This window comes from Felis catus, chromosome A1 (assembly GCF_018350175.1).
Source record: "Felis catus isolate Fca126 chromosome A1, F.catus_Fca126_mat1.0, whole genome shotgun sequence".
Taxonomy (NCBI): domain Eukaryota; kingdom Metazoa; phylum Chordata; class Mammalia; order Carnivora; family Felidae; genus Felis; species Felis catus.
This window is the reverse complement of record NC_058368.1, coordinates 187,947,009-188,019,097: the sequence shown is the minus strand read 5'-3', so window position 1 is coordinate 188,019,097 and position 72,089 is coordinate 187,947,009. Positions and strand designations below refer to the sequence as shown.

Genomic DNA, 72,089 nt, shown 5'->3' with positions numbered 1-72,089 from the left:
ATTTGTTATCTCTTTTGAAATCATCTAAACATTTGTATATTATAAAAGCAGACTTTAACTATTCGTATAGCTTGGCATCTTGTTTTTTTTCACTTTCAATGTTTTTGGAAAGATTGTAATTTTTTAATGCTTATTTGTTTTATTTCAGAGAGAGAGAGAGAGCACAACACAGGTCGGGGATGAGCAAAGAGAAGGAAGGAGAAACGCAGGACTCAATCTCACAAATTAACCAAGAGGTCATGACCTGAGCCAAGATCAAGGGTCAGTTGCAGGGCGCCTGGGTGTCTGTCAGTTAACTGTCAGACTCTAGATTACGGCTCAGGTCATGACCTCCTGGTTTGTGAGTTCAAACCCTGTACCTGGCCCCATGCTGGCAGTGTGGAGTCAGCTTGGGATTTTCTCTCTCCTCTCTATCCCCCTGCTCACTCTCTCTCAAAACAAATAAATAAATTTTAGGGGCACCTGGGTGGCTCAGTGGGTTAAGCGTCCGACTTTGGCTCAGGTCGTGATTTTGCAGTCCATGGGTTTGAGCCCCAAGTCGGACTCTGTGCTGACAACTCGGATCCTGGAGCCCACTTCGGATTCTGTATCTCCCTCTCTCTCTTCCCTTCCCTCACTAGCTCACTCTCTCTTACTCTCTCTCTCTCTCAAAAATAAATAAATATTAAAAATAATAATAATAATAAACTTTAAAAAAAAGAATCAGTCCCTTAACTGCCAGAGCCACCCAGGTGGTACCCCTGGAAAGTCTACCATTAAATATATACTATATCATGATTTTACATCATTGTCCTTTCAGTGGTTGCATGGCTGTAACCATGTAGATGTACTCTAATGCTTTATTCAATTCCCAGTTAGCAGGCATTTAGAATGCTTCTAAGTAGGTATGAGCATGTGTATATATGTGAATTTGTGTTTATATCAAAACTGTGATCGACAGATCTTTGTGAATTTGCTTATTTTCTTTTTTTTAATTTTTTTTAATGTTTATTTTTCAGAGAGAGAGAGAGAGAGAGAGAGAGAGAGAGAGCAAGAGCTGGGGAGGAGCAGAGAGAGAGAGACACACACAGAATTAGAAGCAGGCTCCAGGCTCTGAGCTGTCAGCATGACTCGGGGCTCGAACTCACGAATTTCAAGGTCATGACCTGAGCCAAAGTTGGACGCTTAATCAACTGAGCCACCCACATGCCCCTTGTTTGTTTATTTTCTTAAGGTAGATTCCAAGAAGTGGAATTGCTATGTTAAAGAATACACATTTTCAAGTGTTTTGACATCTATTGTCAAACACCCTTTAGAAATGTGCCAATTTACATGCCTACCAACACTGTATGAGATGATCGATTTTCCCTCCCCCTTTTCAGAATTTTCATACTTACCTTTATTCCTAGCTGCCCAATAGGTAAAAACTAGATATTGTTGTTATGTAATTTATACTTATTACAACACAGATTTGTGTATGATCATTGATTATCCCTATATTTTACTTAAGATTTATCCATTCGTGTTCCTTTCACATTTTTATTTGGATGTTATTCATCTTTTCTTGATTGATCTATAAAGATTTTTTGAATATGTAGAATATTCATTATCTATTATTCATATAAGTTGAAAATGTTTTTAATATATCCTTTGTGTTTTAACTTGATAATGTAGGAAGATTTGTTGTAAGTTCCACATCTTTATTTCTATTTGTACTCATTTCTTTTACGATTTTTGATGTTGATTGTTAAAAATAATTTCCCTAACCCTAAAGAGCTAAAAATATGCACTTATACTTTCTTCTAATATTTTTTTGATTTTTTTAATGTTTATTTATTTTTGAGAGAGAGAGACAGAAAACGAGTAGGAGAGGAGCAGAGAGAGAGGGAGACACAGAATCCAAAGCAGGCTCCAGGTTCTGAGCTGTCAGCACAGAGCCCGATGTGGGGCTTGAACTCACAAACCACAAGATCATGACCTGAGCAGAAGTGGGACGCCCAACCGACTGAGCCACCCAGGCCCCCCTCTTCTAATATTTTTATGATTTAGATATTTACACTTAAATCTCTAATTATCTGGAGTGTATATTTTATGGGAGGTAGAAGTAAGGTTCCGACTTTATTTTTTTTCCAAATATCCAAAATCGACACTTGTGAAAAATGGAAATGTCACTTTTACTACATATTCATTCTTATGCAGAGTTGGATTTGGTTTTAGATGATCCGTTTTAGTCCGATGATCTGCCAGTCTAACCCTCTGCCAGTCACATTGTCAAGCACTTTAATCTGGTAGGGAAATTCCCTCCACATAACCTCTTTTTCCCAATTTTCTTGGCTATTCTTAAGCATTTACTCTTCCAAAAGCACTTTGGAATAATTTGTTAAATTCCCTCCAAATCTCATTGATATCTTTTTTATGTAATTGCCTTAAATTAATAGATTTAACCGTGGGACATTGACATCATTACAATACTTCCAGAAGCATAATACAGCTTTCCATTTATTCAAGTCTCCTTCCACGCTGCTCACGGAATTTTTGCCATTTTCTCCATAGAGGTCCTATACATTTCTTGTTAAAGTTATTCCTGGGTATTACATATTCAGTTGCTATTGTGAGTGAAATCTCTTTTCTATTATATTTTATAGCATGTTCATGCTGGCAGAGATCAAGTCATTGATATGTGTGTATAATATATATATATGTGTATTTATATATTTATGTATTTATGCTATTGGATCTGTCTGGTGAAGCAGGAGCCAAAGAAGTGATGAACCTTTACCATTAATAGCCCCCAAGAAAGACAGAGGGAAAGATGTCCTAACTTCTGTCTCTCTCCCTGAAGCCATGCCCCCCACTGACCAAACCCAGCTGGAAGCCAGATGACAAGGGAGCCTGGGAACTGCAGCCTGGAAGATGGGATGTCAGCCCCCTGCCATATGAAACAGCACAGGGGAAGTCATGGAAGCATCTGGGACAGACCAGAGCTAGGTACCTTCTTAGGACTACTGAATCTAAAAATCACATCTGCTCTCAGATAATGATTGTTTCACTCCACCATGATGGAAGCAAGAATGTGCATTGGTTGGAGAACGATATTGAAAGAGGAGGAAAAGATAGTTTTAATTGAATTATTGAAACAAGCTTATCGCCTGCCAAGGTTACCACTCTGAAGTACAAAACCTACATTTGGACGTACTGGCATGATTTTTAACTAGGTACATGAATGTAGGAATATTTACTATGTAAAATACATGTGTTATTCCAACAGGCTCCCAAGGAGTGGAGATCAAAGATGATTCACTCTACAATAACCCAGTGAAATCTTATTCTTCTCCCTTGTGCCTTAGAGCTGCGTGCTCACCTTTGTCAGAGGGAAAAGTGAGATGTCTCAGCATCCCCCCTTCCTCCAGCACCAGCCAAGTAGGCCAAATAGAGTCCCAATAGGAACAATACTTTAAAAATAAATAAAGGCTTGCTAAATACCAGCATGAACTAATGAGCCTGCTGTAAAATGTCATTTCAGCTCTGTAACATTCAACTGTCTTAAAATCATCCAGATGTTACCTTGAAAAAAAAAATTCCAAAACCTTTCTAGAAGCTTCTTGGGGGATTTCATGTTTTTCTCAGCTTTCCTTAGCACCTAGTAGATGCTAAAAGATTGAAGTGAAGTTGAACCTACTTAAATACAAATGGTTGGCATGCTAACTCTTGAGACCCCTCCCCCACACACACACTTTAACATCCTATCCTGGTGACAGCTCCCTGGTCCAGAGTTTATTCTCCTTGCTTGGCCAATAGCACCGTTGATGGCAGAGTCTGTACTTTCTCCATGTTTGCATCCCCCACACGATCTAACATAGCCTGGCACCAAGCTCAACCAACGTTCATGAAATAAATAAAGAGCAGGTAGAATAGGGCCTCGGTGTCCCCGTCTATAAAATGGGAGCCTTGAACATCTGCCTTCTCAACAGTCTGCATGATGGAGCAATTCCTCTCAGTCTCTCTGGCTGTGGGAGGTGAGCAGTGGGGGTTTTCCCTCCTTCCGTGCCACCCACATGTATCTGTTCCCCTCCCGATGACTCATCAAGGAGCCAGACACCATCGCTTTCGGACAGAACATGTCAGGTACTTGCTTAGGAACTGCAGGCCATAAATCTGTGCTGCGTCCCCTGTGGTTACCTAGGGAACACTGGGGCACAGCCAGGAAGGGGGATGCTACAGACAGAGAGGGCTCTGGCCAGTGTCCCAGCCCTCTCGGCGACAGCCCAGCGGCCACTTCCCAGTCTCCAGTCTGGAATCAGTGTCCTGTCCCCTGCAGAGGGCAGAGGTGGCCCCCAGCCAAGAGGCCCAGAAAAGCACCAAGATCCCCCTACCAAACATTTGAAGAAGCAGAAGGGATCAGTTAGCAAAATGACTGTGACAGCAGTTAGGACAGCTGGAATCTGGTCTCGCATCTCAGTCCTTCACCATACACAATCATGGCACATCCCTCTTCCTCTCCCTGTGTGTGTGAAGATTAAATGAAACAATATATTAAACTGTTTGGCATAAGTACCGACCACAGCAAACAGTTAATAGAGGCAGCTCTAAGTTTAATCATTATTATTGGTATCAGTTGTACTAGTGGTGGTATATTATCCTCACTGTGGTCTCCCAAGTATTATCCCATTTTACAGATGTGGAACCTGGGTTCAGAGAGATCAAGCAACTTGTTCAAAAGTCCCAGTAAGAATTGGATCCACCGGTGACAGACAGCTAGCTACTCTAATGTACGGGAATTATTCTGGTGACTCCTGTGGGAATGTGTGAGGACAGATGACATCACTCAGTCCCATTCCTCTCCACACCCAGACAGGTGCCCTCCCTGTGGTCACAGGAAGTCTGGACCACCTCCACACCCTGCACCAAACCTCAATCCTCTCATCTTCAAATCCTGTGCCAAGAGGGTCCTCGAGCTCTCATTCACTCTGACAGGGTCAGGGTCTCCACCTCTAGAGCCGTAGGGGAGTGTAAGTCTGGGTCTGGGAGGTGGGGAGCTCAGGACAGCTCTGGGTACAGGGCAGAAGTTGAACAGAGGCTAGGGGCCCACACAAGATGCACTCAGTTGTGCATGCATGCATGGATGTGTGGGGCGGGGGGTATGTGTGTGCACACTGGCGCATGCATGTGTGTGTGTGAGTGTGAAGTCTAGAAAACATTTGCCAGTACACCTGCAGTGAGGTTCTCTCTGGACAGTGGAATAAAGGGTGATTTCCCTTTGGTGTTCTGTACCTTCCCATAGTTTTACCATAAGAACAATCCACTTCGATAATTTTTTTTAAAAACTATTTCCTTCTGTTTAGTGATTAAATAATGCAAATAATATATAGTTATATTAAGTAGATTTATTTTTAAAGAGTATTGGGCTAGACATTAGAGGACTCAGTCCTGGTTCTAGCTCTGAGCGACCACAGTCACATCATTTGTCTGGCCTTGGTTTCCTCATCTGTGAAATGAGGGCAGTGCCATACAACCTTTCCAGGCCCTTCCAAGCTCTGTTTCTGAATGTCTCCCTTCTGTGTACATCCAGGAGGCAGATCAGCTGTGTTCTAGCTGGGATCAGCTTGAATACAAAGAGGGTAATTGTTTCTAAATAGATGTCCATTCTGAATGCAAATGGGTATGCTTATGGGGTTGAGAAAATTTTCTTCAGGGGCACCTAGGTGGCTCAGTCAGTTAAGTGTCCGACTTCAGCTGAGGTCATGATCTCACAGTTTGTGGATTTGAGTCCTGTGTCCAGCTCTGGGCTGATAGCTCAGAGCCTGGATCCTGCTTCAGATTCTGTGTCCACTACCTTTCTCTTTGCCCCTCCCCCACACATGTTCTCTCTCTCTCTCTCTCTCTCTCTCTCTCTCTCTCTCAAAAATAAACATTAAAAAAAATTTTTTTAAGAAAATCTTTCTTCACAAGTTCAATCTGCTCCTCAGAGCCCAAAAGAGGGTACCCGTACTCAGTGGAGACCAGCTAGCCTACTGAGCCACGGAAAATCTCTTCCTCTCTTAGAAGGAAGAAGAACTAACATTACTGAGTGGTCTTACTATGCGTCAGACCCAATACAAAGTGCATTACACAGTCTAATTTAAACTCCTAGCACTCGTGGTTACAACATTTGGGCAGCAAGCAACTAGGTACTGAAGCGTTAATTACCACACTGTCATTAAATGCTAGTTTGAGACCCACCTCCCCATAAAGACCCTTAAGGGTAAGAAATGCTCTTTATTCATCCAGGACCTCACTTCACACCTACTGGAGCAAAATATCTGGGGCTGGGACCCAGGAATCTGCATTTGAAGGCTCACTCTAGATGACTCAAGCCCAGTAAAGCTTGAGCATCACTGGCTGTCTAGGCAACCCTTTGCCTGCTCTGTGGCTCCATATTTCTTCCTTTCGAAATTTCTAGACTTCCAACAGAGCAGCAGCAGGAAGGGGTAAATTGGGCAGTCCCCAGACTAAGCAAAAGAACATTTCTAAAGTTTTCAGTTGTCAATAAAAGTATGAACTTTTATACCTGGAGCTGGTCCAGCTGTTTTAAGGACAAGTTCTCCATCTTCATTTGAGAGAAAACAGCTCTAGAATGATACCTTTTTTTTTTTTCTCCTTTCCACTGTTCCACTCAAACACCGAGATTTAATTGAAAATATGTATTCACTGGAGTTTGTTTCCTGCCCTCTTCCCACCTTCTCTTCTTCCCTTTCTCATGGACTGGTCCTTTCTGCAGTATCGAGGGCAGGTGGAGGTTCATATGGGTCCCCCTTCCTTCCCTGCCTTTCTAGGGCACAAATGGTCAGCCTCTGATGTGTTGGTTTATAGCCTATGAACCTCTTCGGTCTGATACACAAGGAAAATTCCTGTTGACACTAATTGTATCAGTGGCCAAGAATTATAGGCCAAGAGCCTGCTGTCCTGCCTGCTGGCAAGCTGATTCCCTTTCCTTCTGCACAGCAAGCTCATGGGGCCAATGGCCTGCCACTCCCCACTCCCCGAGCCCACCAGTACCCTCTCTGGCTTAGTCTCCAACATCTCCAGGAGTTCTCTGCATGAAGAAATATTTCCAGCAAGCCCTGTTCTAGGTGTGGTACAGTTACTTCCAGAAGCTGCATCTCAAAGGCCAGATACAATATTTCCACCTACCTGATAGGCTTCTTGTGCTAAGGTGAGATGGGGCATGTAAAGCCCATAACACAAGCCTACCATACAGTAATTTCTCAACAAGTGATAGCTACTGTTATTTACATTATTGTGACTTTTCCAGCCACTGTTTGTTCAATGCGATGTGTATCAGAAAAGAAACAAAAAGGAATCAGGTACAGCAATTGGCAAATGATGGTTTGAAAGTATCACTGAGAGATCAGCTAGGAAAATCTGTACCTAAATACTTTGGGTATTGAGAGATCTGGTGGGTTTTTTTTTTTAAGATGACACAAAATATCAACAATAACTAATATTGATTGGGAGTTTTCTAGATGCCAAAGTCTCACTTAATCCTTATAATAACTTGATAGGGTAAAGACTATTAAAATCCCCATTTTACAGATAAACAGATGGAAGCTTAAATAAATGAAGTAACTTTGCCCAAGGTCACAAAGCTAAGAAGTGGCAAAAACTAGAATTTGATCTGATGTTTAATAAGCTACTCCTTGAGGGGCATCTGGGTGGCTAGGTTGGTCGAGTGTCTGACTCTTGATTTTGGCTCATGTCTTGTTCCCAGTATCATAGGATCAAGTCCCACATCGGGCTCTGTACTGAGCTCCGTGGAGCATGCTTAAGATTCTCTCTCTCACTGCCCCCCCCCCACCCTGCCCCTCTCTCCTACTCTCTCTCTCTCAAATTAAAAAAAAAAAAAGATTATTATTTTAAAAAAATTTTAATGTTTGTTTATTTTTGAGACAGAGACAGAGCACAAGCAGGGGAGGGGCAGAGAGAGAGGGAGACACAGAATCTGAAGCAGGCTCCAGGCTCTGAGCTGTCAGCACAGAGCCTGATGCGGGGCTTTAACTCACAAACCACAAGATCATGACCTGAGCCAAAGTCAGATGTCACTGAGCCACTCAGGCGCCCCCACAAAAAACCAATTATTATAAAAAATATAAAATAAAATAAGTTACTTCCTGAGGTTTAACTGGCATCTATCATGCTCTTTAACATCTATATATTCTCTCTCTCTCTCACCAACAGTTGGTTGCCATCATGGGATCAATAACATAACCTTCTCAGTCCTTAAAGACAATGATTAAATCAGGTTTCCCACCCTTTCACTTGGAAGAATTAAGACTCAAGCTCGAGCTCACTTGAGATTCCCAAGGAGTTAGGAGAGATGTAGTCCTTAAATCCAACCCCAGAAGAGGGCCCATGCTTGTATTGTGTGGTAACACATGGCCCAGAAGTCTTCTGCCTCTCTAGATCTATGTCCCTGACCCATGGAGGTTTGCCCAGAAACTCCTGTAGTTTTGCTTAGCAGTGAGGTCAGCCTGCAGCTAAATTTGGGTTATCTGGGAGGTGAAAAATATCAACTCTGAGTCAAACTGCTTCTGATCTAATCCCATCTCTGAGCAATCTGAAGCAAGTTTATTGTGTCTCTTATCCTCAGTTTTCTCATCTGTAAATTGGAGCCAACAATGTCTTCTCCAAAAGTGTTGTTTGGAGAATTAAATGATATGATGCTTGTGAATTAGCTTGGCACATGCTTGGTACAGAACTGTATTCATGGTTAATTAAAATAGGGCCATAGGAAGAAGGCAATGTTTACCTTAAAATGGATAGCACTCCAAAGGGCTGGAAGATATTTGGAAGCCCCTCCAGAAACTTGCAATCCATACCATGTGGTTCCCATCTAGAAGTTTCTACAAAATCTTCCCCATACCCTACTCACAAGCACTTACTAGAGCAGTCCCACAAAAGGAAAAAACAAAAACAAAAAGAAGGTCCCTCCTCTTTCTCCCTTCATCTTTTCAGGACTCCTGAGGCAACCTTCCAAATTTGTCAGTTAGGCGTCCAGTAAATAGCTAAGAAACGCTGGGCATTTCCTGTCCCGGCATTCTTCAGTACATGGCAGAGATAGGCAAAGAAAACTGCCTCTTTCTTACACTCATCTCTCCTTTGCCATGCCCATGGAACCCATAGTGATGCCACACCTCTATCCTAAATATGCCCACCTCACCCCTGGGCCCCACACTGCCACCTCTGTCAGAAAATGGAAGTGGAAGGCAGAAATCGCCCTCTGACATCACATTCTTGCCTTGCTCCCCAGGGGCCGGGTCTGTCCTTTCCAAAGCTGAGCTCTAATACCAGATACAATTTTTAGATGCCCCCAAGGAAAAATGTTCTCACCACTTCCTTTAGACCTTTCTGAACTTGGTGGTCACCGCAAGTGAAAATCCCCCAAAAAAGGTTGGATGCTTTGGTTCAAACAGCACAAAAGAGGAGAAGAATGGAGACCTATGTCATGTATTTATTTGTTTCCTTATTTAACTCACATTCATGTTCAATGTCAAACACAATTCTCTGTGCGTCGTTAGATACACATTCCCATTATTCATCTTAGACCATGAGCTCTGGGAAGACAGGATAAGGTCAGCGTCTACTCATTTTACTCAGTTCAAGTTTTGCTCCTTGATGAAAAGTAAAACCCTGGGTTAGTTCTGTTGCCCAAGAGTGAAAGAAGTCACAGTGAGATTGAGTGGGAGAGAGGCTCAGCAAACAAAAGTAAGAAGTAACAGTGTGGAGATCAGTTGGAAAAGGGCCCTGTCAGGAACTCGGCGCTGAGAACGCTCCTATAAGGGATTCAGGAAAAGTGTGGAGTAAAGCAACATGTCCACAGCTCTCAGGAGATCCTCAACAAGGTCTAGGGCCCGAGACGTTAAAGAACCAGTGGTAAGGGGTAGCCCTTTTCTTTATGAAATTTGGCAGGGGAGATGACGGGGATAAGATTAATACATATAAAATCACAGAGGACATCAATAATAATAGCAGATGTTTTTGGTTGTGTTTTTTATGAGCAGGTCCCATCTTAAACTTTACAGACCATAGTTCCTTTAAGTCTCAAACCATCTAATATGTGCATTATCTCAAGAAATAGGAAGCAATATCCCCAGTTCTCAGATGAAAAAAATGGAGGCTGCAAGGGGTTACATGCTTGCCCAAGATCACACTCTTTTCAACTAAAGCCGAGATTCAAGCTCAGAGCCTGTGTCAGGCTGCAGAAACAGTCGCAAAAAAAAAAAAAAAAAAAAGTCATGGGAATGGAGTAAAATCTCTGGGCTACTAAACCTGGCTCTGTCTTAGTAAATCCCTTCCTCTTTCTGGGACTTCATGTTCCCACGTGTAAAATAACAGTGTTGAAGTAGATCAAGGGTCAGCAAACATTTTCTATAAAGGGTCAGAGAGCAAATATTTTACCTGTTGCAGCTACTCAATTCTGTCATTGTAACATGAAAGTACCCAAAGACAAAACATAAGGGAATGACTGTGGCTGTGTTCCAATAAAACTTTATTTACAAAAACAGGCAGGCTGGATTTGTTCCACCGGCTGTAGTTTGCTGACCCCCGAACTAGATGATCTTTAGAATCCTTTTGAATCTGACATTTCAGAAGTTGGTGATCCTAACTTCTGTTGTAGAAGAGCCCAGAAGGGCCAGTGACTTGAAAAGTCAGCGGTAAGGAGCCTATTGCCATAAATTTTGTTTTGTGATATTTTGCATTAACCTTTGATGGTTTTAACAAATGTGGTTAGAAAGTAAATCCTGGCAGTGGCAATACAGAGGCAGCTTGGGAGAGCGTTAGCGCCAGTAAAACCTCCATCAACTCCCTGCCCTCGGTCTTTGTTGTGGACAATGGCATCAGTCTTGTGGACAGCACAGCACAAACACAGCTGCCACGCACCTTCAAATCAGATTGCAACCTAAAGCCTCTTTCTGGAGAAATTCTGGGACCACCACAGATTCCTGGGCAAAAGGATGGGCAAAGCCCAAAGCCATAAAGGGACAGGGAGAGTCGTTTGAGAAAACAGCACACATGCTCCCTCACCTTCAAGTCTGCAGCACCTGTTTACCTTGTCCCACCAGAGGAGTTGCTGGGGCATAAGAAAGAAGGGTTCCCTGGTTCCAGAGTCAGCAGGTGGTCACATTCCACCTTCTGGCACCCCCTGTGCCCTCACGCCCCAGCCCCCAACTCAGGGTTCCTGGGCTCTCCTGGAGCACGTGACTTGAATACAGCTCCTGGATATGACTTGGCAACTAACCTTCACCAGCCTGCTGCAAAGGGCTGCTACTGAGCTCTCTCTACCTTCCCAGGAAATGCTGTGCCACGAGAATTTCTGGGCTAGGGGAACCCACACCAAAGACTGACAAACTGTAATTACCAGAGAGGACAGGTGTGCCCGGGAGGGCCAGGGCAGGAGCTGAAATCTCTCCCTCCTGGGAGCCTCTGACCCGTTGCCTTTGGAGGCAGAGGAAGTGCTTCTGCTACAGCCAGTGTCCCCTGCCCAGAACAAATGGTGCTTCTCATTTCTCCCATCTGGGCCACAGCAGGGGCAAAACTTCTCCTCCAAGTCCTGGAGACCCAAGTCTACCTCACTCCTCCAATTCTTTTTCATTTTTAGCCAGTGCTAAAAACAGGTGCGTTGTATTAACCTGCTAGCCCTGCGGCCTGGGGCGGCTATTCTGAGACTCAATTTCCTCGTCTATTAAATGTCAATAGTAATAGCGTCCACCTCATAATATTATTATCAGGATTAAATCAGATGATGTATAGAAGGCATTTGGGGCACCATGGCTAGAACCTAGAAAGCCCTTAATAATCTTGGCTGATATTACTCTTACTAGGTGCTAGGCACTTTACACCCATTATCACATTTAATCCTCACCTCAGCCCTGTCTGAATTAGGGACTATCATGACCTTCATTTCACAGATGAGGAAACTAGGGCTCAGAGTGATTAAGTGACTTGCCCGAGGACACACAGCTAATAAATTATGGGAACTGGGACATACCCCGGGTCTATCTGATGCTAGAGTTCACTTTATTATCTTGCCCAAGGTCATATTAATAGCTGTTACATGAGGGAAGCAGGGTTAGAATCCAAGTCGGCTCTCAAATCCTCAGCAGACCAAGTGCTGGCCTTGGAGACCAGGAAACCTGAACTAAGGAGTCCCTCCGCAGAGCCCTCTGCCCTGGAGAGCTCTGCCTTGCCATCCCTTCCCTGACCTCTGCTTTGCTCAGGACCCTGATCACATTCTGTTTTCTGTTGTAATGTCCTTCAGGGCTAACACTGAGCCTTCTGCCACTTTTTCTTTTTCTTTTCTTTTTTTTTTAATCTCAGTCTGGTGCAGAGAGAAGGATGCAAGCTTTGGAGCCAGACAACAATGCTTCGAATACCAATGCTGCTTACTCAGTGAATGAACCCCTCTGAACTTCAGTTTCCTGGCTTGAAAAATGGGGACAATTCTTGCCTTGCATTGCTGTGAAGATTTGAGTAAATGCACGTGGAGTCCCTTGCACAGTGCCTGGCACACAGCAGGTACTCTCTGAGGGGTGCTTTACCAAATCATCCTCTCTCACAGCACCTAGCTCAGTGCTAGGTTATCGCTTGCTTGATTTAATTCATCTTTGATTTGCACACAGCACCTAGCATGGTGCCCTACACAGAGCAGATGTTCCCATACGTGGATGGTTGAGTTGAAAACTACAGAGAGAGGGGTGCCTGGGTGGCTCAGTTGGTTAAGCATTCGACTTTGGCTCAGGACATGATCTCACATCTCGTGGGTTCGAGCCCCACATCTGGCTCTGTGCTGACAGCTCGGAGCCTGAAGCTTGCTTCAGATTCTGTCTCCCTCTCTCTGTGCTCCTCCCCTGCTTGTACTTTGTCTCTCTCTCAAAAAATAAACAAACATTTAAATTTTTAAAAAAAGAAGAAAAGAAAAGAAAAGAAAACTGTAGAGAATTAGAGAGGGAGTACCATGTAAAACTGCCTGGTCACAGGTGAGAGGTCTCCTCCCATAGAGTCTCTAAGCTGATCTCAGAACCTTGTATAGCCTTGGTCTCCCCACAGGTCAAACTCAATGGCAGCTTCTCCTAGAGGGCTCACAAAAATGGGAGCTTGCGACATCAGAGGTTTGTAATGTAATCAGATGGATAATGAAAAGGTTCTTCTTCCCCAAGCCTCGAGTGAGTCAGAGCTCTATGCTTGGCTTTGCCCCAGAGAGTACCGAGAAAATGAAATATAGCCTGTATCCTCATGACACCTAAACAAATGGTCAATTCCGTGGGTCAGATATCAGCCAGAGGGGTTAAGAGGTATCTCCTGTGAAGGGAGGGGAGGAGCAGCAAGGAAAGGACCATTAGCAAAGGTTACTTAGTGGGGTCCTGGTACATGGCTGCTTTTAAGACTAATACCTACCTACCTGTTTACCTTTGGGTGGGATGTTTGTTTTGACTTTGTGAAAGACACCGGTAAATGACATCACGTCTGAAATATGCACAGATTTTGGACCTTTTGATCTGGCTCAATAATCTCTTCCACATTCTGATACCTGAACCAAGTCATGAGTGGATATCATGTGTGGCTTCCCTTTGGGGCAGAGGAAGGAACACTGTTCTGTGGGCTGGGGAACTGGAGTTTGATAACCAGCTTGGCACATGACTATCTATGGGAGTTTACCAATTCCCTTTGCCTCCTAGACCACCACAATGGGAAGATGGGCAAGGGCAAGTTCTGATAGCTCTTGAAGAGCTAAATCACCTTAAACCTGTGTTTCTCAGATTTTTAGAATCTTCAGATACCCACTTCAGCAAATTTAATTGAAATAGGGGGAAAAAAAATCTGTTTTCAGGGTTGCCCCTACCACACATTTCTTAATTTCAGGGAACCTCTTGAAACCATGTATTTTGTGCATGTGAGAATCTCTGCATTTTAGTGGGAGGAGACGATTAAAGCCTTAGATTAAAACCTTGGATAGGTGTGCGTTAACCCCCTGCTCCCCAAATACATACATATATGTATTTATATATTTTTATTACATGTTTATAAAATAAAAAAAGAGGTTAAGATGCTACCTTTAGGTTGAGGACTTAAATGTAAATCACCCTGAGCATTCTTCTGGCTCCCCACCCCTGAATATCAGGTTTTAGTGATTATCAAAGGTAGACAGTGGGAAGCCCTAGGTTCAAGCTTCTGGACGAGAGTAAACGATGGCATCAAACTTTACTTTTCAATCTATAGCTGTCACTACTTTGCTCTGCCACATGTCTACTAACCACATGACCTCAGGAATGCACCAAATCTCTTGGAACCACGGTTTTCTTATCTCTCAATGGACAATGGTTACGCCAGTCTCAAAGGATTGTTGTGAAGAATAAACAAAAACAAGTAAATGCTTGGCTCTCAGTAGGAGCTCAATAAATGTGAGTTCCCTTATAGTACTAGTCACTCAGGTCTCAAAATTTTCTACTTGGGAGATAGCTCTCTCTACAACAATCAATCCACTCCCTTCCTCAAATGTAAATTGGTAGAGTCACTTTGAAAAACAATATGGAGTTTCCCCCCCAAATTAAAAATAGAACTACCACATAATCCAGCAATTTCACTCCTGGATATATATCCACAGCAAATGAAAATAGGATCTTGGGGCACCTGGGTGGCTCAGGCAGTTAAGCATCCGACTTCAGGTCATGATCTCACAGTTTGTGAGTTTGAGCCCCACGTTGGTGTCTGTGCCAACAGCCCAGAGCCTGCTTCAGATCCTCTGTCTCCCTCTCTCTCTGCCCCTCCTCAGCTCACACTCTCTCTTTCACTCAAAAATAAATAAACATGGAAGAAGAAGAAGAAGAAGAAGAAGAAGAAGAAGAAGAAGAAGAGGAAGAGGAAGGAGAAGGAGAAGGAGAAGGAGAAGGAGAAGGAGAAGGAGAAGGAGAAGGAGAAGGAGAAGGAGAAGGAGAAGGGGAAGGAGAAGGAGAAGGGGAAAGAGCTACCTGCACCTCCATGTTCATGCAGCATTATTCACATTAGCCAAGGATGGAAACCATCTAAGTGTCCATCAACTGGTGGATGAATAAAAAATACAGAGTACACATGCACAATGGAATATTATTTCAGTCAAGAGACAGAAGGAAATCCTGCCATTGCTACAACATGGATGAAACTTGAGGCATTATGCTAAGTGAAGTAAGATAGACAGAGAGAGACAAATACTATGATATCACTTATATGTGGAATCTAAAAGCCAAACTGATAGAAACAGAGTTGAGTGGTGATTGTCAGGGGCTGGGGATAGCAGAATGGGAAGATGTTGATCAAAGCGTATGAACTTCCAGTTATAAAATGAGTAAGTTCTGGGGATCTAAGGTACACCATGGTAATTATAGTTAATAATGCTATATTATATATTTGAAAGTTGCTATGAAAGTAGATCTTAAATGTCCTCATTGCAAGAAAGAAATGGTATTTATGGGACATGATGAAGATCTTTGCTAATACTATGATGATAATCATTTTACAATATCTAAGTACATCAATTCAACACATTGGATACCTTAAACTCACACAATGTTATGTCAATTATTTCTCAATAAATCTAGGGAAATAAATCCACCCCCTACAGTGCTTTCAGGGGAAAAGGGTGACACAGCTGCTAAGCGCTCAACTCGCAACAGACTTGTAGAGTTGAGTTCAATTCCTAGCTCCTCTCCATGATGGCTATGTGGACTTGGGCAGAGCTGAACTTCACTGTACCTTGTCCCTTCCACAAAACGGAAATGATGATGAGAACAGCCCTTCTTTCTTATGATTATCAGAAAATGCAAAATGTACTTAGCATACTGTCTGGGACATAACAAGTGTCGAAAAAATGTTAACCAACGTGAGGCTCTCCCTCAGCACATTTCTTCTCTCCTAAGCACCATATGCCCACCTTTGGAAGTGTATCCCTATAACTGTCCAACATGGATATCAGACAGAAAAGGAAAAAAATCAATAAATAATCTGGATTTCCCAAGTCCCTTCCTCAGATGTCTGGAGGTCTCTTAATGCTGCCACCACCACCATCACCCTCACCCTCACCCCCAAATAGCCCATTGGCTTGTTCCTCATTTCTTTCAGGTCTTGACTCCAACATCACTTCAGTGACATCCAGGGAACCCATTTATAATTTCAAATACCCGCCCCCACAACACACACACACACACACACACACACACACACACACACACACCATTCCATTTCCCCTCCTTGCTTTATCTTCTGTTACACTTGTCAACATAAGACACACCTCGCAATTTGCTTATTTGTTTATTGTCTGTCTCCTCCCAGTAGAATGAAGCTCCTGGAGGGCAGGGGTCTTGGTCCACTTGCTTCAATTGCCATGTCCCCCAGCGCAGGCAGTGGGTACCCGGTTAACAATTTGTTGAATGAACAAGTGAGTGAGTGAACAAACGAATGAACGAAGAGAAGCCTCTGGGCTTACCAGGGAGGTAAAGGCTGGGGGTTGGTCTCAGATCCCACTCAAGACCCTCTCACCTGCTGCCTAACCTGGCAATTCTTCTTTCAGGCTCCACACAAGTTGCCTATCCCCCTAAATCTGGGTGCTGATTCCAGACGCCCCCTCCCCCAGGAGCGGTAAGCACCCCACGCCACTTTTGAGACCCAAGGGTGAACAGGAGGGGCAAGAATCCCAGCGGGCACCTCAGGGTGGGGGACGGGGCTCCCCAAGCTCAGGTCACCCTTCCTCTCCCTCCCAACCCTTGGCTCGCGTAGGTCGGTGGGGGAGGGTGGCGGGGAGCGCGGCCGGCCCAGGGCTGCCCAGGGTGGCGGCGTCGGGGCTGCGGGCGCCTTCGCCGGACCCGCATTGCCCCCTAGTGCCGCGCGGAGTCAGGGCGCCGGGCTCCCCCGCCTGATGTCACCGCCGTGCAGTCAGCCCAGAGGCGGCTGGTTGCGAGCAGACCCTCCTCGGCGCTGGCTGCGCTGGGCGCCGCTGCCCGCACACCCGCCGCCGGCCGGGCCGAGCCGAGCCGGGCGCCCCCCTGCCCGCCGCCCCTCCCGCGCCGCTCCCCGCCTGGCCGGCCCGGCGCGCCTGACGTGGACCATTAAACTTGGAGCTGCCGCCTCGGCCCCTCTCTCCTCCGCCTCCCTCTGACAGCCGGGCGAGCGGGCGGCTCGGTGCAGGCAGGAGACGCGCCGCCGGGGCTGGGCTGCCCGGGGGGGAGATGAGTCCTCGCCGGGAGGGCGCCTCTGGGAAGAAGACCGCGGGCGAAGCAAAGTTGCAGGGCAGCTGAGGAGCTCGGCCGCAGCCCTTCCAGCCCCGCTCACCCCAGGCTATGGAGGGCCGACTCTAAAATGAATCCCGATCTGGACACCGGCCACAACACATCAGCACCTGCCCACTGGGGAGAGTTGAAAAATGCCAACTTCACTGGCCCCAACCAGACCTCGAGCAACTCCACACTGCCCCAGCTGGACATCACCAGGGCCATCTCCGTGGGCCTGGTGCTGGGCGCCTTCATCCTCTTTGCCATCGTGGGCAACATCGTGGTCATCCTGTCGGTGGCCTGCAACCGTCACCTGCGGACGCCCACCAACTACTTCATCGTCAACCTGGCCATTGCCGACCTGCTGCTGAGTTTCACCGTGCTGCCCTTCTCGGCGGCCCTGGAAGTGCTCGGCTACTGGGTGCTGGGACGGGTCTTCTGTGACATCTGGGCCGCCGTGGACGTCCTGTGCTGCACGGCCTCCATTCTGAGCCTGTGCGCCATCTCTATCGATCGCTACATTGGGGTGCGCTACTCTCTGCAGTACCCCACGCTGGTCACCCGGAGGAAGGCCATCTTGGCGCTCCTCAGCGTCTGGGTCTTGTCCACAGTCATCTCCATCGGGCCTCTCCTTGGGTGGAAGGAGCCCGCACCCAATGATGACAAAGAATGTGGGGTCACTGAAGAACCTTTCTACGCCCTCTTCTCCTCCCTGGGCTCCTTCTACATCCCTCTGGCGGTCATTCTGGTCATGTACTGTCGCGTGTACATCGTTGCCAAGAGGACCACCAAGAACCTGGAGGCCGGAGTCATGAAGGAGATGTCCAACTCCAAGGAGCTGACCCTGAGGATCCACTCCAAGAACTTTCATGAGGACACCCTCAGCAGTACCAAGGCCAAGGGCCACAACCCCAGGAGTTCCATAGCTGTCAAACTTTTTAAGTTCTCCAGGGAAAAGAAAGCAGCCAAGACCTTGGGCATTGTGGTCGGTATGTTCATCTTGTGCTGGCTACCCTTCTTCATCGCTCTGCCGCTTGGTAAGTTGGGGACTGGCGGACGGGGAACAGGGCGTTTTCAGATCTGGGGTTTACTGACGAGCTTACTGTAAAGTTTTTCGTGGGGTTTGTTTTTTATGCAGCCTGTGTGTGTTTGGAGCCTGGGGAATACTGTTTGTTCTGCAAAGGCTTTGCAGATTGGGTAGCTGGCTAAGAACCAACTCAGGTGTTAGTGGAACACACTAAGTAAGGCGCTAGTCTCTTGAAATAGAACCACAGGAGGAAAATCTGGTATGTGGAATGACTCATTCAACAGCATCGGTTTAATAATTAAAAAGGACACTGGACTTGAACATCACACCAGCGTTATCTCAGTAGTAATGATGTGCGGGCTAAGGCAGCGTCACTAATGCAGCATACAAAATAGTTTGTAGTTACCGCAGACGCGGCATTTGGGAAGCAGGCAGGCGGCTCGTACGCAGAAAGGCAGTTTTCATTCAGCATTTCCAGGGCTCTTGCAGAGACCCACGCTCCCCATGAGCTTTGCAGAGGTTGCGTTCTCCCCTCCTCCCTTTACCGCTTGCTATCACCTCAATGCACTCTCTTCATTATGAGTTAATAAGGGCCTTTTAACAGCTGCACGGCCCCATCCAGCCTTTGAGTTACTAAAGCTTGAGATTTGAAAGAGAAGGAAGACACCCGGAGGGTCACATGTTTTCAGTTTTTACCCAGAAATGTTCTAACTCTGGTGATTCAAGGAATACCCAGATTTAAATTAGAGTGGTCCCTCACCTTCAGCTACCAGACAGCAAATCCTGCTAGGATGAAACTGAGTTCTTCCTCTCCTATAAAAATATGTCCATCTTCTTGTGTTTAATGGTCTAAGTTGTTCAAAAAGCTTCCTGATTTTTTCCCAAGAAGACAAGGTCTGGTTAGGAGGTAAATCTACAGGAAGGTACTGTGACATGCTGTCCACATGGCTTGGGAAACACTTGTCCCTTCTCTAAGGCACTGACCTGCTTTGGGTTCCTCTCCTGTCCCTGGGAGACACTCCGGAAAATGAATGGAGGGAGGTGATCATTGCAAAGTCATGTGCCATGATATCAGAAGAGGTAACGGCTGCTACGTGCCACAACCATATATATGCCTGCAATCACACCCAGGGCTCAGTTAGAACTGAACATAATCCCTCAAACAACTAAAATTCTGAAGGCACACTGCTTTTAAGAGAAAGGGGCAAATGGAAAGAAAGCAAATTGAGATTAGGAGTTTCCATTTTTCAAGGATGAAGAAAAAAACCTGTTTAACCTACTCTCCATGTTGTCATTTCCAAGGCAGGCTTGCAAGTTAATGCCTTTCAGAAATAATTTTAGTGCATTACATGGAAAGCGTTTGAAGCTGTACTCCACCCCACCCCCCTCCCAGGAGTGGTCACATCTCACTGCAGAGAAGCTTTCCCCCCACCCCAAGGTCTTGGGGTCCTTTTGCAGGCTTGTTGGGTTAAAGTGAGTAATAGTTCACACTGCTTTGGATCATGGTTGTACACGGAAGTGATTTGGTCATGTATTAGCTATGTGACCTTGGGCAAATGAACACTCACCTGTAAGCCTCAGTTTCTCCATCTGCAAAATAGGGCTAATTACTATTTGCTCCATGGGGTTTGCACTGATGCATGGAAAGGACTTAACACGGTGTCTGGTACACAGCAAAATCTCAGTGAAAGTCAGCTTAGTACTACAAACCAGATCCCAGTCGTCCCTCAGCTACAGCTGTGTTTTCTCTTTCTCTACTCATTTGACCATCCCACACCTGTGACTAAAGGCTCAGAAGAGAACTGAGTCCTTCTTTCTTCTTTCTGCCTCTGCCCCCCAACCTATAGAGACTAGGACCAGAGCATCCTCAGGAAGGAGAAGGCCCCAGCAGGATGCAGGGAATGGATCAAAGGTGCAAGCTTTCACTTTAGGGGGCAAGAGAAACAGGTCCAAATAGGTGAAGAGGCTGCCCACATGCTGAAATGGAAAGAGCACTGCGCTGGGGTTCAAGAGCAATAGATTTCTAATGTGAGCTTTGCCATCAATCAGCTCTGTTATCCTAGGCTTGTTTTACATCTCTGGGCTTCAGATCTCACTTTCAGGGAACAAGAGGGTTGGACTAAATCAAGGGCTCTCAAACTTTAATAAAGATCACAATCATCTGTGGAACTTGATAAGCATTCAGCTTCTTAGATATAACCCACAGAGAATTTGATTCAGTACATCAGATAGGTCTCGGGAATCCTCATGTTTAACCAGCCCACCAGGTGATTCTGAAGAGGCGGTCAACAGACCAGGCTTTGAGAATCGCTGGCCAGGGGATCAATCAGTTCCCTTCAGGCTCCAGCATCCTAGACACCAAGGTTTAAACGCGACAAAGCTTAGCCCTTCCCCAGACACGTGGTGGTGCAGGATGATGTGACTTCTCTGTGGGTCCTGCTCTTCAAACTCATCCTCGGTTTCATGTCATTCACACTATCTCCACCTTTCCTCCCTTTCTGTTTATGACCTTCTGAGGCCTTAACCCTGGATTCCATGGCTTGCCCTCAGAGCTTGTTTCTCCTCTCCTTGCCATGAAACCTTTCTGCACATCCCTGCCACTATCTCCCGGAGATCTCCTGGTGTGCGGTCCCTAAGCTACTTCACCCACCTCCTCTCCCCTGGCTGCCCAACCCTTGGCAGGTAAGAAATATGGACTCCAGGCCTTGGTTGGGATGGACTCTGAAAAGTACTCAAGAGCTTCAAACAGAAAAGGTGCTTTATCAGCATGTTTTTAATAATTTAAGAAGAGCATCCCAGCAACATGAAGATGTGGGTTTCTACTTTCCCTGAGTTCAAATAACACCCAAACAAAATAAGCATGATGTAGAACAATAACTCTTTTGGAATCTGAAGAAGGTTCCAAATTCGAAATTTTCCATGAAATGCTTTTCGCTCACAAGGAGAGAAAGCAGATCTAGGGGAAGACAATCATTGGCAAACAGAGAAGTGCAGGTAGGAGTAACTTGCAATTAGCAACAGACTTCCAGGTGCCTGGATGGCATGAGATTTCCATAGCTGTGTTTGTCTTCTCTGTGGGAGAGAAGGGTTGGGATCCCTCCTGGGAAGGAGGGAAAATAGTCATGCCCTCTGCAGGGTCCTGGTCAGGGGCCCCATTTGTTTTCCTTCCTCACTTATTTTTATTTTTGGGAGCAGGACTGGGCTGCCCGCAGGGCTGGGTCTCTCGTCTCCTGTGGAGTTCTCCCCACCTGTAACACCCTCCCTACCTCTTCCCCACCCTTCCCCTGTGGCCTCAGGCCAACTTGGGCCAGGGACCAGCTTTTCCTTACTAGGGAGCAGAGATGGACGCCACCAGACAAGGACCTCTTTATTCAGGCCCTGGAATCGGGCCTTGGAGGGACAGGAAATAATTGGAATATAATATAGTAGCATTTCTACGCAGTAGGCCATGTGCAAGATGTCCAAGGAATCTTTGGCTCCCAGGCATTATAATGAAGGCTAGCTCCCACCTACCTAGGGAAGACCTGGCCAGGGTCTTGAGAAGTGGCTGGGCTACTGAGGGATGTGCATTGCCTTGTGGGGATACATTGGGGGGCGGGGGGGGGAGGCAAGCAGGAAGTACTGGGCAGCCAACTGGTAGCTGGGCTTAGTGCGTTGTTTAGAAAACACTGGAACCTTGCCTCGCTCCAAATCTTTCTTCCGTCTTTTAAAATGCTGAAAGGCACCAGGAAGCCATTATTGAACTAACTGCTTTCCCCTCCAAATAAATGAAGGTCAATTTCAAAGAAACAGTTGTGTTCTCATAGTACTGGGACCAAATAGGAATCTCTCTGCACTGATTTGTTTCTGTACTCCTCTCATTCAAATTGGGGCTGATGAATTCCTGCCTCCCACAAAAACACTGGGGAGGGTGAGGGTCTCAGAGATGACTCAGGACGGGGCCACCGCCACAAATATACACACTAACCCTCCAGCTCTGAGGTTTCAAAACACAGGGATTTGAGTTGCTCACAAAGAAAGCAATTGGTTTAAGTGAGGGAGAAATTTTTACACGCAGGGAATCCTTTCTGGAAAAGGAAAATACATTCAACCATTTATGAAATCATCAATAAAGACTTCCTAATGCATCTACTCTGTGCTACATGGCCCCTGCCTGCAGGATGTTTACCACCTCGTGAGATCTTATTTTTATGAAGCATGTACTATATGCCAGACATTCTGCTAGGCCCTCTACAGACATTATCTCATTAATCCGCGCAGCTACCCTGACAGGGGAGAGTAATTGCTCCCTCTCTACAGATGAATAGGCGGGAGGAGCTCAGAGCTGGAGCTGAGCTCAGAGAGGTTAGCCTTCTTGCCCCAGGTCATATAGCAAGTAAACAATAGAGCCAAGGGGTGAATCCCGGTCTGTCAGGACAGGCACATACCTGTTCCACTGCACCTAGGAGATATCTGGCCTTCTTGCTTCCCAGTCCAAATCTGCTCTCATGGCAAATGTGCTCTAAAACTCCAGAGCTGCCATGTCAAAAGCTGGGTATTATACTTCTGTTACAAAACCCTGCCTTTCTTCCACTCCCCACTCGCCTCTGCAAAAAAGACACCCAGAAAATGTTAGGGAAGGGCATCCACACCCTAGCTCAGGGCTAGATTTGCTCCGTACCTACTGCACCGCGTAGGATGTTGGTCTCCCAACGCTGGACCGTCCATCGCTCCAGCCAGAGGAAAATGTGGGACCTTGCCCTTTATCTGAGAATCTAGCTCTATGTCTTTAGTCATTCATTCGTTTGCTGAATAAGTATATATTTATTGGATGTCTACTGTATATTGTGCTGGAGGTACAGTGGTGAGCAAAACAGCTATGTTCCGTGTTCTCATAGAATTTAGTTCTACAGGGGAACGCAGACCATTTGAAAAACACATGCACGCAAACAACACAACACAAATTGCAACAAGTGACTTAAAGTAAAGGGATGAGATGCTATTAGAAGTAAATAATAGGAGTCAGCATATCACAGGGGTCCCTGAGTGACATTTAGGCAGAACCTGAAAAGTGTGGAGGAGCTAACTCAGTACAGGCAGCAGATAGAAGAAGAGGGTCCGGGCAGAAGGAAGAGCATGTCCAAGAGTCCTAAGGCAGGAAATGGTGGGGAAATAGCAAGCTTAGAGAGTAGGGGGACCAGGTACAAGTCAGGGCTGGAGGTATGGGCAGAGGGCAGGCCACGCAGGGATTTCAGGCCACATCAAGGACTTTAGATTTTATCTTAAGGCCACTACTGAAGGGTTTGAAGCAGACAAGAGATACCATCTGAGTTATGTCTTGAAAAGATGACTCAGGCCTCCGTATGGAGCACAAATGAGAGGTGGGGCAGGTAGGAGGCCACAATCCCAGTGAGAGCTGATGGTAATTTAGACCAGGCTGGGGGCAGTGAAGGTGGAGAGAAATGGACAGATTCAAGGACTTGGGGATGGGTTGTTATATGATTTAGGAGGTTAGTGAGAACAAGAAGTATGTCTAGAATATCTCTGATGTTTCTGGGTGATGGAGGTTATCATTTGTTGAGATGCCAGCAAAACACCGTCAAGGGGATTCCTCCTAGGATCTTCCTCAGACGCCATTCATCAAGGTTCATAGGACAGCATGCTGGGTGTGATCTACCAGACACTCTTATGTATTGAGTAGACAAAATGTCCCAACCCAAAAGCAGGGAGCTGTGACCAACAGCTAACCAACTATTCATCAGAAACATCTGACGGGGGCTCTTTCCGAAAGCCTAGATGCTTGAGCTCCACCACAGATCTGTTGTATCAGAATTTCTCATGATGGGGCAGAGAATTTCAATTTTTAACAAGTTCCCAGGTGATTTCTATGCAGCCAACATAGCACCAGTTCCCCCCAACCCATGCCTGGGAACCCCTGGAATGAACACCCTGTGAAGAGCCAGGAAAATTTGGTTATGCTTCCCCCAGTGCAGTCAGAAGCATCTCCAATCCTGCCCAGTCCCTTGGGCTAGTCCACATGGAGAAAGGCAGAAGGCTGATGAGAAGGAAAGTGAATTCTTTAAACTAGAGTCTCCCTGGAAAAGAGGAAGAGAATCAGCACTGTAGAAGCAGCTCTTCAACGTATTGGGTACACTGCCCAACACTGAATGCTCTGTGTTGTTCATAATTCTCACAAACCCCTCTGCAGAGCAAGCATCATCATCCCTGTGTTTATAGGTTAGGGAACAAGAGTTCAGAGGGGTTTGGTAATTTGCCCAAGGTCACACAGCTAGTAAATGGTAGAGTCTATCAGACTCCACATTTGGCACTCAATAAGCATTTATTATATTATCCCTGTTGTTACTACAGTGCTTCCTGAACATTTGTCTGGGGTCTGGTGCCGAAGGGTATAAAATTTTTACTGGCTCATGACAAGATGAGAAAAAAATTAAAAAAATTCTGTGTTTTTCCAAATGTATTCAAAATAAATGACTGTCCTTTTTTTCTAAAGACTATGTCCTTTCTATTTTGGGACACTGAAATAGCATTTCTTTGATGGAATGATGGTAGTAAGTAGTGATGATGATGATGATGATGTGTGTGTGTGTGTGTGTGTGTGTGTGTGTATGTTTAATGACCTACTTGGCAAAATAACAAGTTGGTAGCCCTACGTCTGTCCCCACCAAAAATTTTTTTGAAATTTTACTGTGAGGGTCCTAAAGTCTTGGAATCACGGAAGATACCATGGTGGTTAGACACAAGACGTATTTGTGGGAGAAATCAAGCAGTAAAGGAGGGAAGGAGGGCAGAAGGGAAGGAGGGGGTAGATAATGAGTTAGCCTCACCTTTGCAGTGGCATTCAAAGGACTGGCAGAAGGGCAGGCAGGGGGGAAGAATTATGTGTGAAGGGTCATGCTTATCAGGTAACTACAGGATGGCAGGCCATTTGTGGAGGCACGGAATCCTGCTGGGGCAAAACAGGCCACAGAAATGCCAGCAGGTGCACATGTAGCTGCATTGCCATCACAGCTGGGCCTATTCAGGTCTGTAATGCAGGAAATGCCTTTACCTGAGTGTGTGTGTGGCTCATAAAAATAACTGATGGCAGCTGGGCCCACTGGGAAATTGCTTTCTCTGATATCTCCAGGATGTTTCCACAGTCACTGTGCTCCAGACCATGTCTGATAATAATACTACTAATACATCCCATTTATTGGATCTTGGCATGTGCCACACTCCCTGAGCTACACTGGGCTAGGGGTACTTCTGTGCGTTCTCTAATGGACTCCTCTCCAAAGGCTTACAAAGTGAGCACTGCTTTGTCCCCATTTTACAGATAGGGAAACTGAAGGCCAGAGAAGTTGAGTGATTTGCCTCAGGCCACGCAGCTGATGAGGGATGGAACCTGGATTCACAAGGAGGCAATCAGATAATGCTAAGGAGTTATCACGGGGGTACCCTAAGTGTGGAGCTCCGAGCTTTGATCTATGGAACCTCACAAAGGAGTTGGGGAAACCAAAGTCTATTCAGAGAAGGAGGAAAGGAAGCAAGTAGCTGCCTATCATTCAGCAACTGAGAGGCATCGTGTCCTAGAGAGAAAAGTAAAGAAATCTAAAAATAATTGGGTCTTTCCCCTAGCAAGGTGTCAAAATTTCTCTTTTATTATGGGTACTTCAGACATTGTGCAGTCTCACAGCTTATGACTGATAATTTCACATACTTTTTCTTTCTTTCTTTTTTTTTTTTTTTTTTTTTTGAGAGAGAGAGAGAGAGCACAAGCTGGGAAGAGGGACAGAGAAAGAATCTTTTTTTTCAATCTTAATTTATTTTTGAGAGAGAGAGACAGAGCATGAGCAGGGGAGGGGCAGAGAGAGAGGGAGACACAGAATCCAAAGCAGGCTCCAGGTTCTGATCTGTCAGCACAGAGCCCAACACAGGGGTCAAATTCATGAAATGCGAGTTCATGACCTGAGCCAAAGTCAGACGCTTAACTGACTGAGCCACCCAGTTGCCCCAGAAAGAGAGAATCTTAAGCAAGCTCCAGACTCAGTGAGGAGCCTGACACAGGACCCAATCCCACAACCCTGAGATCATGACTTGAGCCAAAATCAAGAGTCGGATGCTCAACTGACTGAGCCACCAGACAGCCCAGTAATTTCACATACTTTTTTAAGATTTTTATCAAATTGGGGAAAACAAAATTTGGAAGATTTTCTTTCATAGTTTAGTTTCTGGCTTGGATATATTTCAGAACGTGATTCGCCTCTGCCACCCACATACATGAGGTCCCACACTGTAGGACTTCTCATATCATGGCTCAGACTCTGGCCCTACCTCTTGATGTCACATATCCAGGTGAGTCAGCATCGTGAACAAGAGAGTATTTCTAGGAGCTGTTTTTCCACCTTGCAGTAAGTGGCTAGTGATGACCAAGCTATCCAGAAAAAAAAGTCTGCAAGCCACATATATTTATTCACTATATACATTCAACCCAAATGAATAGGTTGCTAAGTAGCTCCCCAAAATTCTCATGGCCCCTATACTCCATGGCCTCCCCGTGCAAGGGGAAATATGATAGAGGGAAGTGAAAGCAGAAACAGACAGCAGTCCTAATCAATTGCAGTTAATAGATCTTACTTTTGAAAACTTTACAAAATCGTACAATATAAGGAAAATTCCTGGGGTGTCTCCCAGGGCCTTGAAGAGTCCCATAAAGAGAGGACCTCTGAGGCTAAGCAAGTGCTGTTCATCCACCCCAAGCACCGCAGGCATGGCTCTCCCTAGCAACCTGGTGACTGATCGACTTCTCTCTCCTCTACAAACTGTACACAAGAGTAAGCAGTGACCACATCTTTCCTCTCCGCCTAACACATGTGCTCACAAAGCTAAGTGAATGAGTAGATAGCGGCACTATGAGTTTAGCAGGAGAATTAGGAGAGTCCTATAACTCAGATAGAATAAGTTGCCATTTCCCAGGCTCAGTCAGCTAAGCGTCCGACTTTGGCTCAGGTCATGATCTCGCGGTCTGTGAGTTCAAGCCCCGCATCGGGCTCTGTGCTGACAGCTCAGAGCCTGGAGCCTGCTTTGGATGCTATGACTCCCTCTCTCTGCCCTTCCCTGCTCTCTCTCTCTCTCTCTCAAAAGTAAATAAAACATAAAAAAATTTTTTTATAAAAAGAATTAGTTGTCATTTCCCAAAAACACCTTGCATCTTCCTCCTCCTGTGCATTTGCTCAGACTGTTTCCCTCTACTAGAAATGCTCTTCCCATACCCTCTGAATATCCAAATCCTGCCCACCCAAACCCTAGTTCTGTGGACACCTCTCACAGAATCTTTCTTGGTCCCCATGCCTTTCCTGGCAGTGATCTCTCCCTCCCTCCCTCCCTCCCTCCCTCCCTCCCTCGTTTATGATGCCTGCCACATCTGTCCATGGGGATCAGCACTGATGTGCACATCTTTGGCAGTGCTATAGGCTACAAACCCCTGGAGGACAGGGTCCAGGTCTGACGCATCTCATCCTCCATACCTAAAGACAGGTACCTAGTAGACTCTGTAAAATAGCGATTGCAGGGGCACCTGGGTGGCTCAGTCGGTTGGGCGTCCGGCTTTGGCTCAGGTCATGATCTCATGGTCTGTGGGTTCGAGCCCCACGTCGGGCTCTGTGCTGACAGCTTGGAGCCTGGAGCCTGCTTCAGATTCTGTGTCTCCCTCTCTCTCTCTGCCCTACCCCTACTCATGCTCTATCTCTTTCTGTCTCAAAAATCAAAATAAACATTAAAATTTAAAAAATAAAATAAAATAAAATAAAATAAAATAAAATAGTGATTGCAGCCATGATTCACACAGTGCTTTCTAGACTTGATCCACCATTTTCCCGTCAGACAGGTATTAGGGTTTTGCCCATTTTATAAATAAGGAAATGGGCCTAAAGGGGTTAAGTGACTTATCTCATTCCTAGAAACTATTACAGGCACATTGAAAGGAGATTGTAGTGACTGCTCTTGTAAAACCAAAATACCAGTATGGGCCTGGTGCTGGGGTCAATGGGGAAAGATTGGATATGTGAAGGCTAGAGTGGACACAGACAGGAGCTTGAAAATTGGACAGTATCTTCATCCTTTATTAAAAGGTTATTACTCCACCCACCTCAGGGGGAGACCTGCCTATTGCCAATCGGCCCCCAATTCCCTTCACCTTACTAGCCCTTGTCATGTTCCTCTCACTTCTTGGAGAGATATGGTCAGCATCAGTCCCCGCAGAAGCAGGGGAGGAGGAGACGATTCTGGTGACTTTATAGCAGGGCCAGAGTAAGACCTTAGAGAGGCCTGAGGTGATGTGAAATGAATGCTGCTCTCACCTCCATCTGTAATTCTAAATTAAAACACATACAGGGGCACCTGGGTGGTTCCATCGGTTAAACATCCAACTTCAACTCAGGTCATGATCTCACTGCTGGTGAGTTCGAGCCCCGTGTCGGACTCTGTGCTGACAGCTCGCAGCTCGGAACTTGGAACCTGCTTCAGATTCTGTCTCTGTCTCTCTGCCCCTCCCCTGCTTGTGCTCTGTCTCTCTCAAATATAAATAAAAAATAAACATAAAAAAAAACACACATACATGCGTATGTACACACACACATACACACACGCACACAGGGCCCTACAAATAAATGTGAGGCCCACGACATTCTGATGCACGCCATGAAGACTACTTTGATTTCTGGAATAGCAAATTACTTCCCAAAAAAGTGGAGATGTCACAAGTCTGCCAATGCTCTATAGACTCACTGGGTCTGCTTGACGTGTAATGCAGCATTGCTCTATAATGGAACGACCAGACGTCCCCATCCCCATTATGTCTGTTACCAAACCATGATGATGGTTGTTATTATTATCATAACCCCCTCTTATTCTCAAAAGTGTCTTGATTTGAATGATGAAAGTACTTCCCTCTGTGAAGTTCCAGAGGAAGAGTGCGCTTGCCTCCTGGTCACTGAGGAGCCTGAGGTGGGGACAAGAGAGACTCGGCACCCACAGCCTCAGCCATCCGGAGAAAGATGCATAATGACAGTGCAGTGAGCCACAATTTAAGGAGGAAAGACGCAAATTCTCATGTGTGTTTTTTGTGGGGAAACAGGAGTTACTGTAAAGGTTGATTTGCAATTTTTGAATCTTCATCTGGCTGACATACACTAGTGACGGAGGTGGGGTCTGGAACCATGGCTGGCTGACCCTAAAAACTTAGCAAATGAAGGAATGGATCCATCTCACGCAAGACAAGTGATGGGATCTGAAGGACGCACATTTCCGGAATGCAGAGACAAGAGAAGGGGTAGGCTGAAATGATAAGATTTGAGGGGCAGAGGGAAAGTGAGGTGTGTCTGAAGGACTCCTAAGACTGGAATTTCTAAGAGGGAGGGGCATCTTCACTCTATCCATCACCCCCACTCCTGGTGTGACAGAGCGTGGGTCAGCCCAAGGTACAGTCCTCACTGGCAGGCCTGTGTCAGCAGGACGTCTGACCACACCCACCAACAGCCCATCTGAGCCCTACTTGAACACTCAAGCGCCCTTCTGGTGTGAGCACACAAATTGTGCTATAAAGGTTTCACCAATGAACAGTTCGGGCCAAAATGTTCAGAAACAGAATGTTCTAGTACACCCAAGGGGACCATTCCTCACAGAGCCCCATTTAACTTTTTCCAGGGGTATCTGCTCACAGCACCTTGCTCCCCTGAAGCTGGGATGCATTTGGGGCTGGCTTCACATGATTTTTGAAATTCTTCTTTAAGATAGAGTTTCTTGCCAGGCTGACGTGCATTGCTTACAGGCTGAGCTCAGCACCCTGGCTATGCCCCAGAAGGAGGTTAAAATGGGACCAAGGGCAAGCCGGGCTTACTGTCATTCACAGGCATGGGCCCCAGGGCTCACACTACCAGCACAGCCGGGCAGAGTTCCAGGGAGGCAGCTGGTGGGGGGAAGGAAGTTCCACCAACTGGAAGCACAACAACAAAAAAATTACATCTCCAATTTATATATTCAGGCCATAAATTGCCCCCTGGCATCAAGAGAAAGTGGTAGGGCCCCTTTCCTTGCTCCCAAGTACACCCTTGCAGTCTCCATTTGTGACTCCTTGTCCGAAGCCCTTCAGAAGTTACCTTAACACAATGCTTCTTGGACTTTCTTGCTCTCTGGGCCCCTTTTGGCAATCTGGCGAAGCCCCTTCTCACCATAGACACATAAATAAGAGACAGGAATGCAAAGAAAACCAATTATGTTGAAATAGTTATTATAGTGCTGAAAACAAACAAATTTATGATGGAGTAAAAAATGTTCTTCTTTATTAACATATTAAATAAACGAGCTCCAGCAGCAAGTCAAATAAATAACTACTATAATTCTGAAGTAGTGACAAGTGGTTCACGGTATCTGCAAAAAATGTAATATGATATCACAAATCTGATTTCTATTGGTGACAAATCCTGCTAATTCTCCTATGGTTTGCTGCCCACATTCCTACTGAAGGAAGTGCTAACTTTCGGCCAAAGGTTAGTTTAAAAAAATTTTAAAAGTGACTCTTCCCATCCAAGTTCACAGACACCCCCTTAACCTCAGAATAAGAACTCTGCTACACAATATTATAAAGATGTACTTCAGGATGTTAGGCTCTCTAGACATTTTTCTGTATCAATTTAAATGCACACGGACTATGCCATCATGCTTTATAACTATGTTGCATAACTACTTGCAGCAACTTTTTATTAGCTAATTTCTTTACTAAAAAATAACATATAAACATTTAAATTAGAAAGAAGAAAAAAAAAAAAGCAATGAACAAAACTCTTCTGCCCTCGCCAGACCCAGGTGTGACTTTATCCTGGACCCTCAGTCGTTTTCCCAGAAGCAAACACTATTACCCCAGGTTGTGTGTGCTTCCAGAAATATTCTATTTATTTATAAGCATACATTTGTGTCCGTGTGCATAAATTTGAGTGTATGTGTGTGTGGGATATGTGTTTCTACCCGGTTTACTTTTACAAATGATATCATTTTGTAAAAATTCTCAGATAAGGAAGGTTATGATCTGTACGCAACAGGGTGTCCTGGGCATGTCAGTGTTTAGAGTTACTGCTTTCCTTTCATGGCTGCATAGTAACCCATTTAAGGGCGCATCCTATTTTACTTACCAGTTCCCCCAGTGATTGACATTTAGGTTATTTTTGGCCTTTTACTACGACAAACACTGTTGCAATGAATATTTTTGCATATATGTCTGTGCCCACATATTTGGGATAAATTCATAGAAATGGAATCATTGGGGCAAGGAATGTGTGGTATTTTAGGTTTAGCCTGATTATGTTCAATTTTACACAAATAAGGAATTTTAAATATAATAAAATGTACAGTGTTATTAAAACAAATAGGTTAGATCTATGTCTACGAATCTATTATTTAGGAGAGTTATTCATGATATTTAAATTAAAAAAACTAACTCATAGAATTAACTTGCAATCCCATTTTTAAAAGCCATTAATCTAGTCACCTCCAGGGGTAGAATGAAGGGAGGAAGAGTGGATTATTAATTCTTTTATATACCTCTGTATTATCTCACATGTTACAATGAGGAAATATTCTATTTGTGATTAAGAAAGTGTGATAGAATAGAAATTGAGTTTCAAGAGTTACCATGGGGCTATTTAATTTTTTATGATTTTAAGAGAAAAAGTATCAATGTCCAAAAGGAAAAAAATGTTCTTTGTCATTTTTAATCTAATTTTAGTTTATATATACTTACTATATTTTTTCTTGATAAACATATATACATGTATGCATGTGTGTGTGTGTGTGTGTGTGTGTGTGTGTGTATCCATCCTATTATGTGATCACAGCTCTAGAACACTTAAAAATTACTTGTCCCCTTTCTCTGTTGGATACAGACATGCCTAGTTCCACAGTTCAAAAACATGTTGTCAAGTTGCTTGTTGATTTTTGGTTTTGTATTTTTTTCAAAGTGAGAATGTATCACTCTTCATAGCAAAAAATAATTTAGGCACAACAGCAAGATATAAAAAAGAAAGGAAAAGTCGCCCATAATCCTTCTCTCTATATCATGTTTTAATATTTTTCCTATAAAACTTTCCAGAATTTTCCATGAGTGTGTGTGTGTGTGTGTACACACAGATTTGATCACCTAGTATTTTAATCACTAAGCATCAAGTGTTGACTTCTTTCCATTTCAATAAATCTGAATCTTTTCATTTTTTTTAATTTATTTGTCACATTTTTTAAAGCTGCATTTCATTTCATAATGGGCGGTATCATCATGTACTTAATCAATCCACTTATGACAACTCATTTATGTAAGTAGGTGAGACACACACAAGGTATCACATTCAGAAGGTGTGGAGTGAAAAGTATGTCCCTCTCACCTCTCTGGCCCACAACCATCTACTACCCATCCCTGGAGGCAGCTATTGTCAATTTCCTGCATAGCAAAATATATTTGTATGTTCTTTTTAATGGAAATCACATACCAAAAATATTATTTGGCACTTTGATTTTTTTCACTAAATAATGTACCTTAGAGATCTTCCCACTTCAATATAAATACAATAACCTCATTCTTTTTAATAACTGCATGGTATTCCATTGTACTTTTTTTTCTTCTAGTAAGTAGTCCTCTACCAAAGGACATGTAGGTTGTTTCAAAATTTTTGATATCACAAACAACGCTATAGTAAATATTCTTGTACACATTTCATCATTTTCTATATCATCTGTAAGATAAACTCCTGGAAGTGGACTATTTGGAGTAAATTTTCAAATTTTTATAAATATTGCCGGGCCATCCTCCGTAGAGCTTGTACCAATTTGCATTTCCATAACTGGTATTTGAGAGTGCCCACATATTTGCCAATAGTGTGTTATCAAACTTTCTGATCTTTGCCACCTGGATAGGGGACACTGGAGGAATGAGGCTAAGCAACTTTGTGTGTGTGTAGAATAACCCATCTTCTCTTGATGTACATTTGTTTTGAGTTTTCAGCCATAACAAATATGCTATCCACATTTTTCCTTTAAGATCTTTTTGCACCTGCCTTAAAGATTTCCTTATAATAAACCACTTTGAATGGCTAGATCAAAAGGTAAATTCAGATGAGAGGCCTCAGTCATGTATCACCCTCTAGGAAGGGTGTGGCAATTTGCACTCCCACTAAGTGTGTTTCAGCACAGCTGAAGAAACTGCTTTTTATACTGATAAGTTCTCATTGCCAGTGGAGAAGTTTCAGGCATCTGCATGACAAATCAGCTTCCGCTCAGAGGTGATAAAATGGCTTAAAAGCTTCAAATCCTTCCAATGAATTTGGTGTCAGCTTCCCAAGTTCAGGGCTAGCAAGCTGCCCTCTTGGAATGCAACACCCCATCCATCAGTGGAGCCAGAACAGGCAGTGGCCTTGGAATGTGTGTATTTTACCCAGAATCTGAGAACAAAAAGCAGTCACCCACAGTGCGTAAACGGATTTGATCTTTCACAAGGCTGCCAGGCCCACCACTATCCACATCAGTGGTTCAAGGCTCTGGGGCTCCTGATTTAAATCCATAACAATATAAAAGAAAACATTGCCCCCCCCCCCCCACCACCTGGCTCCAGGAAAACACTAGAGTTTGAGGTAATTGGAGGATGAGTTAATAAGGAAGGATTCCTCTGGGCACCCAAACTTGCCCCACTCCACCATGGGGGCGTGTGCAAGTCCAGAGAATGCAGTAGACAGTCTACATTTAGACCAGAGTATGGCAAATGCGCCACATTTTAGTTGCAAAATTCAAATTGGCTCTGGAAGATGCCAGCCTCACAAATTGGAAATTGAATTGAGCGCTGCTCAAGAAGTAAGGAGATGGCCTGTGGAGCAGATTCTGCCGGGAAGGGAGGCTCTTCGCAAGGCAGTCAATGGGCCCTGGTCAGCCAGGGGTGAAATTTAGCGCTGACCTTGAACTGCTGATCTGGAAGGAGAGGCAGGGTCATTTTCAGACTGTACTAAATCTAGAGGTGTTGGAACCAGCATCTAGGACAGGGCAGGGATGGGGCGAACTTTGACCTACTGCCACAGGGCCGGAGATCAAGGAAAGGTGAAGCCAGGTGTCTGGGACCAACCAGGGATTCTCAGAAAGTGCAGAGGCCTGGCACCTTCCCTTCTCTGGGACAGCCTTGTAGCCCTTCGTGACTCCGTTTGAGTGGCAGCTTGCAGTGCTAGAAAGAACAGAGACATTGAAATCAGACAAATACAGGTCTGGAGTCCTGGCTCCACAGCTCATTTCTCCAAGCCTCAATGAATTCATCTGTAAAATGTGACTGAAATCATCTGCTCATAGGATTGTAAGTGAGGAATAAATAAGAAAGGATGAAAGGACTCAGCTAAGTGCCAAACACTGGTAAATATTTCATAAACATCAGCTACTAATGTATGTGAAGCCTCTAATATGCTCTCCACTTTGGAGGAGATATTTAATAAGTTCCTGTTGTTCTTATCATGATTATGACTAATTCTACGAAGGAGCTAGTATGCCTTAAGAGAAAACAAAAACAGGATCGGTTCCTTCACGTTAAAAGGTTGGGTGATCCCTCTGTTAAGAGGAAAGGAGTAAAAAACTAAGTAAATAGAGTGCCAAGTGTGATGGTCACGTGGTCAGAAAATATTAGAAGACATTTACATTTCTACTCATGTTTCACTGTTTTTAAAATTGTTTTGATATTTAATTATGAGATATCTCCATCATTCCGAAAAGTACAAAAAATAATCTTTTGTACTCCTCCACCCAGATTTAACAAAAGTTAACATGTTGCTGAATTTGCTACATATCTTTTTTTCTTCTTTTAAGAAATAAAATGTTGCAAATACATCTAAAAGCCCCACTTCTTGTGGCGCCTGGGAGGCTCAGTTGGTTAAGCATCCGACTTCGGTTCAGTTCGTGATCTCACGGTTCTTGAGTTCGAGCCCTGAGTCAGGCTCTGTGCTGACAACTCAGAGCCTGGAACCTGCTTCAGATTCTGTGTTTTCCCTCTCTCTCTGCCCCTCCCTGCTTACTCTCTGTCTCTCTCTTTCTCAAAAATAAATAAACATTAAAAATTAAAAGCCCCACTCCTCTTCATGTTCACCTCTCTCCTCAGAGATCTTCCAGGATACATGTATAGGATTAAATAGACTCTCTCCCCTACGCTTTTTTAAATGCATACTCTCAGAAGCAAGAAAAGTTTTCAGACTGGTGCTCTGGATTATGTCACTCCTGATTTCAAATTCTGTTCCTGCTCCTTTACTAGCTGTGTGGTCTTTGGCAAATTGCTCGACCTCTCTGCTCCTCCTTTCCACTCTAAAATGGGACAAATAACAGGTCCTTTGCTGGGTCCTTGTGAGGATGAAATAAGATTATTCATTTAAAGCAATTGTTCTTAGGGCGCCTGGGTGGCTCAGTCGGTTAAGTGTCCGACTTTGGCTCAGGTCACGATCTCACGGTTCATGGGTTTAAGCCCCGCATCGGGCTCTGTGCTGACAGCTGGGAGCCTAGAGCCTGCTTCGGATTCTGTGTCTACCTCTCTCTGCCCCTCCCCCACTCGCACTCTGTCTCCCTCTGTCTCAAAAATAAAAATAAACATTAAAAAAAAAAAACTTAAAGCAATTGTTCTTTACCAAGGATGATTCCCCTCACCACCACCTTCCCCCCCCACCCCCATGGGACATTTGGCAATGTCAGAAGACATTTTTGACTGTCACAACTGGAGTGTGCTACTGGCATCTAGTGGGAGAGGCCAGGGATACAGCTAAACACCCTATAATGCACAGGACAGAGAACTCTCTGGCCCAGGATGTCAATACTGCCAAAGTGGAGAAACCCTAATGTAAAGCATGCTGTCACTATTTTATAAGGGCTCAAAAAACATTTGTTAACAAGCACAACAAATCGTAATTTTTTATTTATAAGACATTAGGCCAGGAAAAAAAAAAAAGACATTATGCTGGACACTATCACATACCTTGTCTCACTGGTGTAGTGGGTTGCCCCTTCTTGGTGAAAAGAATGATAGAAGACAAGTGCTATTGTTCCTGCATGTCTGAGAACATCTATCCTATTAAGCCAGTGATAAGCTCCTTAAAAAATGTAAATTTTCAGGCTAATAGACTAGAAGTTGTTACTTAGAGCCTAACCCCTTCTTGCTCTCTGTGAAGAACAAATTGTATCAGCACATTCAGCCACAAAATTGGTTCATTTAAACCACAAATATCCCTTCAACCTAAGCAGGCCCAGAGATTGGCATGGCAAACAATAAATAAGGCATCATAATTAAGCAAACATTTTTGGCCCCTATTTGCAAGGACTGGTTCCCAAAGGCTCAAAAAACCACAGAAGCAGAGTGAAAAATGGGCAAGAGCTCTGCTTCTCTCCTTCACCTCAGACTCTGGAGGACTCAGAGTATTATGCCTGTAGCCATCCCAGGGATCGGGGCAACTGTCTGTGTTGGTCAGAGAGCACCAGTTATAAGTGACCTTATCCAGTGGGTTTCCAAATGTGGCCCCCAGCCAGCAGCACCAGCATTGTCCAGGAACTTGTTAGAGATGACATTTCTTGGACCCCACCCCACACCTAAATCAGAGACTAGGGTTGCGGCCCAGGTAGGTGAGATGGGGGTCTCCCGAGCCCTGTGGATGATTCTGGTTCATACTCAGGTTTAAGAACCACAAACCTTGTAAGACTGGATGCCCCCCTTCCCTGTGGATCCATTTCCTTTTGCCTGCGGCCCTCCCACTGTATTCACACAGCTCATCAGTTCAAGGAGTGGAGGAGCTGCTACTTACTGGCACTTTCCTTGGGCTGGACGCTTGACACACAGCCTGTAACTTTCGCAACAAGAATATGAGGAAGATACCAGTATCCCTTTTTCCAGATGAGAAAATCACGGCCAAGAGAGTGTAAACAGCTTGCCCAGGTTCATACCTACAGAAAAGGGCTGGAACCGGACTGTGTGTGTCTGCCTGATGCCAGTCCCATGCTCTTAATGATGCCAGCACACTGCCCACTGATGTCGAAGAGAGACAGAACACAAACACATCAGCCCCACCAGGGCCAAACGTTGAGCCCTGCCAAGTTTTTTTTTTAGTGCCCCTCAGTCACCTGTCCTGCGGTTTACCTGCTCACAGGTGATACGTGCACCACCTTCCCACCCTCTCCACCCTCCCCCTACCCAACTTAATTTAATCCCCAGTGTCCTGATACTGCGCCCTAGTGGCCAAGACTCCCCACACTGCAACTGTCTCCTAGCCTTTGCCTGACGTCCTAAGACTTCAAATCCCCACTCTCCCTCTTACTAGCTGTGTAACTTTGACACTGACTGAAACTCTCCGTGCTCCCCTTTCTCATCTGTAAATCAGTGATAATAATGCATTAACATCAAGGTTGTTAAAAGGATTAAAGGGAATAACAAATGTGGAAATATCTAGCCTAGTGCCTGGTGCGTGGTAGAAACTAATTAATTCTTGGTTTTCTCCCCCTCCTGCTCTACAGACCAACAACTATCAAAACTTCTCACTCCCAGGATTGATTTTCTTGAGTCCCATTTATTGGCCAATTAGCTAATATTATGAGCTAATCTTCACTAAGATGTTAATTCATAATAATAATGGTTTTCTGTGTTTGTCTCCACAATACCATTGGCATCTCAACCAGGGGCCCTTAGTCTTCGAAATTGTGCAGTTTGGAAGTGATTAATGGTGGAAATATTAGGGAATATGGAAGCCCAGCGGGGAGCCTTTTCCCATCCTTCATATCACTCCCATACAACTCCAGTGAGCAGGAAATCCCAGAGAAATGGGAAATTTGATATCAGAAGGGAAATATGCCTTCGAGTTTACACCTGGCTTTGAAGAAAAAAAAAAAATCAACCACAGGCATCTGAATATCAGGATAGGTGGGAACCATGTAAAAAAGAAATGAAATCAAAGACTAATGGGTCATTTGCCAACATTTAATACAATTGCTTGGGATCTGGGTAGTTGAATGTAATAAAGCTTCATTAAAAAGTAGTTATAACAACTAATAAGACCCTAATTAAATTAGCTTTAACTGGGCAAGCTGCTTGTGAGGTCCTAATTAGGTTATTTGCTTCCATTGGCCTAGCCTGCAAACAAAAGAAGATTCTGTTATATCTTTAGTGATGCCTAGAAAGCCAGATCTCTGGCCTCATTCAGGAAATGGTAAGAGGCTCTAAAATCTGGGGGCAGCCAGTCTCTGACTATCAGTTCTCCAAAAATCATGGTGTGTGGCCACAGTGAAATCCCTTAATAGGTCCCACTGCTTTTAGGAGCCAGACAATTTTAAAGATGGAAAGGGCATTTAAACACAGAAATTCCAACAATTTCATTTTACAGAAGAGGAAACTGGGAAGTGATTTGTTCAAGGTTCCCCAGCAAGGAACAATGTCCTGTGTGCCCCCCACCCCAGTCCTCTTCCACCATGGTCTGGAATAGACACAGAACTTGGGCTGCTGGTACAGATTTTCATTGGGGAAAGAAGAGGGAAACAAAAGTGCTGGATTCTCAGAGGCTGCTGTCACTAAAGCGGGGTGTGTGTGTGTGTGTGTGTGTGTGTGTGTTGAGAGGGGTTCAATCCCAGGTCAACTGCTGACATGCTTATAGTGTGGGTGGCGCTCTCTCCCAAACTGTCTTTGTGTTGCAGCCCCAATGCTCTCCCTAAAATGCACACTCAGTCATGCCAGGATGCTGCTGAGCTACCCGCAAGGTAACTTCGACAGAAAAGTCTGTCCACAATTGGGCTTCAACCTACCTCATTTCTCAAGACTGAGCTTTGTGCTCAACAAACCAGAATTCCAGCTCTGTGCCTCACTAGCAAATTACCTGGTCTCTCCACTTTCTGCCTATAAAATGGGAATGCCATTTTACTTACCTCGTGAGGTGAATAGGAGAATTAAATGACACTAAAGCAGATAAACCACACGTGACTCATGCTACTACCCCTCCAACCACACAGAAGCAGTCCCCTTTCCCTGAACACGCCTAGCTTACTTTATACCTTCGCACATGCTGTTCCCTCAGCCTGCAACACCCCTCACCCTCTTCTCTGTGTCATAAATTCTTCCAATTCAACTATCCGGCTCAAACGTCACTTCCCCTTTGCAGACTTCCACTGCTTCCAGGCAGAGGCTACTCCTTTCCTGGGCTCTCTCTGCCCTCACTCCCCCCCTCGGAACCTGGTCAAGCTGGGCTGGAATAGGTGTTTGATGTCCCAGGAGACTTTGACTCACCAAGCATGTGCCTGGCACACAGTCAGAACCAGTAAGTGAACTCAGGAACTGTGAGGAGGAATGTTGGTTCCAGTATCACTTCTGCTTTTGTCCCCAAAGTTGAAATAAAAACAACCTCTGTATATAGACACACACACACACACACACACACACACACACACACACACACACCAAGATAGTAATGGTAGTTGCTTGTGGTCATTTTCATTTTCTCCTCATGCTTCTCTACGGTGATATATATTCCTCTTGTAGTAAGAAACAAAGCAATAAAGCCAGTTTTTTAAACTGAGTGAGCCAAAAGCATAAAGGAGGTACATGAAGTGCCAATTTCCCAAACATGTCCCTGAAAAAGTTGGGAGTTACCTGAATTTCAATGTGGTGCGGTTCTAATTTAAGGGATCATAGTCTCCGATTTTATCCTTCGTAATTCTGTGACAGGAACTAGTTTGCTGACCAGAAGGCACATCACTTTCCACATATCTTTAACGCAACTATTTTGGGAACTATGAGCTTTTCCAGACAGAAATGGATAAGTACTCTGGTGACCAACACAGGAGCCACTGGCCACCTGGGGCAAATCAAATTTAAATTTGTTAAAATTAAATAAAACTACAAATTCAGTTCCTTGAGCACATCCGTAGCCACATGTGTCTGCTGGTTGCTACATTGGACAGTGCAGATTTGGAACATTTTCATCACTACAGAAACTTCTACCAGACAGCACTGAGTTAGTATGTTTCTCAGCTTGCTGCACACATGGCCGATGAAGTCTCAAGTTAATCAACACATCCATTTGTCCCATGTACATATTCTTTCCTGTTTAAATGTATATATCTGTGGCAAGGTAAAATGATGCAGCAACTCTGGGAAACAGTTTGGCAGGTCCTTACCAAGTGAAGCATAGAGCTGCCTTATGACCTGGCAATCCCACTCCGAAGAGAAACCGAAGAGAATAGAAAATATATGCTCAGGGCCCCTGGGTGGCTCAGTCCATTAAGCATCCAACTTGGACTTAGGTCATGATCTCACAGTCTGTGAGTTCGAGCCCTGCATTGGCCTCTGCTCTCAGCACAAAATCCACTTAAGATCCTCTGTCCCCCTCTCTCTCTGCCCCTCCCCTGCTTGCGCACCTGTGTGTGAGCGCCCCCGCACACTGTCGCTCACAAATAAACATTAAAAAAACTAAAAAAGAAAACATATGCTCATCCAGAAATCTGTACAGAAATGTTTACGGAAACATTGTTCGTAATAGCCCAAAAGTGGAAAGAAACCGAATGTCTGTCAACTGAAAAATGGATAAACAAATTTCATACATACATACATACAATGGAATATTATTCATCACACACACAAAAAAAGGAAAGAAGTACAGACTCATGCTACCACATGGATGAACCTTGAAAAGGATATGTGAAGGAAAGAAGCCAAACAAAAAGGTCATGTATTGTATGATTCCATTATATGAAATGTCAGGAACAGACAAATCCACAGAGAGAGAAAAGTAAATTAGTGGTTGCTGGAAGCTGAGGAGAGGAGGCATGGTAGTGATTGCTAGTGGGTACTGGGTTTCTTTTGAGAGTGATTAGAATGTTCTGGAATCAGATAGTGGTGATGGTTGTACACTAAAAACCACTAATTGTACACGTTAAAATGGTGAATTTTATGGTACGTGATATGTCTCAATAAAATTCTTATTTAAAAAAAATACTCTAGGGGCGCCTCTGTGGCTCAGTCAGTTAAGCGTCCAACTTCGGCTCAGGTCATGATCTCGTGGTTCGTGAGTTCAAGCCCCGCATCAGGGGCTATCAGCGCAGAGCCTGCTTTGGATCATCTGTCTCCTTCTCTCTCACTGCCCCTCTCCCACTTGTGCAGGCGCTGTCTCTCTCTCTCTCTCTCTCAAAAATAAATAAAGATTTTTTAAAAATCCCAGATGTTATGTCATAAAAAAAAAATACTCTACTAATTGGAAAACAACCTAAATGTCCATGTATAGACAAGTGAGGAAATTAGCCCGTACATATCTGTACAGTGGACTTAGATGCAGCGGTTAGAAAGAATGAATTAAATGTGTATACTAATTAAGAACTATCTTCCAAATGAATTGCTCAGAAAAGGGGAAGTGACTTTCAGAGTGTTGCATATAGTATGGAATGTGACCAAAAAATACAAAAATTCCAAGTATTCTATTTTCTGTGAGTATATATGTATGAAAATATATAGACAAAAAACCTGGAAGGTTATGCACCAAAAAGAGAACAATAGCTTCTTCCGAGGGAAGAGCTTGGAATTAGGGGTGGTGGTCAAAAGGTATGTTTTTCATTTTTACAAAGAAAAAGAATTCATTTACTATGTGTGTAACTAACAATTTTAAAGCTCTATTGAAACTAAAGTATAAATCAGATCATCTCTGTGGGGGATAAAGAGAAATATAATAAAGAACAAGTTTCAAAGAAATAAGAAACTACCTAAGTATAATCAAACTCTTTGTTAATCGAGGTTTCATATTCTCCCAGGGGAAAACAAACGACTTTTAAACTTTGCCCAGCCCTGAAAAAACTCACACGGGGCTATCTCCTCTGGTTTCCCTGCTGCAAGAGCTCCAGATCTAAAGTCCCTAACTCCCTAGCTCCAACCTGATTAAAAGTTGTTAGTTGGATGACTTCGTCTCTGTCACCTGTTATCAGCTCTCACTAACCAGATCTATCTAAGTAATGCCTGGAAATCCTTTCATGCTTCCTGTAGCCTGGGTCTCTGCAGAAATGACTGAGGATGCCGCATGTGACCTACTTAGGGGGATTTTTTTTTTTCCAGGGGTTAGGGAAAAGAAGAAATTTCCTTTTCATTTCATTTTCCCCATTTTTTTCAATCTCTTCTTCCCTAGATCATAAGAAAAAATAAAACAAAATGAAAAAGAACCCAATAGAATACTTTCTCATTTTGCAGCTAAAATTCTGTGGTGGTTTTTCTTCTAATCAGTATATTATTACCTGGGTGGCTGACCTCCTACCACAACTGGCTCTCATTTTCATTCATTCTTTCTCTCTGACCCTTGCACCCCAATTTTATTTTTCTGGGTTCTCTCTTCCTTGCACACTGGTAGCTTTTATCATTCAGTGAGGTTCTTCACCCAAGATTTGCCCATGTATTTACATCAACATCTTCTAGAGACCACTTTTAATTTACCTTGGTGAACTTCTTAAAGCACACAGGGCCTGTTCCCTCTCAACATTTCGAACAGGGTTTTGGTGGTGGTGGTTTGTTTGTTTGTTTGTTGTGACAATACACTTCTAAAGACACCAGTTTCCTTGAGATGCCCCATTTTTTCCAGGGGAGGGCACTGGCAATCTGCTTTCTCTCTAGCCACCATGTCCTGGCCTGAGTGTCATGCCCCTGTGTTTTCATTTCTTACATATCTGGCCATAGGCAGGGTCCTGCAGGCTGCTCATTCTTTCAGACACAAATTCCATCTGCCCTGTCTCTTGAAGGATGATCAAAGTAGCACAAGGGCTCTATTAATCAGTCCATAATTGTACAACACACCGAGAATCACTCACGGCCAAAGAAACATCAGAATAATGTTGGGAAAGCTGGTCTATCAACATACCATATTACAATTTTGCCAGTGCCCCAATAAAAGATGATTGTTTGCTCACGATAAATAAATCAGAGGCCTCTAGTGAGTATAAGATTCACAAAGCTTTGCAATTAGCACCCAGGGAGCACAGCCACCATTTGTACGACATGCCAAGCACTGTGCTACATGTCTCCCATACATTGTCTCCTATAATCTTTACAACAACCCCAGGAATGGGAGGAGAGGCTTATTAGTAACCTAATTTTACAGACGTGGAGATTGAAGTTCAGAGATTGAGAGGCTTATAAAGATCACACAGCCAGATTCTATCAAGTACCTACTCTGTGTCAGGCACTTTTAAGCATTGTAGATATAAATTTTTTTTAATGTTTATTTATTTTTTGAGAGAGAGGGAGACAGAGCATGAGCAGGGGAGCAACAGAGAGAGGGAGACACAGAATCCAAAGCAGGCCCCAGGCTCCAAACTCTCAGCACAGAGCCCAATGTGGGACTCAAACTCACTAACCACGAGATCATGACCTGACCCCAGTCAGACGTTAAGCAATGTAGCTGTAAAAGTGAACCAGACAAGAAGGTCCCCACCTTCATGAAGCTCCAAAGTACACACTTCAGGGGTGTACGTGGGCAAATAGAACATATATAAATGAACCATATGATATCGAGTCATTGTAAGTACCACAGAGGGAATAAAATGAGGGGGTGTGCTAGAGAGGGACAGGGCAGTGACGATCACAAGAAAGCCTGAGAACATTGAGAGGGAGGGCTGCTGAAGGCCGTGGATGGAAAGCTGAGTGACGACAAGGAGCCAGCCCTGCAGGGACCCGGGGCGGGGGGAGGGGGGGGCGGGGGGGGCGCGTTTCAGGCAGAAGGGACAAGAGATGCAGAGGACCTGATGTAAAAATGTGCTTAGCATGGCTGAGCAGAAACAATGGAAGCCAGAACGCTGGGATGAAGAGAGAGAAGAGGAGAGAGGTGACAGGTGACACCTGAAAGAAAGATAGCACGGACATTTCACAAGGCCCTGTAGGTCATGATAAAGAGCTCAGAGTTCTCACTATGTGCAACAGAAAGTCACGAAAGGGTTTTGGAAAGGGAAATAATATAATCAGGTTTATGTTTTTTAAAGATTTCTGTGGATAAACAGAAAATGCATTGTAGAGGCTCAAGAATGGCTGTGGGGAGCCCACTGGGGAGGCTGTCGCAGCGGTCAAGGAGAGAGAGGTGAAAGCCGCTTGGGACTGTGCTCTGTTCTTACATGTAAAAACCTAGACTATCTAGAAACAAGTGTCATCCAGAATTTCTAGACAATTCTCCATCGTCCGCAATACATTGACTTGAGACATCTTTAGGCCTCGTGTGCCAAGGGCGTGCCACTTACTTTTCTTTTAATTTTTGTAGCCAAGTGTGATGTGACGTGCACACGGTAAAGACCGGTCAAAAGGGCAACACCCTATCCGCTTTCACAAAGTGACCGCATGCCTGTAAGCAGCACCCAAGACAAGAAAGAAAAGATAATTCACACCCGGAAGCTCCCCGCAAGCCCCCTTCCAGTCAGTCGCTGCCAATCCAAGTGTGTTTTGCCAGAATGACATTTTATACATCAATTTTCTCAGCCTTGCTTAACCAACGACCCCTTTTTCTAAACTGAAAGTCACATGCCCTCTACAGCTGGAAATTCATATACCATCAGCCAAGATTTGCACCTTGTATTTTGTGTTGTGTGTTATGAAAACAACAGGGTTTCACACACAAAAAATTATAGTGTAATATTGAATATGCTTTTTTCGAATTTGACGTAAATTCCCAATCCCACATTCTGTTAATCCCCCTCTTAAGAATCACTTAGTTCAAATTCTGGAAAGACTGCAAGTTGCCTTGGGGCGCCTGGGTGGCTCAGTCGGTTAAGCATCGACTTTGGCTCAGGTCATGATCTCATGGTTCATGGGTTCGAGCCCCGCATTGGGCTCTGTGCTGTCAGCTCGGAGCCTGGAGCCTGCTTCGGATTCTGTGTCTCTCTCTCTCTCGGCCTCCCCACCCCCCCCCCCCCTCACACTCTGTCTCTCTCTGTCTCAAAAATAAATAAAAAACATTAATTAAAAAAATTTTTTTTAAAGGACTGCAAGTTGCCTTGTCAAAAAGAACAGTCTGGACATCCAGGAGCACAGACAGTAGACCTAGGATATAGAATGAAGACATGATTTCAGGGCTGTGTTCAGGGGATGAGACACCGACAGAGAACTAATATTTACTGATTTTACTCATTTTGTCTCTGGCACTGAGCGAGGTATTTCAATGTGTTATCTTATTTAACTTTCGCACCCCTTTGAGGACGGGATCATTGTCTCCATTGTATGAATAAGAAAATCAAGGCTTAGAAAAGTAAAACAATTGGCCCAAGTTCTCAGGGCTTGTAAGTGACAAGAGCTGGGCTTGGAACCAGTTCCTTCTGTTCCTGTATTCCACACTCATTTTACTCGACCCCGGCAGCTTGTCTCTTGCTTTTCTTCCTTTGATCTGTACGAAATAAATTGAAAATGCTGGTCTCAACACTCGGTTGCTGCAATAAGCCTCATTTCTTCTAATGATTTCCTTTTTCCATTCCTTTTTAATACATTGACTTTCAAATTAACAGTGAAGCTATTCGTAAATGAAATGGGAACCCTGGCTATTACTTTGCTTCTTTCCAGAAAGCAAGGGCTCTTTAAGCCTGATCAAGTTTAATGCTTGCTGTAAATCCAGGAAAGAAATGAATGAGCATAATGTAAATCGCCCAGCCCAGAGTCTGCCCACGCAAAGGACATGGGAGCCACACAGCGTCACCATATCATCCATTATTGAATAAGGGAGCCAACAATTAGCAAAGCAATCTAGATTAACCATGTTAACATCTCTGGGAGAGCGATTCATGTTCTCTGGCTTTCTGGAAGCTCTCCCAAGCTCAAGCTGTCCCTGAGTTCCTAGGCTTTGCGTCATGAAGGGAATTGATCTGATCAATTTACATTGCTGCTGCCTAATTAGTAAGCATGGCCACACTTGCCCATCAGTTTCACAGAGATTAAACTTGGGACCCTGACTGCAGACTAATTTTCGTAGCTGAAAGTCACTGTACCTTTCATCTTCAATCCATACCAAGTTCCCGAGAGTTAATCATAACAGGACTTGAGCCCAGAGCCAGAGGCAGGTTTTCAAAGTCCAGAGAGCTGGGCCTATGGGCTGCTGCACGACAAGGCAGGTTGCTTGGAGAAAGATGCTAGGGTTAGGAACCCCTGCTTTCCTGCTTGCACCAAGGGTCCTCCTTCACAAAGCATGCTCACCCCCACCCTGTCGTGTGAGTTGCCCCTACCTCAAGAAGGAAAGAAGGTACAACTTTCATTTCAGACAGGAAGAAAGGAACCTTCACGCATATGGTTCCTCAAGGTCACAGAGTTCCTCAACTCAGATTGGTCATCCTTTTTTTAAAGGTAACTTTTATGGGGGTGCCTGGGTGGCTCAGTCGGTTGAGCGTCTGACTTCAGCTCAGGTCATGATCTCATGGTCTGTGAGTTTGAGACCCGTGTCAGGCTCTGTGCTGACAGCTCAGAGCCTGGAGCCTGCTTCGGATTCTGTGTCTTCTTCTCTCTCTGCCCATCCCCTGCTTATGCTCTGTCTCTCTCTGTCTCTCAAAAATAAATAAATAGATGAAAAAAAATTTTTTTTAAAAGGTAACTTTTATTGAGGTTAGTTTTGTCTTTATCACAAGAAGTTATAATGCTTGTTGGAGAAAAGTTAGAAAACATAAAAAAACAAAAAGTCAATAAAAGCCACCCTGCAGGGGCTCCTGGGTGGCTCAGTGGGCTAAGCATCTGACTTTTAATTTCAGCTCAGGTCATGATCTCACGGTTCGTGGGTTCAAGCCCCACATCAGGCTCGGTGCTGGTGGCATGGAGCCTGCTTCAGGTTCTCTCTCCCCTTCTCTCTCTCTCTCTGCTCCCCCCACCCTCTCTCTCTCTCTCTCTCCCTCTCTCTCTCTCTCAAAAATAAATAAAAACATTAAACATTTTTTTAAAAAGCCACCCTTCAAACATAATCATTGAAATATGTAATGCAATGAGTACTGGGTGTTGTATGGAAACCAATTTGACAATAAATTATATTTAATATTAAAAAAGAAATATTTAATGCATATTTATTCAGCCACTTTTCTACAGGATGGCATATTACATACTATTTTGTAACCTCCTTTGTTTTTTCACATATTATGAACATTTTTACAATGATATTCACTATCTTTAATAGTCGAGTTGTATGGGTCATGAAACTAGTCACGTTGGATATTTGGGGTTGTCTCTAATTTTCAGTTATGATAAATAATGTGACAATAAAATCCTGCATCCAAATAATAATCACTGACATTTATTGTGTCTCAGGCATCGTACTAAGGGTTTTACGTGCATTATGATCTAGATGGATACATAACATTACCTCCATTTTACAGATGAGGAAACTGAGGCCTAGAGAGGTTAAGTAACTTGCCGACAGTGACATAGATAATGACCCCAGAGCCAGCCCCCTTACCTTCTAGAATTGTAATTTCAGGGTAACCAAATACATAAAATTACAAGGTCTCTGAGTCCTAGGACCCAATTGCCCTCCGGCAAGCATATCCCAGTTAACACTCCCACCATCGGGGTCTGAATTCCCATCCACTTGCATCATCACCAATGCAGGGCACCATTAACCTTTACTGTTCATTAGAGAAATGAAGCCTAGACTTCCCTCTTCGAAGCATGCATGCCACCTAATTCCTGATCGATTTTCTTTAAATCAATGGTTCTTACCCTGTTTTGGGCACATGGAACCCTTTGAGTATCTGACAGAATCTATGAAGCAGCTACACAGAAAATGCCCCTGTGCTCATCAAATAACCACCGATTTTACAGGGATGCGCAGACACAGGTAAGCAGTGCTCTGCTTGCTAGAGGCTTGATGCATCAGCAGCACTGAAACTAAAACTAACCACAGCACGAATAGACCCAGTCAAATGCTGGCTTGGCCAGATTGTTCTTTTTAGCAATCCCGCAGAATACAGAACCAGATCAGAAGAGGCGGAAATAAAATGCCCGGGCACTACGATGGTGCATTTGACATGTCGGGGCGGGGGCAGGTAGGGAGGTCAAGACTCTCTCCTGAGGTCACGCTGTTCTCCGCCAAAGCAGCAAGACCTCAGAGCAGGTGGACGGGCCAGCACCGGGCTGCTTTCACCACACACTTCAGCAGCCTCCAAACAATAAAGGAGGGATCATCCTGCCAAATGCGCTTCTTCACACGCTGGTGTTTTTCATGCTCTCCCCTCACATCCTGCCCTCCGTGGTTTGGAAAGCTTCGTCCCAGATCAGTCAAACCTCCACCAACCCTACCCACCCGCTCCTGTCACAGGCAGTGGATTAGGACAAGAGGGGAGGGGACATGAACGCCCGGGCCTCACCCATCCATCTGCTGTGAATGCCACTTTGCCAGGCAGATTTTTCTAGGAGCCCTCCTTGGCCTGAGCACGTGTTTCTGGAAGTAATGGGACCGTTTTTCACAATGATCCATTGAAGTTCAGTGACGTATTCAGACTTGGAAAGGGAACATCCGGTCCCAGCCTGCAGGGAAGGAACTGGACAGAGGAATTAGCACCCTTAAGTGAATTGCCCTTTTGGGTGACCCGGTGGAAAATTTAGCTGCATCTGGATGGACAGGTGGGACTGCCAGACCACAGAGAATGCAGGCAGCTCCTCGAGCTGACACCTGAACTGCCCCAGGATTGCCACCCAGCCACAGCCGGCTTTGGGGTCTCATTTTGCACAAGACCACCACATCTTTGTCAGAAATACGTGACAGAAAAGGGGGCTGTTCTGCCCTTTATGGCCTTGGCTTCATTCCATCTTTTGGTCTCTATTTATTTATTTTTTTTCCTCCTATGAAAATGTTGCCCTATTCTCTCCCTTTGGCTCCTAGCGTTGACCCTTCTTTTTAAAAAAAAAAAATTTTTTTTCAACGTTTTTTATTTTATTTTTGGGACAGAGAGAGACAGAGCATGAACGGGAGAGGTGCAGAGAGAGAGGGAGACACAGAATCGGAAACAGGCTCCAGGCTCCGAGCCATCAGCCCAGAGCCTGACGCGGGGCTCGAACTCCCGGACCGCGAGATCGTGACCTGGGTGAAGTCGGACGCTTAACCGACTGCGCCACCCAGGTGCCCCCCCAAAAAAAAATTTTAATGTTTATTTATTTTCGACAGAGAGAGAGACAGAGCATGAGCAGGGGAGGGGCAGAGAGAGAGGGAGACACAGAATCTGAAGCAGGCTCCAAGCTCTGAGCTGTCAGCACAGAGCCCGACGTGGGGCTCGAACTCAACAGACCGCGAGATCACGACCTGAGCCGATGTCAGATGCTCAACCGACTGAGCCACCCAGGCGCCCCTGGCATTGCTCCTTCTGCAGATGATAGAAGAGTCTATGGTTTAAACACCCCTTTTCCCCCCACCTTCTCAGGTCCCTGGGACTTACTTTTTACAAAGCCAGGAAATGACAGAAGGATGACTTTTCAATTCTAAATAATCACAGTTCCTCCCGGATTTGGCAGAGAAGATGAGTCATCTGAAAACTAGTATATTCACACCCAAACATGGGTCTTCTGCCCCCCCCACACACACACGCACCCATACCCCACGCTCCCCTGTGGAATCTGCTCCACTTTTTCTTTCAGTCCTTGGATTTTTGGTGGCTTGCCTCACAAAGTCCAAACAGCAGACGAGGGGAAAGCAAGAACTCGTGGGTTGTAATAAAACTCTACTGTCTAATAGCTCTGTGACTCTGAGCAAGTTACTTCTCTTCCAAGCCTCAGTTTCAACACCTGTAAAATGGAGACAATCACTGTATGTCCCACACTGAATCGTTTGGGTATTGAATGAAATAATGCACATCAGGGGATAGATACAGAGCTTGCGACCTACAAGCTCTCAGTAGGTGGCACCTGCCATTGTCATTGTTGTGGTTAAATTCAGATCACCACCACCTTCTGTGTTTTCTTTGGAACCATTGTAAAGACTGAGTCCATTTCTAACCATCGTGAGAGTCAGCATGCATTTTCTACCTTCCTTGTGATCAGGACACTGTGTAGGAAGTCAGGCCTCCTCTCAAATAGTTACAAGCTCTCTAAAACACACTTGCTCTGTTGCCATTAAAACCTCACTGCACCCTTCCCACAAAGTATATATATATATATATACTCCCCTGTCCTCCCAGCTCCTGTCTCCTCAAAACACACGAGGAAGGAATCGTTTTGCAGGAAAGTTCCCTGAAAGCAGCGAAGTCAAATAACACCTCCTTCCCAAACTATCACCCACCCACATCTCTCTGTCCCTACGTGTAACCAGCACCTCCTGGTTTTCTTCCAGGCACCTTCACACCGAATGTTCCAGGGAAATAACAAGTCTCCAGTTTGTGGGAATCCGCGCTGAGGTAGCAGAGAGATCAGTTGCTCTGGTGTCAGGCCTGGAACTGAATCCTGTCTCCACCGCTCTGTAATCTTGAGCAATTTCCTCAGTCACTCTAAGCCATAGTTTTTTTATCCATAAAATGGGCATAGTAATTGTATTCACCTCATAGGCTTGTGGGGACTGAATAAAATAATCGTTGGAATTGCCTTGCTTCCCCAGTCAGTGCTAATCTCCTGGATTAAATTCTCAACTGGTTCCAGGCACTTGGGAAGTGTTCAGTAAAGACCTGCTACAAAGTGGAGCAAAGCAGGGGCAATCATCTAAAAACCTACATCAAACCCAACGGAGCATTTATTTACATGGGAAGAGATGGAAGACATCGGATTTCTGAAAATCTAGAATTTCTGTGAGGAAAGGAACTGTCTTTGGGAAAATGTCTTAATTAGAGCCGAAGGTGGAAAGTGAAACCCATCTCCCCAGTCACCGTCCCCAACTGAACCCTCCCCGCTGAGGCCAGAGCAACCGGAAGAGAGAAGAGAAATGCTCAATGCTCGCCTTAAACAAGAAAGAAAGAAAAGAAAAAGCAAAGAATTTGGAACTCTTGGAGTAACCTGGGAGGAGAGGGGCTGAGACAGGAGGGGCCAAGGAGGGGAGCGGGGAGCCCAGCATTAAGCAGGGCTTCAAATGCTTGGTGTGTTGGTATGGGTGATTTTCGTTTTGTGGGATCATTGCCTTAAGGTGGTATATGCAGAACGGGCTGTCAAAGGGAATGGAGCCCAAGAAGCAGGAGAGGAATGAATGAAATTAGTCCCCTGTTCCACTCTAGGAACCCAGAGACTTTAGGGGAGGATTTTGGACTTTCCAAGGTTAAGGAAAAGGGACACTCAAAATAATCCCCCCTAGCTTTCAAAGGGCAGTAAGACTCCCAGCTGACATCTGGGCTACACAAATATAAACAGCACAGGCAGTAGATATTAAATCCACCCAGTCCTGTCTTCATAGCAATTCACAGAAGACATTCTCATGTGGCCTCACTAAACCCAGCCAGCTCTCTGTCCTCCAGGTACTTCTACCTGTAAATTTCCTAGCAGTAAGGAGCCTTTGAGCCCTGAGAAAGGGCTGGAATTTCAGGGTCATTGTGTGGTGTGCCCGTGAACCTAGATCAGGAAGCAAGATAAAGCCCCATTTTGCTAAAATCTGGAGTGGCAGGCCTTCAGCAGCAAAGACTAATCATTTTATTATACTATATTAATGAGACCAATGATGTGCCTGGCTCCCACAATACACAACGGCAGGAGAGGGTTCTGACAAGAAGACAGGACAGCCCTACAGACAGTGGAGTAGCATCATCACCCGCTCTGTGATTGAGAAGCTCTGAAGGCCGCAGGACCCTGCAGGGAGGAGAATGTCCCAGACCAGACCGTACAAGTGGAAAAGAGACACAGCGCTATCCATGGGTCCCAGTCCAACCTGACCCTGCAAAACCAGTTTGGAAAGAGGGAAAAGTTTTGATCACCACCAGCCAAAGGACAGAACAGAGAGATGAGTCAGAGAGAGGAAGGCAGGGAAGTCAGCAGACAGCTGCCGAGGGAAGGGATGAAAGGCATCGCACAAGGCCTAATGGCCTGAGTGGCCCACTTCCCCATCTGATTCCCCAAGGCCAGTAATTGTCCCTGCTCTCTCATGGAGCCTTTCATCCCAACACACCAAGCCTCTCCGCCAAGCGGCAGGTTCACATGTGCCTCAGAAAGAAGGATCAAGTGTGCACGGCCTGTTTGTTCTGGGCTCAAAGACACTCTGGCTGCAGGTATATATTTGTACCTTCTCCCCCAATTTTCATTCCACCTCTAAAACCAAGTGAACACAAAGCTTAGAATCTGAGAAGGAGGGGGTTAGCTAATGCAACCCCCTCATTTCATACTTAAAGAAATGGGAGCCCAGAAAGGTGATGGTCTGGCCTAAAGGTCTGCCAGCTACTTGCCCTCTGTTGGCTCTTTTTCTCCTATAGGCTAAACCTCTCTCTCTCTCTCTCTCTCTCTCTCTCTCTCTCTCTCCCTCCCTCTCTCTCCTCTTTCCCTCTCAATTTCTCTTACTTTCTCTCTTTCATTACAAAAGCAATGTTTGTTCATTGCAAAAATAATTTTAAATACACAGTGAAAGTCTTCCCATAAACCCATCCTTCAGAAATATAACCACTAAGAACAATTTGGTATGTATTCACCCAGATTGTTTTTTCTGTGAGCATGCTAATACACACTCACCACACACACACACACACACACACACACACACCGTTTCTTTATTAAAAATCAGATCAGATCATAGAGGTACCTAGCTGGCTCAGTTAATTAACTGTTAATTAATTGACTTTGGCTCAGGTCATGATCTCATGGTTCGTGAGTTTGAGCCCCACATCAGACTCTGTGCTGACAGTGCAGAGCCTGCTTGGGATTCTCTCTCTCTCCCTTTCTCTCTGCCCCTCCCCCACTCACTCAAGCTCTCTCCAAAATAAAATAAAGTAAACTTAAAAAAAAAAAAAATCAGACCGGGGTGCCTGGGTGGCTCAGTAGGTTTAGCGTCCAACTTGGGCTCAGGTTATGATCTCACACTTCGTGAGTTCAAGCCCCGCATCGGGCTCTGTGCTGACAGTTCAGAGCCTGGAGCCTGCTTCAGATTCTGCGTCTCCCTCTCTCTCTGCCCTTCCCTGGCTTGCGCTCGTTCGCGCTGTCTCTCTCTTTCTCTCTCAAAAATAAACATAATTTTTTAATTTTATTTAAAAAATCAGACCATAGTAGACACTGTCTCCTGAAATTTGATTTTTTTTTCTAGTTAATTCTGTCATGGATATCATTCCTTGTAGACGTAGCTTATCATTTTAACAATGTATGATTTTTCATTGTGTGATGATACATGGCTCATTCCCCAACCCCTATTGTTAGAAATTTAGATAATTTCCAATCTGGGGGAACTTTACCACAGTTCTTTATACTTTTATTTTTCCTCCCTTTTAAGAGTTCTTCTGTAGGATAAATTCCTGGACGTTGGAGTACTTAGTTCAAAAGCTATGCTCATTTTAGTTTTATTAGATAATGCCAAGTTTCCACCCCAAGTCTACACTCTCACCCACAATATACAAAAATGTCTGCTTGCCCACACCTTTGCCAAATTGAGCATAAGCAATATCTTAAATTTATTCCAAACTAATAGACCTGAAATATTTTGCTGCTGTTTAATTTACATTATTTATTTTGTGAAGGAGTTTTACTATGTTTTCGTTAATTCACTGGCTGTCTGCTGTACTTATTCTTGTTATTTGCTTATCTGTAACGATTTGCTTTGTTTTCTATTGAGTTGTTTTTTTCATGATTGATTTGAAAGAGAGGGTTAGAAATATTATTCCTTTTACTGCTATTTGAATTACAAATATTTCTCTCAGTTCTTCCCTTGGCTTTGTTCTCAAAGTTTGCAACCTTATAGAAATGTCTAGGCAGACTCATCAATGCTTTTCTTTGCAGATCCTGGATTTCTGTCATCCTTAAAAAGTTCTTTCTTATTTCAAAATAATAAAAATATTTACTTGCATCTTCTAATATTTTAATACTTTTTATACTTAAAATCTTGGATCTAGCCGGGTTTATTTTGATGTAAGGATCTAGCTTTATTTGTCTCTAACTAGCTAGCCTGGTATCCCAATGCTGCCTATATAAGCATCTCTTCTTTCCCATAAACATTGAAATGGCATATAAAATTCTCATGGACACTCGGCTCCTTTTCCAAACTATATCATTGCATTGATCTATCTGCCTTTTCTTGCACTTCCTGCCCTAGGATTTCTTAAATTACTATGGTTTTATGATAGGTTTTAATATCTGTAGGAGTGGGTTTACCCATCATCCCAATACCATCGTTCTTTATTTATTTCAAGTGACCTGGCTATTTTTGCATGGTTATTCTTACACATTCCATATGCTTCTATATATTTGGATCATTTAATACCCCCCAAAACAAGCAAGCAAACAAAAAACCATCCTGTCGGCATTTTAATGAAGTTGTCTTCAATTTACAGATTAATTTGGGGAGAACTGAAGTTATCATCAAAAGAGATTTCCTGTACTAAAGCAAGCTATGTCTCCCCATTTATACATGTCTCCTTTATATGCCCCTTTATAAAGCTTTATGGCTTCCTTCATATAGATCCCCTAACACTCAGTTTCTAAAAGTGCTCTTCAGGGAAATTGCTCTTTCCAGCGAGGTCAAAGCATGGATCACATTCAGTCTGACATCAAAGATGGCTTCTTAAGTGCTGTGGAAACCACACCACCCCATCTGCTCTCAACTCCGGGCCTAAACCAGGAGGTAGCTTCCCTTCTGGAAGATGTAATGTGCCAATCAATTAATCAGTGGGTAAGCCCTGTACTAGAAGTATAGGACACAGACCCCATCTTCAAGGAGCTTTGGCTCTGCCTAAGGAGACAAGAGGCACATCCCTTAAGAATGGCATTCTGTACTAACCTATATGTTGTAGACTCTGTTCTAATGGGAAGTAAACAGGAGGCCTGGAGCAGTCAGGGAAGATTCCAGGAAGGAGATGGGAACTCAACTGGGTATTGGCATGTGGTTACCATTTAAATAAAGAAAAGGAAGGAAGCAAGGTATAAGCAAGGGAATCACCCTATAATCACTTACTCAGCACTTGCTATAAATCTGAAACTGGCCTAAGCATATGAAGAGGAGATTATGTGCCCAACAAATGTCTTTACACATTCACTATAAGCAAGCTCAGCGTTAGGTGCTAGAGAAACCAAGATGAGAAGGATTGACCCTCGCCTCAAGAATCTTGTAAATAAGGGAGACAGACTCTCAGCTAAGTCCAACAACTGTTATGATAGAAATCTGTGGAGTGAAAAGCAAACACTCTTAATCTAGTGATTGTGCACCTCCTGGGTACTCATGGATGGGATTCAGTGGGCCTGTGAGCCCCTCAAATTATATGGTGCTAAGTTACCTGCGTAACCAGCATCGGCAGGTGACACACCACCTGGGTAGAGTGACACAAAACTCTTGGTTTCTAGATCCTGGAGTCTTAATGGCTAAATAAAATATACATAAAGACACCATTACACTAACAAGCAAACAATTCTAGACTTCCCCCACCCCAGAAGTGTAAGTGTTCTAAGAGTCCAGAGGCAATACTGTCTTGTGGAAACAGCCCAGCTTTGGGACCAGGCAGATTTGGGTTTGAATCCCAGCTCTAGCATTTAATGGCTGTGGTGACACTGGGTGTGTGCTGTACCCTCAGAGACTTGATTTCCACGTCTGTAATTGAGAATTGAAAATTAGAGAACCCACCTCTCCCTCCCACCTATTGTGAGGGTGAAATGAGGTAAGGTGTACAGGTCTCCTGGATCTTAGCAGGTCTTCATGGACTGCTCATTCCCTCCGCTTGCTTTCACACTTCTAAGGAAGCCATGCAGTGGGAGGCTGTGGTTGTGTGTCGGAGGATTCTGAGGGAGGTTTGGAAAGGATGGAGAGGAGAGGGGGACAGTGAAAGGCATCTCAGACCAGTGGACAGTGTGAATAAGGGGAAAGAAGCCAGAAAAGTGAAGTCATGTTGTGAAGATTCAGTCCATTGCAGCCCACTTGAGAAGGTCTTAAATTCCAGCCTAAGCAGTTTGAACTTTATCCTGTAAACCATAGGAGTCACTGGAAGGTTTGGGGCAAGACTGTCAACCCCATGGTGAGGTGGCTCTTAGCCCAGCCTCTACTCATCCATAAATCCCAAGATACCTAGGAAAACAATTTTAAAAATAAAATTGTAACAGGAGCTAAGGCAACACTTTCCACCTCGGGATCTTGTTAAAAGCGGATTCTGACTCACTGGCTCACCGAGGTTCTGCATTTCTAACATGAACCCAGGTGATATGGATGCTGTTTATCCATAAACCTCATTTTGAGTAGTCAGGGCTAACACATTTCAGTTTTCCTGTAACACATGTTGGCTGAGTGCCTGTCGTGTGTCAGGCACAGTTCTAGGCCTTGGGGGAAAAGAAAAAATCAGACATGAACTCTCTTTTCTAGAAGCTCACAGTCTAATCAGAGGAGACGAGTAATTCAAGGTAGGAAGTGATAAATGCCACATTTTAGGTTCAGAGAAAGTGCTTTGACAAATCGGCAAAGAGAGAGATTGTTCCTAGTTGAGGGAGAAATTGCCTGGTGCTTAAGGAACTGAATAGAAGCTTCTTTTTTTTATTATTATTAAACAATTTGAGTAAGAACCCAGACTTCAAGGTTGGATTTTAATCCTTACCAGACACATGATTTTGTTAATCTCTTAAACCTCAGTTGCTTCATCTGTAAAATAAATGAGATACAGTAACAGCAGGGCTGCTGGAGGATTGCACCAAGTGTTTGTAAACATAGTACCTAATAACTGGTTCTTAGGTTACTGTAAATGGGGGCTCTGGTGACTATCATTGTTCTCATCATTTGCTTTAAAAGTTAACATGTCTAGTGGCCCCGAAGATACCGTATTTGTTGGACAATTTCATGAACTCATTCCAGGGTTAAGTGTCCAGTAAAAATGGAAAAACCTCAAAGGGAATTTCCACATCCAAGGAAGCCTCCTTTATAAAATTGGTGCTGAAAGAATTAGCAACTATTTCAAATGTTTCAAGTTTTTATTGAGCCAAACTGTTTCAGCTGGGGAGACGCAGCTTGGCCATAGGTGTAGCTAAAAGCTCCTAAAAAGAGCCATGTTGAAAAGGAGTTCCACTCTATTTACAAGCTGATCAAAATGGTTTTACCACCCACTGGCTCCCCTGAGGTCATCCGCTTGTCTGATGCTCACTGTGAAATAAGTCAAATCAAACCTCTAATCCTCGAGTCTCAGAATGTCAGTGCCCTGGGGGATGTTACAAGCCACCTGGCCCCTGGTAGACCCGATACATGCTACATTATGTCCCCATGCCCTGGGGCAATCTCCGAGGCTGCCGGTTGGTCATTCCTCCAACCACTGTTTAATGATGCCTACGGATGTAGGAATACATACAAAATTAAAAGGGCCCCTTTTCTGCTCTGCAGTAAGGGAATAAGGGCAGGGCATCCACAGGTATACCAGGAACTAACAGAGGAGGCTGCTGGGCTCAACAACAAAAGATGTCATTTCATACTTCTTTCTTCCTATTACCTGTGGGGGGGCCTTGGGCAAGTGCCTCCTCCACCTGGACCTCCAGTTCTTCATCTGCAAAGTAGGGATAATCCCACTTTGCTCATAGGCTATTACAGGAATTAAATGAAATAGAGCAAGCAAAGTTGGCTGACACGTAATAAGGACCCAATAAACACAGTGTCTTTTGGTTTACTTCTTATTTTTAAAATAATATTCACTGGCTTTTTCCCAATTACAAAAGTAATTCATGTTTATGGAGCAAATTTTTGGAAAACACCAAAAAACACACAGAGGGAAAATTCACCCGTGAGTCTACCAACAAAGGGTAAAAACTGTTGAGGTCTCCTTCCCTGTATAGCCTTCAGTCCTTTATCCACATTCACATGCATCTTTTGTTTCCCCATTTGCTGTACTGGTGGTGACTGACAGCTTCTGTGAGAGGCAGCCTGGGTTCAAATTCTAATTCTATCACCCACTAGCTCTGAGACATCCAGCAATTTACCTTCCGTTCTCCTGAGCGTAGTAATCACGGCCTCCAGGCGGGGCGCATGCAGGTTGGCCACCGTCACCAGGGAGTGCTGCAGACTACCCTGTGGAATGGCGCCCCCTAGCGCTGCGCCCGGCACAGTCAGGCCGAGCTGCTTTCGGAACAGAGCCGGTTGAAGGCAAGGGAAGGTCAAAGCATTTACCCAGTGATTGGCGCAGAGTTAAGAGCTTGTCAAACGGTAGATACTCTTCTACAAACGCACCCCGTGGTTTTGAAGACTGGAGGTTCCCAGAGGGTTGAGACCTTGTGTTCACTGTTCAGTTTTGTTGAATGGCACTTTAAGGACCACTGGGACCACATCCAGCCAAGAAATGCTTCTCCCTGAGCTGATCCCGTTCAGCCTTAGCTTTTGATCCTTACACTTCACAACCCTTCGACGTGGCCCTTGTAGTGTGGCTGGGCTCACTGCACCGTCTGCTTGCCGCTCTGCCCCTCCCCCTCAGGTTCCAGCTCCTACCCTCCCCACCTGGGTGGAAGTGTTCAGAAGTGTTGTCCCATTGGATCTGCTTAAAAGGCCTCAGTGGGAGGCCACCAAGAGGCTTTAGAGTAGAGCCGCAGGGTTTCCCAGGGCGGCTCTTAGACTGCTGCTCAAATTAACTATGGATTTGAGTTGGTGTGCAAGACAGCTTGGCAGGACAGCTAGAGATGGCCCAGGAAACTCTGAATCACATACTCATTCAGTCCATCATGGAGCAAATTTTAGTTAGCACCTACCATGTGCCCGGCGCTGGGTTCTCCCATGAGAAAGTTGTTCCTTCAATCCTTTAGATTCCTCAAAGGGGAATTCCTCTCAGTTTAGCAAGTAGTTAATACCCCACAACCCCCGCCAATCTCCCTTTTTGAAAAAGAGGGCATGCCTCAGGCCCACCACTGTCTGGAGCGATCCAGAGATACTAATATCATTTTCCTTTCATCTTCTGTTCCCCTACCATGACATTTTCTTTGTAACAGATTTGAAAATAATGATAAAAAGCTTCCTAAGAAAGTTTAAGTTGAGACAACAAAAGTGAGTTGATCTAGAGAAAAGCATTAAGCAGCCGGTGGTCCAGGCAATCGAGTAACTGATGCTTGGGAGCCCTAGACTTGGGATGGTGAGCCTTAACCTTTTCATGGCTGCTGACGCCTTCAAGCCCATGATGACAGCTATGGGTCCTCCCCCAGAACAATGTGTACAATTTCCGGATGTTCGAGAACCACGTGGCGTCCACCCTTGGGCCTGCAATGGAAAGAGCAGTAGGGTGGGCGGTCCCACATCAGCACGGTAGATCCTGTCCTCTCTGTCACCCTCCCCATCTTTGCATGCTGGTACTGGCAGTAACCACAGCATCGGCATTGGCAATGGCAGTTGTGTTTGAAGCAGTCGGAACAGCTGTACTTACTGGGTACTCTCAACACGCCAGGCACTTGCCAAGCCTAAGTTCATCTCCTCCGCACAGAAAAGAACTATCACCATCCCCGTTTTCCAGGAAACTGGGCCTCGCCGAGCTCAAGGAGCTCAGCTGGGAAGCCAGAGTCAGCACCTGAACCCAGATCTACCTATGTCTGCACCAGTCCTTAACGCCTGACCTCCACGGCCTCCACAAATGTTTGTTGAATCAAATGAATGACACTTGAGCAGGTCCTGGCAGTCATTCTGCTCGTCACCAGCTGAGTGACCTTGAACAAGTCACTCACCCTCTCTGAGCCTCCGCGAAGGAAGGTTTCCTGGCCCTGTCAGGCCGTGATCATGATGGTAAGATGCAGGGCAAGGCGCACCACACTATTTCATGAGCAAGAGAAGGGGAGCCAGGCTCGGAGGCACGTCCCACAAGCTGGTGGCCACGTCGTAGAGACTGGCACCACCCTGACCTGAAGCAGAAAGAGCAGGCTTCCAGAAACCCACATCTCCTGTTGATATTCCCTTTCCCTCTCCTCATGGCTTTTTTGGCCCCCAAGGTCTGTTTGGATATCCTGGTCCTGATCCTTTTTTAAGCCAACGAGGCTCAGCGCCTTCCCTATTACAACTTCTTGGCTGTAACAGGGCCCGCCTGGGTAGCAAACAAGACCCCTCAGCCCTGTAGCTTCTGTGCAGCTGGGGGGAGGGGAGGAGGGAGCAGCAGAAATATGCTTGGAATCCGAGAGACCGCCGTCCAGTCTTTGACCCACACTGCCCCTCGGTGGTAAGTCCAGAGAAGAGGGCACATCCCAGCAAGGCTGAGCAGGGCTTCCAACCCCAGCTTCAAGAAGACTCTGAATTTTAAGGCTGGAGAGAACCCAAATGAAACCACTCCCCGAAAGGAGGGAAACTGAGGTTCAGAAAAGGAAAGCAGCCTACTCAGAATGAAATATCTAGTTACCAAACACTGGTCCCACACATAGACTTTCTGTAATTAGATTTCCAGTCCAATCAGTGATTGACAGGAATAAGAATTATTTGGTTAATTAGCATTCATGCAAAGTCGACTGGGTGGCAGGTTCCTGGTACCCTGAGTGCTAAAAAGGACTTGACATGTTTTATCTTCTTAGTTCTCAAAATAACCCAGAGGCATGGCACTATTATTAGCCCCATTTTACTGATGAGAAAACTGAGGCTTAGGGACAGTGTGAAACTTGCCCAAGGTCACGTGGCTGCTGGGAAGACAGCCTGGATTCTATTCTAAGGAGTCCAATTCTAATAAGGAAAGGGACTCTGTCAGAAGCCACTGAAGCTTTGCTCAGGGTGGGCATGCGATCTACGGTCTTCACGGGGCCAAAATAAAACAGAATGCAAAGGAAACAAGAGGGCAAAGTCATTATTCAGCTTTCAGACAAGCAAAGATTAAAACCTGACCAAACCCAGAGTTGCAGAGATGTAAAGAAACTATCACAATCATATACAGCCAACAGGAAGGTAAATTGGTACAATTAGTTCAGAAGGCAATCTGGCTAGCTTTCAGCACTTAAATGTGGCACTGAGTCAGTGATTCCTCGTGTAGGAGTTTATCCCACAGAAACACTCAAACATGGAAAAAGCAAAATGCATGAGGCTTTTCATTACTACAGTCTGTAACAGACAAAACTTGGAAATCACTACTTGACTATCATTAGAAAAGAGTTAAGCCTGGAGAAAGTTAAACTACTATATATCCAGATGGTAGGATATAATGTCCCGACATGGGGAAATGTCTTAAATATTTTCTAAGTGAAGAAAGAAATTGGGGGAAAGATATGTGTATAACTCCCATTAAAAAAAAAAAAAACAATTGAAAAGGATAAAAATAAAAAATAAAACTGTGTGCTCTGGTCCCCTCTACCTGAATGGAGAAGAATTTTCACTTTATAATATGTAGATTTTTTTTTTTTTTTTTGGTAATGTAATTTTTAAAAAATCAGCATGGATCACTTTTTCATTTTACGTAAGTGAGGTTCTTCTAATAGACTATTTTTAGAGCAGTTTTAGGTTCACACCCAAATTGACAACAAGGTATTGAGATTTCCCATACACCTCCTGCCCCCCCACATGCACAGGCTCTGCAATTATCAACATCCCCTACCAGAAGGGTACATGCGTTACAATGGATGAGCTTACATTGGCACAACATTTTCACCGAAAGTCCATAGTTTACATTAGGGTTCACTCTTGGTGTTATACATTCTATGGATTTGGACAAATGTATAATGACATGTATCCACCATCATAATGTCATACAGAATAGTTTCACTGCCTTAAAAAGCCTCTGTGCTCCCTCTTTTTTTTTTTTTCTTTGTAATAAAAATACACAAATCTGGAGAGGAAAAGAAAAGAAATGAAGAGGTGGTTCTTGCCCAGAAGGAATTTCTTTTAAGATTATTTATTTATTTTGAGAGGGCGGGGGAGGGAGGGGCAGAGATAGAAGGAGAGAGAGAATCCAAGCAGGCTTGGTGCTATCAGCCTGGAGCCCAGTGCGGAGCTCGATCTTACAAACCCTGAGATCATGACCTGAGCTGAAATCAAGAGTCAGATGCTTAACCTATTGAGCCACTCAGGTGCCCCTTGGCAGAAGGAATTTAAAGTCTGGGTGTGGCCGAGGACTCAGTCAGCCCTGGAATGGCTTAACAACATTAGCAGGCAAACCATAACAGAATAAGATGTGATTGTATACCTTCTGTGGGGTACAGAATAAAGAAGTCAATCTGAGTTGGGTGAGGTTCATCAGGGAAGAGTTCTTGGAGGAGGCTCATGCCTGTGCCAGGATATAAAGTATTTTTGGAAAATGACCACTATGTATTATTTTCAAGGTGCCAGACCCTATGTCTAGTATTTTACAGGGATATTTTCATGTATTCAGAATATGGAACAGATACTGTCCCCAATTTATGGATGAGAATATTGAGTCTAAGAGGGCCAATTAACTTTTCTAATGTCAAACAGCCAGTACACACAAAAAAAGGGGTTCAAAACCAGGTCTGTGTGATCCCAAGCCCTGTGCTCAAGCCACAGAATCACACTGCCTAAATCAGCAGAAGGGTGGTGAAAGGCAGCCAAAGAATGGAAGGCAAAGAATGATCTTCTTCTCAGAGGAACAAGGGGTTCAGGGAGTCCAAACTCACAATGTGGCTGTAAATAAGTGCAGTGAAAAAAGTCAGCAGCATCCCCTTACTTTTGGCTGAACACTTCTCAGAGCCATAGTCCTTGAAGAGTACTTTGTAAGAAAATAAAGGCAGAGATCCAGCCCATCATTGTCCTTGATACAAGGCTTCCAATACGATGGATGTGAAGAAGCACCAGACAGAAATGCCACTTGGGTGTAGGGGGACAGAGTGACATTTATGCCTCTATCACAATGCCATGTGTGTTGTGTTGCAATGACCCGTTAACACATCTCTCTCCCCACATGCCTGTGGGCTGCCATGGGGCAGAGACCACACCCCAATTCATCTCTGTATCCCCCTCACCTTGGCCTCATGCCAACATCAGCAGGAGCTCAGTATTTGTGGAATGAGTGAATGAGCAAACAAATGAACAGGTGTATACACATGTAAATAGCAGGCACTATCATATGTTGATGTCCTGATGTATACAATAGGACCAACAATAGTACCTTCATCAAGGGATTATTGTGATAATTAAACGGGCTAATGGTATAAAGAGTTTAGCACAAGGCCTATACAGAGCACACACACAATGCAAACAGTGGGTCTGAGGAATATTAGCCATTAGCCTTACTGTTGTTCCGTGTATCCTTTAAAACAGCCAGTCCCTAAGGATGTGTCCCCATTAAGCCATTTATTGCCTATTTTACTATCATCTTCAATGGGGCTCACAAGCAAAGCTATGAGTATGTTTTCAGCACGCGTTCTCTCCAGCTCTTCATCCTCCTTACCTTTGCCATGACTGTCTATGCGTCCGCAGCCTCTATCCCAGGCCCTAAGTGTCCTCATTAAGACCGCGTGCCTACATGAAAAGATGCTCAATGTCACTTCTCATCAGGGAAATACAAATCAAAACCACACTCAGATATCACCTCATGCCAGTCAGAGTGGCTAAAATGAACAAATCAGGAGATTATAGATGCTGGCGAGGATGTGGAGAAACAGGAACCCTCTTGCACTGTTGGTGGGAATGCAAACTGCTGCAGCTGCTCTGGAAAACAGTGTGGAGGTTCCTCAAAAGATTAAAAATACACCTACCCTATGACCCAGCAATAGCACTGCTAGGAATTTACCCAAGGGATACAGAAGTGCTGATGCACTTGTACCCCAATGTTTATAGCAGCACTTTCAACAATAGCCAAATTATGGAAAGAGCCTAAATGTCCATCAACTGATGAATAGATAAAGAAATTGTGGTTTATATACACAATGGAGTACTACGTGGCAATGAGAAAGAATGAAATATGGCCTTTTGTAGCAACGTGGATGGAACTGGAGAGTGTGATGCTAAGTGAAATAAGTCATACAGGGAAAAAACGGATACCATGTGTTTTCACTCCTATGTGGATCCTGAGAAACTTAACAGAAGACCATGTCAGGGAGGGGAAGAAAAAAAAAAAAAAAGGTTAGAGAGGGAGGGAGCCAAAACATAAGAGACTCTTAAAAACTGAGAACAAACTGAGGGTTGATGGGGGGTGGGAGGGAGGGGAGGGTGGGTGATGGGTATTGAGGAGGGTACCTGTTGGGATGAGCACTGGGTGTTGTATGGAAACCAATGTGAGAATAAATTTCATATTAAAAAAAAAAAAGACCACATGCCTACACGTACACACGCTCATCAGCATTTATCCTCTAGGGTAACGCGCAAGGCTTCCAAGCTTTTCTAGGTTTCCCTCTCTCCAAAATCTATTCTCCAGTTTCCCACATTGTCAAGACCAGTGCCTATCCCCTTCAGACTCAGTGACAGAAACAAGGCCTTCCCCGGGGACAAAGACAACTCATTCCATGATGGATACTAGCTGTTCACATGCCATGTATTTGGATTTCAGCTGGGGTCTTCCATACAGTGTCTTAGTCCAAAGGAGTATGTGGGATGGTGGGGTGTAAATCTAATGGTGCTGGCCTTGTCACATATCAGATCACGAGGTGGCGCCCTCTTCTGCCTCATCTGAAGCGAACGCAGAATGTAGCCCACTCCCACATTTCCCCCTGAGTTGAGAAAAGAATCAGTGTAGTGGGGTGCCTGGCTGGCTCAGTCAGTAGAGCACGCGGCTCTTGATCTCAGGGTCATGAGTTTGAGCCCACGTTGGGCATGGAGATTACATCAATAAATAAACTTTTAAAAAAAGAAGAAGAATCAGTGTACCTTGTACATATAATTAGCACTTACATCAAGGACAGCTGGGTAGATTAGTTGGTAGAGCATCCGGACTCTTGATTTCGGGGCTCAGATAACGATCTCATGGATTGAGGGCCAAGTCAGCCTCTGTGCTGACAGTGCAGAGACTGGGATTGCCTCTCTCTCTCTCTCTCTCTCTCCCTCTCCCCCCCCCCCCCCCACTCTCTCTTTGTCTCTCTCTCTCTCTAAAAATAAAGAAATAAACTTTTTAGGGGCACCTGGGTAGCTCAGCAAGTTAAGCATCTGACTCTTGATTTCTGCTCAGGTCATAATCTCATGGTTTTGGGAGTTCAAGCCCCGCATCGGGCTCTGCACTGACAGTGGGGAGCCTCCTTGGGATTCTCTCTCCCTCTCTGCCTCTCGTGCTATCTCTGTCTCTCTCAAAATAAACAAATAAACTTTACAAAATAGAGCACTTACACCTGGATACAGATAACCCTCTTTCTAAATGTAAACCTTTGCCTGGCTTAGCCCTGCACCAGGAGCCCAGCCATCTCCCCACCCTTGCCCACCACCACTACCGTCCTTGGTTTGCTAAGCAGAAAACTAGGAGGCTCCCTATAACAATAGGCAAACCTCAAAGAATCAAAAAGGAGAAGTGCTACAAGGGGGAAGCTCAAGTGTAGCCCAAAATCAAAGGATTTCTATCCTGTGGCTTCTATGCCACTGCCCCTTGGCACTTTCGGCCACTCTCTGGGACTCAGTGTTTCCATCTGCAAAAGAGGAGCTTGGATTTGTGATTGCTAAGACACCCCCCACCCCCATTCAGATATTCTAGGAGTGTGTGCTCTTCATTCGCCAAATGGAATCAAAGTTGATCCAGAAGACCAGGCCCTTGGGAAGCTCACAGTTTAAACAGAGGAGATAGGACAGGAATATGAAAGTCACTGCACCACCAACTTAGTGGCAGGGTTAGGGAACATAGTTTGAAATAACAAAATGTCCTGTAAAGTATAATTGCATATATCAAAACATTTAAAGATACATATACAACAGAGAAAAAAATCTGAAGGTATGTGCACCAAATGTAATTTCTCTGCATTGCAGGGTTATGTGTGCTTTTACAATATTCTTTCTTTTTTTCTTTTTTCTTTTTGTATTTTCTCATTTTTCCACCAAGGGTATTATTAATCACCTTTAAAAAAACATATTTTGTACTCAAACAGACTTAGTTTGAATCCCAACTATACTACAAACATGCTGTGTAACCTGGGGCAAGTCATTTACCCTCTCCAAGTCTTAGCTGCCTTGCATTTAAAATGGAAATTGTTTTTAACTTAATATGCCATAAAATGTTTTTGGACCTCAAATTCGAGGGATGAGTTAATCATGTTTCTCCATCATAGCACCTCATTGTAAGGCCTCTCTCTTATTTCATTGATTTATTTCCTTTTATTCCCATTTCCCTCTGCCTACCCCCTTAGGCAACCATTTTGTGTTTGACATTTTTTGAAAGTGTTTTTGCAAAATGCGTGTGGTGGTTTGGTGTGTTACTTAAATAGTATTATGCTGTAAATCTCAATTCTGTTTCCTACTTTGTTCCTAAAGAGCGATGTTTTTAAGCCTTTGCACATTGCTATATGGACATGCCATTTTTAGGGCCTTATCTACCTGCTGCATAATCTCTGTGCTGGGCTTCTACCCCAGGCTACCTTTCCATAATTCTCAGTGAGGAACACCTATGTTCTCTCCAGCTGTCTATCACCATAAGCAACACTGCTCTCAGCATTCTTATAGGTGTCCCCTTGTGGACCTGTGTGAAAAGTCTTTGAGATCTACACCTTACAGCAGAACCGCCAGGTTAAGAGGTATGTGTATATACTTGATGAGACCAAGGGGTGCCAGAATCTTCTCCAGTATAGCTTCACAGCCTGTGCTCCCCACCAGCCAGGCAGAAGGCTCCCCATGTCCCCACACCCCTGCCCACACTTGGCACTCTCTAGTTCCCTGATTTTTGCCACCCTAACAGATACCTTATATCTCTTTGTGGTTTTCATTACTATTCATCCTACTCCCTAACATTTTGAGTACCCTGGCATACGTTAGCCCTCAGGTTTCCCCACTTTGTAAATTGCCTGTTCACTTGCTTAGCCCACATTTCTACTGGGAATGCTCTTTTTCCTGTTGGTTTGCAGGAGTTCCTTATATATTCTAAATACCGAGATGGCTTGACTGTCTTAGACATTATAAATACCTTCTCCCACCCTTGCCTTGCAGTTCATCTTTCTGAAGTGTTAAGTCATTTTCCTTTCAGCCCTAGATCAAAAAGATCGTTCCTTTACTTTGTCTTTTGAAGTTTTACCTTTCACATTTAGGTCTTTAACACCTCTCGTATTTGCCATGGAAATCAATCGGCGTCAGCTTCAATGCCTCCTGTAGGGCAAAACAATATAGTTAAAGCGCCGAGCACAATACCCCAAGAGCTGTGCAGTTGCGTGTGGTGATTATTATCACTGGAATACAAAGTGGTAAGCGCTGCCCTGGGATATCTAGAGAAATGGAAGGTTGGGTGCTGGTCAGCTAAACCAGGAAAGATTTTAGGGAGTTTCGGTGCTGGTTAGCTCAACCAGCCCCCCAAAAAGAATGTCGGATTCGCTCACTTGGAGAAGGGAGAGGCGAGCGCTCCAGGCAGCGAAAGGTGGCCTGGGCAAAGCCCTGGCTGCGGGAGCGCTTCCCGGGCGCGGCGTTTAGGCGGAGCCCTCGGAGGAGAGGACCTGACTACTCACAAACTGCTGTCTGTCTTTCTGCCCGTGCCCACCCCACCCCTTCCCCTGCAGGCTCCCTGTTCTCCACCCTGAAGCCCCCCGACGCCGTGTTCAAGGTGGTGTTCTGGCTGGGCTACTTCAACAGCTGCCTCAACCCCATCATCTACCCGTGCTCCAGCAAGGAGTTCAAGCGCGCCTTCGTGCGCATCCTCGGGTGCCAGTGCCGCGGCCGCCGCCGCCGCCGCCGCCGCCGTCGCCTGGGCGGCTGCGCCTACACCTACCGGCCGTGGACGCGCGGCGGCTCGCTGGAGCGCTCGCAGTCGCGCAAGGACTCGCTGGACGACAGCGGCAGCTGCCTGAGCGGCAGCCAGCGGACCCTGCCCTCGGCCTCGCCGAGCCCCGGCTACCTGGGCCGCGGCGCGCCGCCGCCCGTCGAGCTGTGCGCCTTCCCCGAGTGGAAGGCGCCCGGCGCGCTCCTGAGCCTGCCGGCGCCCGAGCCCCCCGGCCGCCGCGGCCGCCACGATTCGGGCCCGCTCTTCACCTTCAAGCTCCTGTCGGAGCCCGAGAGCCCCGGGACCGACGGCGGCGCCAGCAACGGCGGCTGCGAGGCGGCGACCGACGTGGCTAACGGGCAGCCGGGCTTCAAAACCAACATGCCCCTGGCGCCCGGGCAGTTCTAGAGCCCCCGGGGGGGGGGGTTGGTGGGGAGGAAACCATCGTGGGGGGAGGGCGGGCGGAGGGGGGGGAGGGGCGTCGGCGCCCGGAGGCGCGGGCCCCGGGGGAACCGGGGGGAGGGGGGCGGGGAGAGGGGCAGCTGCTTTTCTGGCAGGGGCATGGGTGCCAGGTACAGCGCGGAGAGCTGGGCCGAGCATGCTGAGAGCCTGGGGGACCCGACGCCGGCCGGGATTTCCGTCTCTCTCTCTGTATATATCCAAACGAGTCCCTCTGTACATGTATTTAATCGTGGGTACACGTGCGTGTGTCTGTGCGGTGTCCGTGTGGTCTGCATGTGTGCGTGCGTGGGGCCGCCCGTCTGCGGGGGCAGAGCGAGTGTGCTCCCGGGAGGCAGCGGGGGCGTCGTTTGTCTCCGTGACTTCGTACCTCTCAAGCCCCTCCTTGTACTTCACAGAATGATGGCACTTGGGCGGGGTTGCAAACAAATCGGACATTAAAGGTCATTTCTCCTGTGCGCCTTTGAGTAGTTTGTGATCCGGGCGGTAGGCAGGATCTGGAGTCTCCTCTTCCTTCCCCTTCAGGTTTGTCCCCGTCAGTCCCACCGGTCCTGTGGACAATAGTTGTTCTGGAGCCCCTCGGCCCGGCTGCGGCCTTTGCCATTACCGCCCTCCAGGGCTAAACAGATCTGACCCTGTGGCCGAAAGTGAGCCCGCGGATTTGTCCCATAAATCCTGCTTGCCTGTTTTTGACCCTTAGCGGTATCTAATCCTCCTGCTGTGGGCAACACTGGGCAAGCTCTAGCCTGGTCCCAGGGACCCCAATCCTAGCCGGGACTCTGTGGCCAGGACAGTTGGTGGGCCTGTCACTTGAGAGGGAATGGGACCCCAGGCAGAGAAAAGGGCTGGTTCCTTTCACCTCCTCCCCACATCCCTTTTAGGCCAAACACTCCATTGTTTACCTGTGTCCATGGAACCGGTAAAGAAACCCAGACTGAAGAATTTTCTGGATAAGATATGGATCTATGTGACCAAGCAACACACATGAGCACAAGAACCCTCATAAGCTCTGCTGGGGAGCCTGCCTGAGAAAGAAGCACTGAGGAAAGTCACACAGAGAGGTGGGAGCCTGGGAGCCGGTAACCTCCGTTCTAGCCATTCTACTGATTTACTGTATGACCTGGACAAAGTCACATTGCCTTTCTGGATCTTGGTTTCCCATCTCTGTAATGATGGGATTGATTTTTAACATCTTTCCTGCCTCTGAAAGCCTCCAGTTTGCTAACAACAACAACAATAAATAAAGGATGGGGAACAAAACAGAGAGCATTTTTCTTCCCTGAAATTCAACAAAAAAGCATGACAGGAACGCACCTGCCTCAGTCCTTTCTTTTCCCACTTTGCTTTCTCTATGCCGAACTTCATATTTTTTCAAATGGCAGGAGCCTTCTCCAACAATGTTAGCACATCAATCATTTCTTCTATAGGCAATTGAAATAGAAAAGGCTTAGTGAAAAAGGAGCAAGCGATAGTTCATGTAACTGAAAAGTATAGGGGTATCAGGCATGGCTGCATCCAGGAGTTTAAACAAGATTGTCAACTTGTTCACAGGTTCTGATGCTTTTATTTAGCTTTCAACTTTTAGCTCTGCTTATCTCTCCCTGTTTCTGAAAATAGCTTTCTCACACCATTGTTACAACTTCAACCCCCGCAAAAGGAGAAATATCTCCCACTAATTCTGACATGAAAGAAAGAAAGAAAGAAAGAAAAGAAAGAAAGAAAGAAAGAAAGAAAGAAAGAATCCTGAGAGGCTAGGTATTCTGTGTCAGAGACCCCTTTGAGACTCTGTACAGTCTCAAGGAGAAAGCTGTACATTCTCCTTCCATAAAAAAATTATCTATAAATATAGATATATAATATTTTTACACAGTTTCAAGTGACTCATCCCTGTTTAAGATCCCATGAAGCAAGCATGATGCCCTAGATCCACAGGTTATTTGAGCAAAATTGGAGTTTAGAATTCTGTAGGCTAATCCCTCATCTTTACAGATAGGGATACTGAGGTAAATAACTTGACTATGTGACACTAAACTAGGACCAGGACCCCAATCTGCTGCCTCTGTGTCCATACCTTTTATACTCCCTTGTGTTGCCATGTTGGGGTTGAGTACGTCCTCTAACAGACAGCAGATTTTTTCTTGTCTCAATACCGATAACAGAGTCCTAGAAAAAGAAGAGCCTGGACCCAATTTCCAGGGAAGAAGAAACAGTTTGGAGCAGTCCTCTGAAAACATTTTGTTAGCAGCACAGATCTTCCAAACAGGCTTTACACAGAATCCTGACATAACTGAGGCCCAGAGTGAAGAAGGAAAGGGACAGCAGAACCCTTGAGTGCCCTCCTCCTGAGTCCCTCCCTCTGGCCTGCACCAAGCACTCCAAGGCTCCACAGAATGAGGCTTGGGAATCACTGGTCTAGTGCAAGCGAGTGGGACTCAAAGTCAATAGGACCTGGGTTCGGTTCTTGGCTCTGTGTGACCTTGAGCAATTCACGCTGCCTCTTTTGGTCTGTTTTCCCATCTACCAAATGGCCGTGCTCATCACAGCCTACCAGGAAGCACAAAGGATTCAGTGAGATAACTGTGGTGTAAACCCCAAACTGTGACTCACTGGGCAGGTGCAAGTTATCATTTGGACCACAGATACCTAAAGCCACAAGCACCAAAGGCATTTCCTGAGCTGCTTGGTTCTGATGACCTCACACATCACCGGTGTTTGGAGGCCACCCAGGTGACACGGGGACCTTCTTCCAGAAGAAAGGCTGACCAAGCAGTGGCTTACATCCTCATAGGGTGCTGGGCTCCAGATCTGACCCCAGCCAGAGTCTGCTTTATGCTACCTCTTCAGGTCACCTCACTGTGGTCAGGCCCAGAGAAGGTCCGGAGTTCCAGAGCCCTTATGGAAGAAAACAGGTCCTCTTTACTTGGACCTCCCAACTGGCAGCAAAGCAGTCCTGCTTAATCCTCTCCGGCCACCCAAACATTACTAGGTCATTGTCACCACTGAGACATGCACGGGAATGCATCTGCCAACCGAAGTAAAGAGGCAAGTGGCTTGGCAAGATGGGGTAAGAGTTAATCCTCCAGATCTACGTTCAAAGCCCACCTCTGCCATTTAGTAGCTATGTGACCTTGGGCAGCTCACGTCACAGGTGTAAACCTCAGTTTCCTTAACTCTAAAATAAGGATAATAATAGTACTTACCTCAGAGGGACATTAGGCAGATCGAATGAGATCATGAGTATAAATCAACACTATGTCAGTCACTTGGAAACATCCAATGAACTGTAGCTACTCTTAGCAGAGGTATTAACTATTCAATACCTCGATGTATGACATTTAGAAAACCTGAATTCATGAACAAAGAAAACAAATTCAGTGTTATTCATCAGAGTCCAGTGTTTTAGGACTCAGGGTCCACCTTGAAGAAGAAAGACAGTTTATAATGGAGCAAAAGAATTTTGTATGCTACAGCAGGAAGAGACATGTTACTCAAAGAGGAGAACAGCCCAAGTTTGAAAGGAAAAATGAAATTCAATAAAAGTTACAGAA

General features: G+C 45.0%; 1 protein-coding gene across 1 annotated transcript; it reads left to right on the top strand.

Annotated features, from left to right (window-relative positions):
- Positions 1 to 16,810: 16,810 nt before the first annotated feature.
- Positions 16,811 to 68,526, top strand: ADRA1B (adrenoceptor alpha 1B). The gene is made up of 2 exons (XM_023260079.2): positions 16,811 to 18,289; positions 67,883 to 68,526. The coding sequence occupies exons 1-2, from the start codon at positions 17,341 to 17,343 to the stop codon at positions 68,488 to 68,490; spliced, it is 1,557 nt and encodes a 518-aa protein (XP_023115847.1). The 5' UTR covers positions 16,811 to 17,340; the 3' UTR covers positions 68,491 to 68,526.
- The last annotated feature ends 3,563 nt before the right edge of the window (positions 68,527 to 72,089 follow it).

Coding starts and splice junctions, on each gene's coding strand:
- ADRA1B (XM_023260079.2), top strand. CDS start 17,341: ATGAATCCCGATCTGGACACCGGCCACAACACATCAGCACCTGCCCAC. Junction 18,290..67,882: donor CTTCATCGCTCTGCCGCTTG/GTAAGTTGGGGA, acceptor CTTCCCCTGCAG/GCTCCCTGTTCTCCACCCTG.